Consider the following 72,089-nt stretch of genomic DNA (forward strand, 5'->3'; position numbering starts at 1 on the left):
TGCTTTCTGGGCTGAGATGGGGAACCGCTGAATTTTGGAGTCGGCCGGTGACAAAATGTTCCAAAGACACCCCATGCACAACTCCACCGGGGAAGGTGCCAGGCAGGAGTTCTCTTGGTAGTTTTTACACTACCTTGGTAGCCATTTGAAAGGCGCCACAAAAGTTGTTCTACCTGCTTTCTGGGCTGAGATGGGGAACAGCTGAATTTTGGACTCTGCTGGTGACAAAATGTTCCAAACACACCCCATGCACAACTCCACCGGGGAAGGTGCCAGACAGGAGTTCTCCTGGTAGTTTTTACATTGCTCCGGTAGGCATCTGAAAGACACCACAAAAGTTGTTCTACCTGCTTTCTGGGCTGAGATGGGGAACCGCTGAATTTTGGAGTCGGCCGGTGACAAAATGTTCCAAACACACCCCATGCACAACTCCACCGGGGAAGGTGCCAGACAGGAGTTCTCTTAATAGTTTTTACACTACCTTGGTAGGCAGCTGAAAGGCACCACAAAAGTTGTTCTACCTGCTTTCTGGGCTGAGATGGGGAACCGCTGAATTTTGGACTCGGCTGGTGACAAAATGTTCCAAACACACCCCCTGCACAACTCCACCGGGGAAGGTGCCAGACAGGAGTTCTCCTGGTAGTTTTTACATTGCTCCGGTAGGCATCTGAAAGACACCACAAAAGTTGTTCTACCTGCTTTCTGGGCTGAGATGGGGAACAGCTGAATTTTGGAGTCGGCCGGTGACAAAATGTTCCAAACACACCCCATGCACAACTCCACCGGGGAAGGTGCCAGACGGGAGTTCTCTTGAGAGTTTTTACACTACCTTGGTAGACATCTGAAATACACCACAAAAGTTGTTCTACCTGCTTTCTGGGCTGAGATGGGGAACCGCTGAATTTTGGAGTCGGCCGGTGACAAAATGTTCCAAAGACACCCCCTGCACAACTATACCGGGGAAGGTGCCAGACAGGAGTTCTCTTAATAGTTTTTACACTACCTTGGTAGGCAGCTGAAAGGCACCACAAAAGTTGTTCTACCTGCTTTCTGGGCTGAGATGGGGAACCGCTGAATTTTGGACTCGGCTGGTGACAAAATGTTCCAAACACACCCCATGCACAACTCCACCGGGGAAGGTGCCAGACAGGAGTTCTCCTGGTAGTTTTTACATTGCTCCGGTAGGCATCTGAAAGACACCACAAAAGTTGTTCTACCTGCTTTCTGGGCTGAGATGGGGAACAGCTGAATTTTGGAGTCGGCCGGTGACAAAATGTTCCAAACACACCCCATGCACAACTCCACCGGGGAAGGTGCCAGACAAGAGTTCTCTTGAGAGTTTTTACACTACCTTGGTAGACATCTGAAAGACACCACAAAAGTTGTTCTACCTGCTTTCTGGGCTGAGATGGGGAACCGCTGAATTTTGGAGTCGGCCGGTGACAAAATGTTCCAAACACACCCCATGCACAACTCCACCGGGGAAGGTGCCAGACAGGAGTTCTCTTAGTAGTTTTTACACTACCTTGGTAGGCATCTGAAAGACACCACAAAAGTTGTTCTACCTGCTTTCTGGGCTGAGATGGGGAAACGCTGAATTTTGGACTCGGCTGGTGACAAAATGTTCCAAACACACCCCCTGCACAACTCCACCGGGGAAGGTGCCAGACAGGAGTTCTCCTGGTAGTTTTTACATTGCTCCGGTAGGCATCTGAAAGACACCACAAAAGTTGTTCTATCTGCTTTCTGGGCTGAGATGGGGAATCGCTGAATTTTGGACTCGGCTGGTGACAAAATGTTCCAAACACACCCCATGCACAACTCCACCGGGGAAGGTGCCAGACAGGAGTTCTCCTGGTAGTTTTTACATTGCTCCGGTAGGCATCTGAAAGACACCACAAAAGTTGTTCTACCTGCTTTCTGGGCTGAGATGGGGAACAGCTGAATTTTGGAGTCGGCCGGTGACAAAATGTTCCAAACAGACCCCATGCACAACTCCACTAGGGAAGGTGCCAGAAAGGAGTTCTCCTGGTAGTTTTTACATTGCTCCGGTAGGCATTTGAAAGACACCACAAAAGTTGTTCTACCTGCTTTCTGGGCTGAGATGGGGAACCGCTGAATTTTGGAGTCGGCCGGTGACAAAATGTTCCAAAGACACCCCATGCACAACTCCAGCGGGGAAGGTGCCAGGCAGGAGTTCTCTTGGTAGTTTTTACACTACCTTGGTAGCCATTTGAAAGGCGCCACAAAAGTTGTTCTACCTGCTTTCTGGGCTGAGATGGGGAACAGCTGAATTTTGGACTCGGCTGGTGACAAAATGTTCCAAACACACCCCATGCACAACTCCACCGGGGAAGGTGCCAGACAGGAGTTCTCCTGGTAGTTTTTACATTGCTCCGGTAGGCATCTGAAAGACACCACAAAAGTTGTTCTACCTGCTTTCTGGGCTGAGATGGGGAACCGCTGAATTTTGGACTCGGCTGGTGACAAAATGTTCCAAACAGACCCCATGCACAACTCCACCGGGGAAGGTGCCAGACAGGAGTTCTCCTGGTAGTTTTTACATTGCTCCGGTAGGCATCTGAAAGACACCACAAAAGTTGTTCTACCTGCTTTCTGGGCTGAGATGGGAACAGCTGAATTTTGGACTCGGCCGGTGACAAAATGTTCCAAACACACCCCATGCACAACTCCACCGGGGAAGGTGCCAGACAAGAGTTCTCTTGAGAGTTTTTACACTACCTTGGTAGACATCTGAAAGACACCACAAAAGTTGTTCTACCTGCTTTCTGGGCTGAGATGGGGAACCGCTGAATTTTGGACTCGGCCGGTGACAAAATGTTCCAAACACACCCCATGCACAACTCCACCGGGGAAGGTGCCAGACAGGAGTTCTCTTAGTAGTTTTTACACTACCTTGGTAGGCATCTGAAAGACACCACAAAAGTTGTTCTACCTGCTTTCTGGGCTGAGATGGGGAAACGCTGAATTTTGGACTCGGCTGGTGACAAAATGTTCCAAACACACCCCCTGCACAACTCCACCGGGGAAGGTGCCAGACAGGAGTTTTCCTGGTAGTTTTTACATTGCTCCGGTAGGCATCTGAAAGACACCACAAAAGTTGTTCTATCTGCTTTCTGGGCTGAGATGGGGAATCGCTGAATTTTGGACTCGGCCGGTGACAAAATGTTCCAAACACACCCCATGCACAACTCCACCGGGGAAGGTGCCAGACAGGAGTTCTCTTAGTAGTTTTTACACTACCTTGGTAGGCATCTAAAAGACACCACAAAAGTTGTTCTACCTGCTTTCTGGGCTGAGATGGGGAACCGCTGAATTTTGGACTCGGCTGGTGACAAAATGTTCCAAACAGACCCCATGCACAACTCCACTAGGGAAGGTGCCAGGCAGGAGTTCTCCTGGTAGTTTTTACATTGCTCCGGTAGGCAGCTGAAAGACACCACAAAAGTTGTTCTACCTGCTTTCTGGGCTGAGATGGGGAACCGCTGAATTTTGGAGTCGGCCGGTGACAAAATGTTCCAAAGACACCCCATGCACAACTCCACCGGGGAAGGTGCCAGGCAGGAGTTCTCTTGGTAGTTTTTACACTACCTTGGTAGCCATTTGAAAGGCGCCACAAAAGTTGTTCTACCTGCTTTCTGGGCTGAGATGGGGAACAGCTGAATTTTGGACTCGGCTGGTGACAAAATGTTCCAAACACACCCCATGCACAACTCCACCGGGGAAGGTGCCAGACAGGAGTTCTCCTGGTAGTTTTTACATTGCTCCGGTAGGCATCTGAAAGACACCACAAAAGTTGTTCTACCTGCTTTCTGGGCTGAGATGGGGAACCGCTGAATTTTGGACTCGGCTGGTGACAAAATGTTCCAAACACACCCCATGCACAACTCCACCGGGGAAGGTGCCAGACAGGAGTTCTCCTGGTAGTTTTTACACTACCTTGGTAGGCAGCTGAAAGGCACCACAAAAGTTGTTCTACCTGCTTTCTGGGCTGAGATGGGGAACCGCTGAATTTTGGACTCGGCTGGTGACAAAATGTTCCAAACAGACCCCATGCACAACTCCACCGGGGAAGGTGCCAGACAGGAGTTCTCCTGGTAGTTTTTACATTGCTCCGGTAGGCATCTGAAAGACACCACAAAAGTTGTTCTACCTGCTTTCTGGGCTGAGATGGGGAACAGCTGAATTTTGGAGTCGGCCGGTGACAAAATGTTCCAAACAGACCCCATGCACAACTCCACCGGGGAAGGTGCCAGACAAGAGTTCTCTTGAGAGTTTTTACACTACCTTGGTAGACATCTGAAAGACACCACAAAAGTTGTTCTACCTGCTTTCTGGGCTGAGATGGGGAACCGCTGAATTTTGGAGTCGGCCGGTGACAAAATGTTCCAAACACACCCCATGCACAACTCCACCGGGGAAGGTGCCAGACAGGAGTTCTCCTGGTAGTTTTTACATTGCTCCGGTAGGCATCTGAAAGACACCACAAAAGTTGTTCTATCTGCTTTCTGGGCTGAGATGGGGAATCGCTGAATTTTGGACTCGGCCGGTGACAAAATGTTCCAAACACACCCCATGCACAACTCCACCGGGGAAGGTGCCAGACAGGAGTTCTCTTAGTAGTTTTTACACTACCTTGGTAGGCATCTAAAAGACACCACAAAAGTTGTTCTACCTGCTTTCTGGGCTGAGATGGGGAACCGCTGAATTTTGGACTCGGCTGGTGACAAAATGTTCCAAACAGACCCCATGCACAACTCCACTAGGGAAGGTGCCAGGCAGGAGTTCTCCTGGTAGTTTTTACATTGCTCTGGTAGGCAGCTGAAAGACACCACAAAAGTTGTTCTACCTGCTTTCTGGGCTGAGATGGGGAACCGCTGAATTTTGGAGTCGGCCGGTGACAAAATGTTCCAAAGACACCCCATGCACAACTCCACCGGGGAAGGTGCCAGGCAGGAGTTCTCTTGGTAGTTTTTACACTACCTTGGTAGCCATTTGAAAGGCGCCACAAAAGTTGTTCTACCTGCTTTCTGGGCTGAGATGGGGAACAGCTGAATTTTGGAGTCGGCTGGTGACAAAATGTTCCAAACACACCCCATGCACAACTCCACCGGGGAAGGTGCCAGACAGGAGTTCTCCTGGTAGTTTTTACATTGCTCCGGTAGGCATCTGAAAGACACCACAAAAGTTGTTCTACCTGCTTTCTGGGCTGAGATGGGGAACCGCTGAATTTTGGACTCGGCTGGTGACAAAATGTTCCAAACACACCCCATGCACAACTCCACCGGGGAAGGTGCCAGACAGGAGTTCTCCTGGTAGTTTTTACACTACCTTGGTAGCCATTTGAAAGGCACCACAAAAGTTGTTCTACCTGCTTTCTTGGCTGAGATGGGGAACCGCTGAATTTTTGGACTCGGCCGGTGACAAAATGTTCCAAACACACCCCCTGCACAACTCCACCGGGGAAGGTGCCAGACAGGAGTTCTCCTGGTAGTTTTTACATTGCTCCGGTAGGCATCTGAAAGACACCACAAAAGTTGTTCTACCTGCTTTCTGGGCTGAGATGGGGAACCGCTGAATTTTGGAGTCGGCCGGTGACAAAATGTTCCAAACACACCCCATGCACAACTCCACCGGGGAAGGTGCCAGACAGGAGTTCTCTTAATAGTTTTTACACTACCTTGGTAGGCAGCTGAAAGGCACCACAAAAGTTGTTCTACCTGCTTTCTGGGCTGAGATGGGGAACCGCTGAATTTTGGACTCGGCTGGTGACAAAATGTTCCAAACAGACCCCATGCACAACTCCACTAGGGAAGGTGCCAGGCAGGAGTTCTCCTGGTAGTTTTTACATTGCTCCGGTAGGCATCTGAAAGACACCACAAAAGTTGTTCTACCTGCTTTCTGGGCTGAGATGGGGAACCGCTGAATTTTGGAGTCGGCCGGTGACAAAATGTTCCAAAGACACCCCATGCACAACTCCACCGGGGAAGGTGCCAGGCAGGAGTTCTCTTGGTAGTTTTTACACTACCTTGGTAGCCATTTGAAAGGCGCCACAAAAGTTGTTCTACCTGCTTTCTGGGCTGAGATGGGGAACAGCTGAATTTTGGACTCGGCTGGTGACAAAATGTTCCAAACACACCCCCTGCACAACTCCACCGGGGAAGGTGCCAGACAGGAGTTCTCCTGGTAGTTTTTACATTGCTCCGGTAGGCATCTGAAAGACACCACAAAAGTTGTTCTACCTGCTTTCTGGGCTGAGATGGGGAACCGCTGAATTTTGGACTCGGCTGGTGACAAAATGTTCCAAACACACCCCATGCACAACTCCACCGGGGAAGGTGCCAGACAGGAGTTCTCCTGGTAGTTTTTACACTACCTTGGTAGGCATTTGAAAGGCACCACAAAAGTTGTTCTACCTGCTTTCTTGGCTGAGATGGGGAACCGCTGAATTTTTGGACTCGGCCGGTGACAAAATGTTCCAAACACACCCCCTGCACAACTCCACCGGGGAAGGTGCCAGACAGGAGTTCTCCTGGTAGTTTTTACATTGCTCCGGTAGGCATCTGAAAGACACCACAACAGTTGTTCTACCTGCTTTCTGGGCTGAGATGGGGAACCGCTGAATTTTGGAGTCGGCCGGTGACAAAATGTTCCAAACACACCCCATGCACAACTCCACCGGGGAAGGTGCCAGACAGGAGTTCTCTTAATAGTTTTTACACTACCTTGGTAGGCATCTGAAAGGCACCACAAAAGTTGTTCTACCTGCTTTCTGGGCTGAGATGGGGAACCGCTGAATTTTGGACTCGGCTGGTGACAAAATGTTCCAAACAGACCCCATGCACAACTCCACTAGGGAAGGTGCCAGACAGGAGTTCTCCTGGTAGTTTTTACATTGCTCCGGTAGGCATCTGAAAGACACCACAAAAGTTGTTCTACCTGCTTTCTGGGCTGAGATGGGGAACAGCTGAATTTTGGAGTCGGCCGGTGACAAAATGTTCCAAACACACCCCATGCACAACTCCACCGGGGAAGGTGCCAGACAAGAGTTCTCTTGAGAGTTTTTACACTACCTTGGTAGGCATCTGAAAGACACCACAAAAGTTGTTCTACCTGCTTTCTGGGCTGAGATGGGGAACCGCTGAATTTTGGAGTCGGCCGGTGACAAAATGTTCCAAACACACCCCATGCACAACTCCACCGGGGAAGGTGCCAGACAGGAGTTCTCTTAGTAGTTTTTACACTACCTTGGTAGGCATCTGAAAGACACCACAAAAGTTGTTCTACCTGCTTTCTGGGCTGAGATGGGGAAACGCTGAATTTTGGACTCGGCTGGTGACAAAATGTTCCAAACACACCCCCTGCACAACTCCACCGGGGAAGGTGCCAGACAGGAGTTCTCCTGGTAGTTTTTACATTGCTCCGGTAGGCATCTGAAAGACACCACAAAAGTTGTTCTATCTGCTTTCTGGGCTGAGATGGGGAATCGCTGAATTTTGGACTCGGCCGGTGACAAAATGTTCCAAACACACCCCATGCACAACTCCACCGGGGAAGGTGCCAGACAGGAGTTCTCTTAATAGTTTTTACACTACCTTGGTAGGCAGCTGAAAGGCACCACAAAAGTTGTTCTACCTGCTTTCTGGGCTGAGATGGGGAAACGCTGAATTTTGGACTCGGCTGGTGACAAAATGTTCCAAACACACCCCATGCACAACTCCACCGGGGAAGGTGCCAGACAGGAGTTCTCCTGGTAGTTTTTACATTGCTCCGGTAGGCATCTGAAAGAGACCACAAAAGTTGTTCTACCTGCTTTCTGGGCTGAGATGGGGAACCGCTGAATTTTGGAGTCGGCCGGTGACAAAATGTTCCAAACACACCCCCTGCACAACTCCACCGGGGAAGGTGCCAGGCAGGAGTTCTCTTGATAGTTTTTACACTACCTTGGTAGGCATCTAAAAGACACCACAAAAGTTGTTCTACCTGCTTTCTGGGCTGAGATGGGGAATCGCTGAATTTTGGACTCGGCCGGTGACAAAATGTTCCAAAGACACCCCATGCACAACTCCACCGGGGAAGGTGCCAGGCAGGAGTTCTCCTGGTAGTTTTTACATTGCTCCGGTAGGCATCTGAAAGACACCACAAAAGTTGTTCTATCTGCTTTCTGGGCTGAGATGGGGAACAGCTGAATTTTGGAGTCGGCCAGTGACAAAATGTTCCAAACAGACCCCATGCACAACTCCACCGGGGAAGGTGCCAGACAGGAGTTCTCTTAGTAGTTTTTACACTACCTTGGTAGGCATCTGAAAGACACCACAAAAGTTGTTCTACCTGCTTTCTGGGCTGAGATGGGGAAACGCTGAATTTTGGACTCGGCTGGTGACAAAATGTTCCAAACACACCCCATGCACAACTCCACCGGGGAAGGTGCCAGACAGGAGTTCTCCTGGTAGTTTTTACATTGCTCCGGTAGGCATCTAAAAGACACCACAAAAGATGTTCTACCTGCTTTCTGGGCTGAGATGGGGAACCGCTGAATTTTGGACTCGGCTGGTGACAAAATGTTCCAAACAGACCCCATGCACAACTCCACTAGGGAAGGTGCCAGACAGGAGTTCTCCTGTAGTTTTTACATTGCTCCAGTAGGCATCTGAAAGACACCACAAAAGTTGTTCTACCTGCTTTCTGGGCTGAGATGGGGAACAGCTGAATTTTGGAGTCGGCCGGTGACAAAATGTTCCAAACACACCCCATGCACAACTCCACCGGGGAAGGTGCCAGACAAGAGTTCTCTTGAGAGTTTTTACACTACCTTGGTAGGCATCTGAAAGACACCACAAAAGTTGTTCTACCTGCTTTCTGGGCTGAGATGGGGAACAGCTGAATTTTGGAGTCGGCCGGTGACAAAATGTTCCAAACACACCCCATGCACAACTCCACCGGGGAAGGTGCCAGACAGGAGTTCTCTTAGTAGTTTTTACACTACCTTGGTAGGCATCTGAAAGACACCACAAAAGTTGTTCTACCTGCTTTCTGGGCTGAGATGGGGAAACGCTGAATTTTGGACTCGGCTGGTGACAAAATGTTCCAAACACACCCCCTGCACAACTCCACCGGGGAAGGTGCCAGACAGGAGTTCTCCTGGTAGTTTTTACATTGCTCCGGTAGGCATCTGAAAGACACCACAAAAGTTGTTCTACCTGCTTTCTGGGCTGAGATGGGGAATCGCTGAATTTTGGACTCGGCCGGTGACAAAATGTTCCAAACACACCCCATGCACAACTCCACCGGGGAAGGTGCCAGACAGGAGTTCTCTTAGTAGTTTTTACACTACCTTGGTAGGCATCTAAAAGACACCACAAAAGTTGTTCTACCTGCTTTCTGGGCTGAGATGGGGAAACGCTGAATTTTGGACTCGGCTGGTGACAAAATGTTCCAAACACACCCCATGCACAACTCCACCGGGGAAGGTGCCAGACAGGAGTTCTCCTGGTAGTTTTTACATTGCTCCGGTAGGCATTTGAAAGGCACCACAAAAGTTGTTCTACCTGCTTTCTGGGCTGAGATGGGGAACCGCTGAATTTTGGACTCGGCTGGTGACAAAATGTTCCAAACACACCCCCTGCACAACTCCACCGGGGAAGGTGCCAGACAGGAGTTCTCCTGGTAGTTTTTACATTGCTCCGGTAGGCATCTGAAAGACACCACAAAAGTTGTTCTACCTGCTTTCTGGGCTGAGATGGGGAATCGCTGAATTTTGGACTCGGCCAGTGACAAAATGTTCCAAAGACACCCCCTGCACAACTCCACGTGGGAAGGTGCCAGACAAGCGTTCTCTTGATAGTTTTTACACTACCTTGGTAGGCATCTAAAAGATACCACAAAAGTTGTTCTACCTGCTTTCTGGGCTGAGATGGGGAACAGCTGAATTTTGGAGTCGGCTGGTGACAAAATGTTCCAAACACACCCCATGCACAACTCCACCGGGGAAGGTGCCAGACAGGAGTTCTCCTGGTAGTTTTTACATTGCTCCGGTAGGCATCTGAAAGACACCACAAAAGTTGTTCTACCTGCTTTCTGGGCTGAGATGGGGAACCGCTGAATTTTGGAGTCGCCCGGTGAAAAAATGTTCCAAACACACCCCATGCACAACTCCACCGGGGAAGGTGCCAGACAGGAGTTCTCCTGGTAGTTTTTACACTACCTTGGTAGCCATTTGAAAGGCACCACAAAAGTTGTTCTACCTGCTTTCTTGGCTGAGATGGGGAACCGCTGAATTTTTGGACTCGGCCGGTGACAAAATGTTCCAAACACACCCCCTGCACAACTCCACCGGGGAAGGTGCCAGACAGGAGTTCTCCTGGTAGTTTTTACATTGCTCCGGTAGGCATCTGAAAGACACCACAAAAGTTGTTCTACCTGCTTTCTGGGCTGAGATGGGGAACCGCTGAATTTTGGAGTCGGCCGGTGACAAAATGTTCCAAACACACCCCATGCACAACTCCACCGGGGAAGGTGCCAGACAGGAGTTCTCTTAATAGTTTTTACACTACCTTGGTAGGCAGCTGAAAGGCACCACAAAAGTTGTTCTACCTGCTTTCTGGGCTGAGATGGGGAACCGCTGAATTTTGGACTCGGCTGGTGACAAAATGTTCCAAACAGACCCCATGCACAACTCCACTAGGGAAGGTGCCAGGCAGGAGTTCTCCTGGTAGTTTTTACATTGCTCCGGTAGGCAGCTGAAAGACACCACAAAAGTTGTTCTACCTGCTTTCTGGGCTGAGATGGGGAACCGCTGAATTTTGGAGTCGGCCGGTGACAAAATGTTCCAAAGACACCCCATGCACAACTCCACCGGGGAAGGTGCCAGACGGGAGTTCTCCTGGTAGTTTTTACATTGCTCCGGTAGGCATCTGAAAGACACCACAAAAGTTGTTCTATCTGCTTTCTGGGCTGAAATGGGGAATCGCTGAATTTTGGACTCGGCCGGTGACAAAATGTTCCAAACACACCCCATGCACAACTCCACCGGGGAAGGTGCCAGACAGGAGTTCTCTTAGTAGTTTTTTACACTACCTTGGTAGGCATCTAAAAGACACCACAAAAGTTGTTCTACCTGCTTTCTGGGCTGAGATGGGGAAACGCTGAATTTTGGACTCGGCTGGTGACAAAATGTTCCAAACACACCCCCTGCACAACTCCACCGGGGAAGGTGCCAGACAGGAGTTCTCCTGGTAGTTTTTACATTGCTCCGGTAGGCATCTGAAAGACACCACAAAAGTTGTTCTACCTGCTTTCTGGGCTGAGATGGGGAACCGCTGAATTTTGGACTCGGCTGGTGACAAAATGTTCCAAACACACCCCCTGCACAACTCCACCGGGGAAGGTGCCAGGCAGGAGTTCTCTTGATAGTTTTTACACTACCTTGGTAGGCATCTAAAAGACACCACAAAAGTTGTTCTACCTGCTTTCTGGGCTGAGATGGGGAATCGCTGAATTTTGGACTCGGCCGGTGACAAAATGTTCCAAAGACACCCCATGCACAACTCCACCGGGGAAGGTGCCAGGCAGGAGTTCTCCTGGTAGTTTTTACATTGCTCCGGTAGGCATCTGAAAGACACCACAAAAGTTGTTCTACCTGCTTTCTGGGCTGAGATGGGGAACCGCTGAATTTTGGACTCGGCTGGTGACAAAATGTTCCAAACAGACCCCATGCACAACTCCACTAGGGAAGGTGCCAGACAGGAGTTCTCCTGTAGTTTTTACATTGCTCCGGTAGGCATCTGAAAGACACCACAAAAGTTGTTCTACCTGCTTTCTGGGCTGAGATGGGGAACAGCTGAATTTTGGAGTCGGCCGGTGACAAAATGTTCCAAACACACCCCATGCACAACTCCACCGGGGAAGGTGCCAGACAAGAGTTCTCTTGAGAGTTTTTACACTACCTTGGTAGGCATCTGAAAGACACCACAAAAGTTGTTCTACCTGCTTTCTGGGCTGAGATGGGGAACAGCTGAATTTTGGACTCGGCCGGTGACAAAATGTTCCAAACACACCCCATGCACAACTCCACCGGGGAAGGTGCCAGACAGGAGTTCTCTTAGTAGTTTTTACACTACCTTGGTAGGCATCTGAAAGACACCACAAAAGTTGTTCTACCTGCTTTCTGGGCTGAGATGGGGAAACGCTGAATTTTGGACTCGGCTGGTGACAAAATGTTCCAAACACACCCCCTGCACAACTCCACCGGGGAAGGTGCCAGACAGGAGTTCTCCTGGTAGTTTTTACATTGCTCCGGTAGGCATCTGAAAGACACCACAAAAGTTGTTCTACCTGCTTTCTGGGCTGAGATGGGGAACCGCTGAATTTTGGACTCGGCCGGTGACAAAATGTTCCAAACACACCCCCTGCACAACTCCACCGGGGAAGGTGCCAGACAGGAGTTCTCTTAGTAGTTTTTACACTACCTTGGTAGGCATCTAAAAGACACCACAAAAGTTGTTCTACCTGCTTTCTGGGCTGAGATGGGGAAACGCTGAATTTTGGACTCGGCTGGTGACAAAATGTTCCAAACACACCCCCTGCACAACTCCACCGGGGAAGGTGCCAGACAGGAGTTCTCCTGGTAGTTTTTACATTGCTCCGGTAGGCATCTAAAAGACACCACAAAAGATGTTCTACCTGCTTTCTGGGCTGAGATGGGGAACCGCTGAATTTTGGACTCGGCTGGTGACAAAATGTTCCAAACAGACCCCATGCACAACTCCACTAGGGAAGGTGCCAGACAGGAGTTCTCCTGTAGTTTTTACATTGCTCCGGTAGGCATCTGAAAGACACCACAAAAGTTGTTCTACCTGCTTTCTGGGCTGAGATGGGGAACAGCTGAATTTTGGAGTCGGCCGGTGACAAAATGTTCCAAACACACCCCATGCACAACTCCACCGGGGAAGGTGCCAGACAAGAGTTCTCTTGAGAGTTTTTACACTACCTTGGTAGGCATCTGAAAGACACCACAAAAGTTGTTCTACCTGCTTTCTGGGCTGAGATGGGGAACAGCTGAATTTTGGACTCGGCCGGTGACAAAATGTTCCAAACACACCCCATGCACAACTCCACCGGGGAAGGTGCCAGACAGGAGTTCTCTTAGTAGTTTTTACACTACCTTGGTAGGCATCTGAAAGACACCACAAAAGTTGTTCTACCTGCTTTCTGGGCTGAGATGGGGAAACGCTGAATTTTGGACTCGGCTGGTGACAAAATGTTCCAAACACACCCCCTGCACAACTCCACCGGGGAAGGTGCCAGACAGGAGTTCTCCTGGTAGTTTTTACATTGCTCCGGTAGGCATCTGAAAGACACCACAAAAGTTGTTCTATCTGCTTTCTGGGCTGAGATGGGGAATCGCTGAATTTTGGACTCGGCCGGTGACAAAATGTTCCAAACACACCCCATGCACAACTCCACCGGGGAAGGTGCCAGACAGGAGTTCTCTTAGTAGTTTTTACACTACCTTGGTAGGCATCTAAAAGACACCACAAAAGTTGTTCTACCTGCTTTCTGGGCTGAGATGGGGAAACGCTGAATTTTGGACTCGGCTGGTGACAAAATGTTCCAAACACACCCCATGCACAACTCCACCGGGGAAGGTGCCAGACAGGAGTTCTCCTGGTAGTTTTTACATTGCTCCGGTAGGCATCTGAAAGACACCACAAAAGTTGTTCTACCTGCTTTCTGGGCTGAGATGGGGAACCGCTGAATTTTGGACTCGGCTGGTGACAAAATGTTCCAAACACACCCCCTGCACAACTCCACCGGGGAAGGTGCCAGGCAGGAGTTCTCTTGATAGTTTTTACACTACCTTGGTAGGCATCTAAAAGACACCACAAAAGTTGTTCTACCTGCTTTCTGGGCTGAGATGGGGAATCGCTGAATTATGGACTCGGCCGGTGACAAAATGTTCCAAAGACACCCCATGCACAACTCCACCGGGGAAGGTGCCAGGCAGGAGTTCTCCTGGTAGTTTTTACATTGCTCCGGTAGGCATCTGAAAGACACCACAAAAGTTGTTCTACCTGCTTTCTGGGCTGAGATGGGGAACAGCTGAATTTTGGACTCGGCCGGTGACAAAATGTTCCAAACAGACCCCATGCACAACTCCACCGGGGAAGGTGCCAGACAGGAGTTCTCTTAGTAGTTTTTACACTACCTTGGTAGGCATCTGAAAGACACCACAAAAGTTGTTCTACCTGCTTTCTGGGCTGAGATGGGGAAACGCTGAATTTTGGACTCGGCTGGTGACAAAATGTTCCAAACACACCCCCTGCACAACTCCACCGGGGAAGGTGCCAGACAGGAGTTCTCCTGGTAGTTTTTACATTGCTCCGGTAGGCATCTAAAAGACACCACAAAAGATGTTCTACCTGCTTTCTGGGCTGAGATGGGGAACCGCTGAATTTTGGACTCGGCTGGTGACAAAATGTTCCAAACAGACCCCATGCACAACTCCACTAGGGAAGGTGCCAGACAGGAGTTCTCTTAGTAGTTTTTACACTACCTTGGTAGGCATCTAAAAGACACCACAAAAGTTGTTCTACCTGCTTTCTGGGCTGAGATGGGGAAACGCTGAATTTTGGACTCGGCTGGTGACAAAATGTTCCAAACACACCCCCTGCACAACTCCACCGGGGAAGGTGCCAGACAGGAGTTCTCCTGGTAGTTTTTACATTGCTCCGGTAGGCATCTGAAAGACACCACAAAAGTTGTTCTACCTGCTTTCTGGGCTGAGATGGGGAACCGCTGAATTTTGGACTCGGCTGGTGACAAAATGTTCCAAACACACCCCCTGCACAACTCCACCGGGGAAGGTGCCAGGCAGGAGTTCTCTTGATAGTTTTTACACTACCTTGGTAGGCATCTAAAAGACACCACAAAAGTTGTTCTACCTGCTTTCTGGGCTGAGATGGGGAATCGCTGAATTTTGGACTCGGCCGGTGACAAAATGTTCCAAAGACACCCCATGCACAACTCCACCGGGGAAGGTGCCAGGCAGGAGTTCTCCTGGTAGTTTTTACATTGCTCCGGTAGGCATCTGAAAGACACCACAAAAGTTGTTCTATCTGCTTTCTGGGCTGAGATGGGGAACAGCTGAATTTTGGACTCGGCCGGTGACAAAATGTTCCAAACAGACCCCATGCACAACTCCACCGGGGAAGGTGCCAGACAGGAGTTCTCTTAGTAGTTTTTACACTACCTTGGTAGGCATCTGAAAGACACCACAAAAGTTGTTCTACCTGCTTTCTGGGCTGAGATGGGGAAACGCTGAATTTTGGACTCGGCTGGTGACAAAATGTTCCAAACACACCCCCTGCACAACTCCACCGGGGAAGGTGCCAGACAGGAGTTCTCCTGGTAGTTTTTACATTGCTCCGGTAGGCATCTAAAAGACACCACAAAAGATGTTCTACCTGCTTTCTGGGCTGAGATGGGGAACCGCTGAATTTTGGACTCGGCTGGTGACAAAATGTTCCAAACAGACCCCATGCACAACTCCACTAGGGAAGGTGCCAGACAGGAGTTCTCCTGTAGTTTTTACATTGCTCCGGTAGGCATCTGAAAGACACCACAAAAGTTGTTCTACCTGCTTTCTGGGCTGAGATGGGGAACAGCTGAATTTTGGAGTCGGCCGGTGACAAAATGTTCCAAACACACCCCATGCACAACTCCACCGGGGAAGGTGCCAGACAAGAGTTCTCTTGAGAGTTTTTACACTACCTTGGTAGGCATCTGAAAGACACCACAAAAGTTGTTCTACCTGCTTTCTGGGCTGAGATGGGGAACAGCTGAATTTTGGACTCGGCCGGTGACAAAATGTTCCAAACAGACCCCATGCACAACTCCACCGGGGAAGGTGCCAGACAGGAGTTCTCTTAGTAGTTTTTACACTACCTTGGTAGGCATCTGAAAGACACCACAAAAGTTGTTCTACCTGCTTTCTGGGCTGAGATGGGGAAACGCTGAATTTTGGACTCGGCTGGTGACAAAATGTTCCAAACACACCCCCTGCACAACTCCACCGGGGAAGGTGCCAGACAGGAGTTCTCCTGGTAGTTTTTACATTGCTCCGGTAGGCATCTGAAAGACACCACAAAAGTTGTTCTACCTGCTTTCTGGGCTGAGATGGGGAACCGCTGAATTTTGGACTCGGCTGGTGACAAAATGTTCCAAACACACCCCCTGCACAACTCCACCGGGGAAGGTGCCAGGCAGGAGTTCTCTTGATAGTTTTTACACTACCTTGGTAGGCATCTAAAAGACACCACAAAAGTTGTTCTACCTGCTTTCTGGGCTGAGATGGGGAATCGCTGAATTTTGGACTCGGCCGGTGACAAAATGTTCCAAAGACACCCCATGCACAACTCCACCGGGGAAGGTGCCAGGCAGGAGTTCTCCTGGTAGTTTTTACATTGCTCCGGTAGGCATCTGAAAGACACCACAAAAGTTGTTCTATCTGCTTTCTGGGCTGAGATGGGGAACAGCTGAATTTTGGACTCGGCCGGTGACAAAATGTTCCAAACAGACCCCATGCACAACTCCACCGGGGAAGGTGCCAGACAGGAGTTCTCTTAGTAGTTTTTACACTACCTTGGTAGGCATCTGAAAGACACCACAAAAGTTGTTCTACCTGCTTTCTGGGCTGAGATGGGGAAACGCTGAATTTTGGACTCGGCTGGTGACAAAATGTTCCAAACACACCCCCTGCACAACTCCACCGGGGAAGGTGCCAGACAGGAGTTCTCCTGGTAGTTTTTACATTGCTCCGGTAGGCATCTAAAAGACACCACAAAAGATGTTCTACCTGCTTTCTGGGCTGAGATGGGGAACCGCTGAATTTTGGACTCGGCTGGTGACAAAATGTTCCAAACAGACCCCATGCACAACTCCACTAGGGAAGGTGCCAGACAGGAGTTCTCCTGTAGTTTTTACATTGCTCCGGTAGGCATCTGAAAGACACCACAAAAGTTGTTCTACCTGCTTTCTGGGCTGAGATGGGGAACAGCTGAATTTTGGAGTCGGCCGGTGACAAAATGTTCCAAACACACCCCATGCACAACTCCACCGGGGAAGGTGCCAGACAAGAGTTCTCTTGAGAGTTTTTACACTACCTTGGTAGGCATCTGAAAGACACCACAAAAGTTGTTCTACCTGCTTTCTGGGCTGAGATGGGGAACAGCTGAATTTTGGACTCGGCCGGTGACAAAATGTTCCAAACACACCCCATGCACAACTCCACCGGGGAAGGTGCCAGACAGGAGTTCTCTTAGTAGTTTTTACACTACCTTGGTAGGCATCTGAAAGACACCACAAAAGTTGTTCTACCTGCTTTCTGGGCTGAGATGGGGAAACGCTGAATTTTGGACTCGGCTGGTGACAAAATGTTCCAAACACACCCCCTGCACAACTCCACCGGGGAAGGTGCCAGACAGGAGTTCTCCTGGTAGTTTTTACATTGCTCCGGTAGGCATCTGAAAGACACCACAAAAGTTGTTCTATCTGCTTTCTGGGCTGAGATGGGGAATCGCTGAATTTTGGACTCGGCCGGTGACAAAATGTTCCAAACACACCCCATGCACAACTCCACCGGGGAAGGTGCCAGACAGGAGTTCTCTTAGTAGTTTTTACACTACCTTGGTAGGCATCTAAAAGACACCACAAAAGTTGTTCTACCTGCTTTCTGGGCTGAGATGGGGAAACGCTGAATTTTGGACTCGGCTGGTGACAAAATGTTCCAAACACACCCCATGCACAACTCCACCGGGGAAGGTGCCAGACAGGAGTTCTCCTGGTAGTTTTTACATTGCTCCGGTAGGCATCTGAAAGACACCACAAAAGTTGTTCTACCTGCTTTCTGGGCTGAGATGGGGAACCGCTGAATTTTGGACTCGGCTGGTGACAAAATGTTCCAAACACACCCCCTGCACAACTCCACCGGGGAAGGTGCCAGGCAGGAGTTCTCTTGATAGTTTTTACACTACCTTGGTAGGCATCTAAAAGACACCACAAAAGTTGTTCTACCTGCTTTCTGGGCTGAGATGGGGAATCGCTGAATTATGGACTCGGCCGGTGACAAAATGTTCCAAACACACCCCCTGCACAACTCCACCGGGGAAGGTGCCAGGCAGGAGTTCTCCTGGTAGTTTTTACATTGCTCCGGTAGGCATCTGAAAGACACCACAAAAGTTGTTCTATCTGCTTTCTGGGCTGAGATGGGGAACAGCTGAATTTTGGACTCGGCCGGTGACAAAATGTTCCAAACAGACCCCATGCACAACTCCACCGGGGAAGGTGCCAGACAGGAGTTCTCTTAGTAGTTTTTACACTACCTTGGTAGGCATCTGAAAGACACCACAAAAGTTGTTCTACCTGCTTTCTGGGCTGAGATGGGGAAACGCTGAATTTTGGACTCGGCTGGTGACAAAATGTTCCAAACACACCCCCTGCACAACTCCACCGGGGAAGGTGCCAGACAGGAGTTCTCCTGGTAGTTTTTACATTGCTCCGGTAGGCATCTGAAAGACACCACAAAAGATGTTCTATCTGCTTTCTGGGCTGAGATGGGGAATCGCTGAATTTTGGACTCGGCCGGTGACAAAATGTTCCAAACACACCCCATGCACAACTCCACCGGGGAAGGTGCCAGACAGGAGTTCTCTTAGTAGTTTTTACACTACCTTGGTAGGCATCTAAAAGACACCACAAAAGTTGTTCTACCTGCTTTCTGGGCTGAGATGGGGAAACGCTGAATTTTGGAGTCGGCTGGTGACAAAATGTTCCAAACACACCCCATGCACAACTCCACCGGGGAAGGTGCCAGACAGGAGTTCTCCTGGTAGTTTTTACATTGCTCCGGTAGGCATTTGAAAGGCACCACAAAAGTTGTTCTACCTGCTTTCTGGGCTGAGATGGGGAACCGCTGAATTTTGGACTCGGCTGGTGACAAAATGTTCCAAACACACCCCCTGCACAACTCCACCGGGGAAGGTGCCAGACGGGAGTTCTCCTGGTAGTTTTTACATTGCTCCGGTAGGCATCTGAAAGACACCACAAAAGTTGTTCTACCTGCTTTCTGGGCTGAGATGGGGAATCGCTGAATTTTGGACTCGGCCAGTGACAAAATGTTCCAAAGACACCCCCTGCACAACTCCACCGGGGAAGGTGCCAGACAAGCGTTCTCTTGATAGTTTTTACACTACCTTGGTAGGCATCTAAAAGATACCACAAAAGTTGTTCTACCTGCTTTCTTGGCTGAGATGGGGAACGGCTGAATTTTGGACTCGGCTGGTGACAAAATGTTCCGAACACACCCCATGCACAACTCCACCGGGGAAGGTGCCAGACAGGAGTTCTCCTGGTAGTTTTTACATTGCTCCGGTAGGCATCTGAAAGACACCACAAAAGTTGTTCTACCTGCTTTCTGGGCTGAGATGGGGAACCGCTGAATTTTGGAGTCGGCTGGTGACAAAATGTTCCAAACACACCCCATGCACAACTCCACCGGGGAAGGTGCCAGACGGGAGTTCTCCTGGTAGTTTTTACATTGCTCCGGTAGGCATCTGAAAGACATCACAAAAGTTGTTCTACCTGCTTTCTGGGCTGAGATGGGGAACCGCTGAATTTTGGACTCGGCTGGTGACAAAATGTTCCAAACACACCCCCTGCACAACTCCACCGGGGAAGGTGCCAGACAAGAGTTCTCCTGGTAGTTTTTACATTGCTCCGGTAGGCATCTGAAAGACACCACAAAAGTTGTTCTACCTGCTTTCTGGGCTGAGATGGGGAACCGCTGAATTTTGGACTCGGCCGGTGACAAAATGTTCCAAACACACCCCATGCACAACTCCACCGGGGAAGGTGCCAGGCAGGAGTTCTCCTGGTAGTTTTTAAACTACCTTGGTAGGCATTTGAAAGGCACCACAAAAGTTGTTCTACCTGCTTTCTTGGCTGAGATGGGGAACGGCTGAATTTTGGACTCGGCTGGTGACAAAATGTTCCGAACACACCCCCTGCACAACTCCACCGGGGAAGGTGCCAGACAGGAGTTCTCCTGGTAGTTTTTACATTGCTCCGGTAGGCATCTGAAAGACACCACAAAAGTTGTTCTACCTGCTTTCTGGGCTGAGATGGGGAACCCCTGAATTTTGGACTCGGCTGGTGACGAAATGTTCCAAAGACACCCCATGCACAACTCCACCGGGGAAGGTGCCAGGCAGGAGTTCTCTTAGTAGTTTTTACACTACCTTGGTAGGTAGCCATTTGTAAGGCACCACAAAAGTTGTTCTACCTGCTTTCTGGGCTGAGATGGGGAACCGCTGAATTTTGGAGTCGGCTGGTGACAAAATGTTCCAAACACACCCCATGCACAACTCCACCGGGGAAGGTGCCAGACAGGAGTTCTCCTGGTAGTTTTTACATTGCTCCGGTAGGCATCTGAAAGACACCACAAAAGTTGTTCTACCTGCTTTCTGGGCTGAGATGGGGAACCGCTGAATTTTGGACTCGGCCGGTGACAAAATGTTCCAAACACACCCCATGCACAACTCCACCGGGGAAGGTGCCAGGCAGGAGTTCTCTGAATAGTTTTTACACTACCTTGGTAGGCATTTGAAAGGCACCACAAAAGTTGTTCTACCTGCTTTCTGGGCTGAGATGGGGAACCGCTGAATTTTGGAGTCGGCCGGCGACAAAATGTTCCAAAGACACCCCATGCACAACTCCACCGGGGAAGGTGCCAGACAGGAGTTCTCCTGGTAGTTTTTACACTACCTTGGTAGGCACCTGAAAGGCACCACAAAAGTTGTTCTACCTGCTTTCTGGGCTGAGATGGGGAACAGCTGAATTTTGGACTCGGCTGGTGACAAAATGTTCCAAACACACCCCCTGCACAACTCCACCGGGGAAGGTGCCAGACAGGAGTTCTCCTGGTAGTTTTTACATTGCTCCGGTAGGCATCTGAAAGACACCACAAAAGTTGTTCTACCTGCTTTCTGGGCTGAGATGGTGAACCGCTGAATTTTGGACTCGGCCGGTGACAAAATGTTCCAAACACACCCCATGCACAACTCCACCGGGGAAGGTGCCAGACAGGAGTTCTCCTGGTAGTTTTTACACTACCTTGGTAGGCATTTGAAAGGCACCACAAAAGTTGTTCTACCTGCTTTCTTGGCTGAGATGGGGAACCGCTGAATTTTTGGACTCGGCCGGTGACAAAATGTTCCAAACACACCCCCTGCACAACTCCACCGGGGAAGGTGCCAGACAGGAGTTCTCCTGGTAGTTTTTACATTGCTCCGGTAGGCATCTGAAAGACACCACAAAAGTTGTTCTACCTGCTTTCTGGGCTGAGATGGGGAACCGCTGAATTTTGGAGTCGGCCGGTGACAAAATGTTCCAAAGACACCCCATGCACAACTCCACCGGGGAAGGTGCCAGACAGGAGTTCTCTTAATAGTTTTTACACTACCTTGGTAGGCACCTGAAAGGCACCACAAAAGTTGTTCTACCTGCTTTCTGGGCTGAGATGGGGAACCGCTGAATTTTGGACTCGGCTGGTGACAAAATGTTCCAAACAGACCCCATGCACAACTCCACTAGGGAAGGTGCCAGAAAGGAGTTCTCCTGGTAGTTTTTACATTGCTCCGGTAGGCATCTGAAAGACACCACAAAAGTTGTTCTACCTGCTTTCTGGGCTGAGATGGGGAACCGCTGAATTTTGGAGTCGGCCGGTGACAAAATGTTCCAAACACACCCCATGCACAACTCCACCGGGGAAGGTGCCAGACAAGAGTTCTCTTGAGAGTTTTTACACTACCTTGGTAGACATCTGAAAGACACCACAAAAGTTGTTCTACCTGCTTTCTGGGCTGAGATGGGGAACCGCTGAATTTTGGAGTCGGTCGGTGACAAAATGTTCCAAACACACCCCATGCACAACTCCACCGGGGAAGGTGCCAGACAGGAGTTCTCTTAGTAGTTTTTACACTACCTTGGTAGCCATTTGAAAGACACCACAAAAGTTGTTCTACCTGCTTTCTGGGCTGAGATGGGGAAACGCTGAATTTTGGACTCGGCTGGTGACAAAATGTTCCAAACACACCCCCTGCACAACTCCACCGGGGAAGGTGCCAGACAGGAGTTCTCCTGGTAGTTTTTACATTGCTCCGGTAGGCATCTGAAAGACACCACAAAAGTTGTTCTATCTGCTTTCTGGGCTGAGATGGGGAATCGCTGAATTTTGGACTCGGCCGGTGACAAAATGTTCCAAACACACCCCATGCACAACTCCACCGGGGAAGGTGCCAGACAGGAGTTCTCTTAGTAGTTTTTACACTACCTTGGTAGGCATCTAAAAGACACCACAAAAGTTGTTCTACCTGCTTTCTGGGCTGAGATGGGGAAACGCTGAATTTTGGACTCGGCTGGTGACAAAATGTTCCAAACAGACCCCATGCACAACTCCACTAGGGAAGGTGCCAGGCAGGAGTTCTCCTGGTAGTTTTTACATTGCTCCGGTAGGCAGCTGAAAGACACCACAAAAGTTGTTCTACCTGCTTTCTGGGCTGAGATGGGGAACCGCTGAATTTTGGAGTCGCCCGGTGACAAAATGTTCCAAAGACACCCCATGCACAACTCCACCGGGGAAGGTGCCAGGCAGGAGTTCTCTTGGTAGTTTTTACACTACCTTGGTAGCCATTTGAAAGGCGCCACAAAAGTTGTTCTACCTGCTTTCTGGGCTGAGATGGGGAACAGCTGAATTTTGGACTCGGCTGGTGACAAAATGTTCCAAACACACCCCATGCACAACTCCACCGGGGAAGGTGCCAGACAGGAGTTCTCCTGGTAGTTTTTACATTGCTCCGGTAGGCATCTGAAAGACACCACAAAAGTTGTTCTACCTGCTTTCTGGGCTGAGATGGGGAACCGCTGAATTTTGGACTCGGCTGGTGACAAAATGTTCCAAACACACCCCATGCACAACTCCACCGGGGAAGGTGCCAGACAGGAGTTCTCCTGGTAGTTTTTACACTACCTTGGTAGGCATTTGAAAGGCACCACAAAAGTTGTTCTACCTGCTTTCTGGGCTGAGATGGGGAAACGCTGAATTTTGGAGTCGGCCGGTGACAAAATGTTCCAAACACACCCCATGCACAACTCCACCGGGGAAGGTGCCAGACAAGAGTTCTCTTGAGAGTTTTTACACTACCTTGGTAGACATCTGAAAGACACCACAAAAGTTGTTCTACCTGCTTTCTGGGCTGAGATGGGGAACCGCTGAATTTTGGAGTCGGCTGGTGACAAAATGTTCCAAACACACCCCATGCACAACTCCACCGGGGAAGGTGCCAGACAGGAGTTCTCTTAGTAGTTTTTACACTACCTTGGTAGCCATTTGAAAGACACCACAAAAGTTGTTCTACCTGCTTTCTGGGCTGAGATGGGGAAACGCTGAATTTTGGACTCGGCTGGTGACAAAATGTTCCAAACACACCCCCTGCACAACTCCACCGGGGAAGGTGCCAGACAGGAGTTCTCCTGGTAGTTTTTACATTGCTCCGGTAGGCATCTGAAAGACACCACAAAAGTTGTTCTATCTGCTTTCTGGGCTGAGATGGGGAATCGCTGAATTTTGGACTCGGCCGGTGACAAAATGTTCCAAACACACCCCATGCACAACTCCACCGGGGAAGGTGCCAGACAGGAGTTCTCTTAGTAGTTTTTACACTACCTTGGTAGGCATCTAAAAGACACCACAAAAGTTGTTCTACCTGCTTTCTGGGCTGAGATGGGGAAACGCTGAATTTTGGACTCGGCTGGTGACAAAATGTTCCAAACAGACCCCATGCACAACTCCACTAGGGAAGGTGCCAGGCAGGAGTTCTCCTGGTAGTTTTTACATTGCTCCGGTAGGCAGCTGAAAGACACCACAAAAGTTGTTCTACCTGCTTTCTGGGCTGAGATGGGGAACAGCTGAATTTTGGAGTCGGCCGGTGACAAAATGTTCCAAAGACACCCCATGCACAACTCCACCGGGGAAGGTGCCAGGCAGGAGTTCTCTTGGTAGTTTTTACACTACCTTGGTAGCCATTTGAAAGGCGCCACAAAAGTTGTTCTACCTGCTTTCTGGGCTGAGATGGGGAACAGCTGAATTTTGGACTCGGCTGGTGACAAAATGTTCCAAACACACCCCATGCACAACTCCACCGGGGAAGGTGCCAGACAGGAGTTCTCCTGGTAGTTTTTACATTGCTCCGGTAGGCATCTGAAAGACACCACAAAAGTTGTTCTACCTGCTTTCTGGGCTGAGATGGGGAACCGCTGAATTTTGGACTCGGCTGGTGACAAAATGTTCCAAAGACACCCCATGCACAACTCCACCGGGGAAGGTGCCAGACAGGAGTTCTCCTGGTAGTTTTTACACTACCTTGGTAGGCATTTGAAAGGCACCACAAAAGTTGTTCTACCTGCTTTCTGGGCTGAGATGGGGAAACGCTGAATTTTTGGACTCGGCCGGTGACAAAATGTTCCAAACACACCCCCTGCACAACTCCACCGGGGAAGGTGCCAGACAGGAGTTCTCCTGGTAGTTTTTACATTGCTCCGGTAGGCATCTGAAAGACACCACAAAAGTTGTTCTATCTGCTTTCTGGGCTGAGATGGGGAACCGCTGAATTTTGGAGTCGGCCGGTGACAAAATGTTCCAAACACACCCCCTGCACAACTCCACCGGGGAAGGTGCCAGACAGGAGTTCTCTTAATAGTTTTTACACTACCTTGGTAGGCAGCTGAAAGGCACCACAAAAGTTGTTCTACCTGCTTTCTGGGCTGAGATGGGGAACCGCTGAATTTTGGACTCGGCTGGTGACAAAATGTTCCAAAGACACCCCATGCACAACTCCACTAGGGAAGGTGCCAGACAGGAGTTCTCCTGGTAGTTTTTACATTGCTCCGGTAGGCATCTGAAAGACACCACAAAAGTTGTTCTACCTGCTTTCTGGGCTGAGATGGGGAACAGCTGAATTTTGGAGTCGGCCGGTGACAAAATGTTCCAAAGACACCCCATGCACAACTCCACCGGGGAAGGTGCCAGACAAGAGTTCTCTTGAGAGTTTTTACACTACCTTGGTAGGCATCTGAAAGACACCACAAAAGTTGTTCTACCTGCTTTCTGGGCTGAGATGGGGAAACGCTGAATTTTGGAGTCGGCCGGTGACAAAATGTTCCAAACACACCCCATGCACAACTCCACCGGGGAAGGTGCCAGACAGGAGTTCTCTTAGTAGTTTTTACACTACCTTGGTAGGCATCTGAAAGACACCACAAAAGTTGTTCTACCTGCTTTCTGGGCTGAGATGGGGAACCGCTGAATTTTGGACTCGGCTGGTGACAAAATGTTCCAAACACACCCCCTGCACAACTCCACCGGGGAAGGTGCCAGACAGGAGTTCTCCTGGTAGTTTTTACATTGCTCCGGTAGGCATCTGAAAGACACCACAAAAGTTGTTCTACCTGCTTTCTGGGCTGAGATGGGGAACCGCTGAATTTTGGAGTCGGCCGGTGACAAAATGTTCCAAACACACCCCATGCACAACTCCACCGGGGAAGGTGCCAGACAGGAGTTCTCTTAGTAGTTTTTACACTACCTTGGTAGGCAGCTGAAAGACACCACAAAAGTTGTTCTACCTGCTTTCTGGGCTGAGATGGGGAACCGCTGAATTTTGGAGTCGGCCGGTGACAAAATGTTCCAAAGACACCCCATGCACAACTCCACCGGGGAAGGTGCCAGACAGGAGTTCTCCTGGTAGTTTTTACATTGCTCCGGTAGGCATCTGAAAGACACCACAAAAGTTGTTCTACCTGCTTTCTGGGCTGAGATGGGGAACCGCTGAATTTTGGACTCGGCTGGTGACAAAATGTTCCAAACACACCCCCTGCACAACTCCACCGGGGAAGGTGCCAGGCAGGAGTTCTCTTGATAGTTTTTACACTACCTTGGTAGGCATCTAAAAGACACCACAAAATTTGTTCTACCTGCTTTCTGGGCTGAGATGGGGAAACGCTGAATTTTGGACTCGGCTGGTGACAAAATGTTCCAAAGACACCCCATGCACAACTCCACTAGGGAAGGTGCCAGACAGGAGTTCTCCTGGTAGTTTTTACATTGCTCCGGTAGGCATCTGAAAGACACCACAAAAGTTGTTCTACCTGCTTTCTGGACTGAGATGGGGAACAGCTGAATTTTGGAGTCGGCCGGTGACAAAATGTTCCAAACACACCCCATGCACAACTCCACCGGGGAAGGTGCCAGACAAGAGTTCTCTTGGTAGTTTTTACACTACCTTGGTAGGCATCTGAAAGACACCACAAAAGTTGTTCTACCTGCTTCCTGGGCTGAGATGGGGAACCGCTGAATTTTGGAGTCGGCCGGTGACAAAATGTTCCAAACACACCCCATGCACAACTCGACCGGGGAAGGTGCCAGACAGGAGTTCTCTTAGTAGTTTTTACACTACCTTGGTAGGCATCTGAAAGACACCACAAAAGTTGTTCTACCTGCTTTCTGGGCTGAGATGGGGAAACGCTGAATTTTGGACTCGGCTGGTGACAAAATGTTCCAAACACACCCCCTGCACAACTCCACCGGGGAAGGTGCCAGACAGGAGTTCTCCTGGTAGTTTTTACATTGCTCCGGTAGGCATCTGAAAGACACCACAAAAGTTGTTCTATCTGCTTTCTGGGCTGAGATGGGGAATCGCTGAATTTTGGACTCGGCCGGTGACAAAATGTTCCAAACACACCCCATGCACAACTCCACCGGGGAAGGTGCCAGACAGGAGTTCTTAGTAGTTTTTACACTACCTTGGTAGGCATCTAAAAGACACCACAAAAGTTGTTCTACCTGCTTTCTGGGCTGAGATGGGGAAACGCTGAATTTTGGACTCGGCTGGTGACAAAATGTTCCAAACAGACCCCATGCACAACTCCACTAGGGAAGGTGCCAGGCAGGAGTTCTCCTGGTAGTTTTTACATTGCTCCGGTAGGCAGCTGAAAGACACCACAAAAGTTGTTCTACCTGCTTTCTGGGCTGAGATGGGGAACCGCTGAATTTTGGAGTCGCCCGGTGACAAAATGTTCCAAAGACACCCCATGCACAACTCCACCGGGGAAGGTGCCAGGCAGGAGTTCTCTTGGTAGTTTTTACACTACCTTGGTAGCCATTTGAAAGGCGCCACAAAAGTTGTTCTACCTGCTTTCTGGGCTGAGATGGGGAACAGCTGAATTTTGGACTCGGCTGGTGACAAAATGTTCCAAACACACCCCATGCACAACTCCACCGGGGAAGGTGCCAGACAGGAGTTCTCCTGGTAGTTTTTACATTGCTCCGGTAGGCATCTGAAAGACACCACAAAAGTTGTTCTACCTGCTTTCTGGGCTGAGATGGGGAACCGCTGAATTTTGGACTCGGCTGGTGACAAAATGTTCCAAACACACCCCATGCACAACTCCACCGGGGAAGGTGCCAGACAGGAGTTCTCCTGGTAGTTTTTACACTACCTTGGTAGGCATTTGAAAGGCACCACAAAAGTTGTTCTACCTGCTTTCTGGGCTGAGATGGGGAAACGCTGAATTTTGGAGTCGGCCGGTGACAAAATGTTCCAAACACACCCCATGCACAACTCCACCGGGGAAGGTGCCAGACAAGAGTTCTCTTGAGAGTTTTTACACTACCTTGGTAGACATCTGAAAGACACCACAAAAGTTGTTCTACCTGCTTTCTGGGCTGAGATGGGGAACCGCTGAATTTTGGAGTCGGCCGGTGACAAAATGTTCCAAACACACCCCATGCACAACTCCACCGGGGAAGGTGCCAGACAGGAGTTCTCTTAGTAGTTTTTACACTACCTTGGTAGCCATTTGAAAGACACCACAAAAGTTGTTCTACCTGCTTTCTGGGCTGAGATGGGGAAACGCTGAATTTTGGACTCGGCTGGTGACAAAATGTTCCAAACACACCCCCTGCACAACTCCACCGGGGAAGGTGCCAGACAGGAGTTCTCCTGGTAGTTTTTACATTGCTCCGGTAGGCATCTGAAAGACACCACAAAAGTTGTTCTATCTGCTTTCTGGGCTGAGATGGGGAATCGCTGAATTTTGGACTCGGCCGGTGACAAAATGTTCCAAACACACCCCATGCACAACTCCACCGGGGAAGGTGCCAGACAGGAGTTCTCTTAGTAGTTTTTACACTACCTTGGTAGGCATCTAAAAGACACCACAAAAGTTGTTCTACCTGCTTTCTGGGCTGAGATGGGGAAACGCTGAATTTTGGACTCGGCTGGTGACAAAATGTTCCAAACAGACCCCATGCACAACTCCACTAGGGAAGGTGCCAGGCAGGAGTTCTCCTGGTAGTTTTTACATTGCTCCGGTAGGCAGCTGAAAGACACCACAAAAGTTGTTCTACCTGCTTTCTGGGCTGAGATGGGGAACCGCTGAATTTTGGAGTCGGCCGGTGACAAAATGTTCCAAAGACACCCCATGCACAACTCCACCGGGGAAGGTGCCAGGCAGGAGTTCTCTTGGTAGTTTTTACACTACCTTGGTAGCCATTTGAAAGGCGCCACAAAAGTTGTTCTACCTGCTTTCTGGGCTGAGATGGGGAACAGCTGAATTTTGGACTCGGCTGGTGACAAAATGTTCCAAACACACCCCATGCACAACTCCACCGGGGAAGGTGCCAGACAGGAGTTCTCCTGGTAGTTTTTACATTGCTCCGGTAGGCATCTGAAAGACACCACAAAAGTTGTTCTACCTGCTTTCTGGGCTGAGATGGGGAACCGCTGAATTTTGGACTCGGCTGGTGACAAAATGTTCCAAAGACACCCCATGCACAACTCCACCGGGGAAGGTGCCAGACAGGAGTTCTCCTGGTAGTTTTTACACTACCTTGGTAGGCATTTGAAAGGCACCACAAAAGTTGTTCTACCTGCTTTCTGGGCTGAGATGGGGAAACGCTGAATTTTTGGACTCGGCCGGTGACAAAATGTTCCAAACACACCCCCTGCACAACTCCACCGGGGAAGGTGCCAGACAGGAGTTCTCCTGGTAGTTTTTACATTGCTCCGGTAGGCATCTGAAAGACACCACAAAAGTTGTTCTACCTGCTTTCTGGGCTGAGATGGGGAACAGCTGAATTTTGGAGTCGGCCGGTGACAAAATGTTCCAAACACACCCCATGCACAACTCCACCGGGGAAGGTGCCAGACAAGAGTTCTCTTGAGAGTTTTTACACTACCTTGGTAGGCATCTGAAAGACACCACAAAAGTTGTTCTACCTGCTTTCTGGGCTGAGATGGGGAAACGCTGAATTTTGGAGTCGGCCGGTGACAAAATGTTCCAAACACACCCCATGCACAACTCCACCGGGGAAGGTGCCAGACAGGAGTTCTCTTAGTAGTTTTTACACTACCTTGGTAGGCATCTGAAAGACACCACAAAAGTTGTTCTACCTGCTTTCTGGGCTGAGATGGGGAACCGCTGAATTTTGGACTCGGCTGGTGACAAAATGTTCCAAACACACCCCCTGCACAACTCCACCGGGGAAGGTGCCAGACAGGAGTTCTCCTGGTAGTTTTTACATTGCTCCGGTAGGCATCTGAAAGACACCACAAAAGTTGTTCTACCTGCTTTCTGGGCTGAGATGGGGAACCGCTGAATTTTGGAGTCGGCCGGTGACAAAATGTTCCAAACACACCCCATGCACAACTCCACCGGGGAAGGTGCCAGACAGGAGTTCTCTTAGTAGTTTTTACACTACCTTGGTAGGCAGCTGAAAGACACCACAAAAGTTGTTCTACCTGCTTTCTGGGCTGAGATGGGGAACCGCTGAATTTTGGAGTCGGCCGGTGACAAAATGTTCCAAAGACACCCCATGCACAACTCCACCGGGGAAGGTGCCAGACAGGAGTTCTCCTGGTAGTTTTTACATTGCTCCGGTAGGCATCTGAAAGACACCACAAAAGTTGTTCTACCTGCTTTCTGGGCTGAGATGGGGAACCGCTGAATTTTGGACTCGGCTGGTGACAAAATGTTCCAAACACACCCCCTGCACAACTCCACCGGGGAAGGTGCCAGGCAGGAGTTCTCTTGATAGTTTTTACACTACCTTGGTAGGCATCTAAAAGACACCACAAAATTTGTTCTACCTGCTTTCTGGGCTGAGATGGGGAAACGCTGAATTTTGGACTCGGCTGGTGACAAAATGTTCCAAAGACACCCCATGCACAACTCCACTAGGGAAGGTGCCAGACAGGAGTTCTCCTGGTAGTTTTTACATTGCTCCGGTAGGCATCTGAAAGACACCACAAAAGTTGTTCTACCTGCTTTCTGGACTGAGATGGGGAACAGCTGAATTTTGGAGTCGGCCGGTGACAAAATGTTCCAAACACACCCCATGCACAACTCCACCGGGGAAGGTGCCAGACAAGAGTTCTCTTGGTAGTTTTTACACTACCTTGGTAGGCATCTGAAAGACACCACAAAAGTTGTTCTACCTGCTTCCTGGGCTGAGATGGGGAACCGCTGAATTTTGGAGTCGGCCGGTGACAAAATGTTCCAAACACACCCCATGCACAACTCGACCGGGGAAGGTGCCAGACAGGAGTTCTCTTAGTAGTTTTTAAACTACCTTGGTAGGCATCTGAAAGACACCACAAAAGTTGTTCTACCTGCTTTCTGGGCTGAGATGGGGAAACGCTGAATTTTGGACTCGGCTGGTGACAAAATGTTCCAAACACACCCCCTGCACAACTCCACCGGGGAAGGTGCCAGACAGGAGTTCTCCTGGTAGTTTTTACATTGCTCCGGTAGGCATCTGAAAGACACCACAAAAGTTGTTCTATCTGCTTTCTGGGCTGAGATGGGGAATCGCTGAATTTTGGACTCGGCCGGTGACAAAATGTTCCAAACACACCCCATGCACAACTCCACCGGGGAAGGTGCCAGACAGGAGTTCTCTTAGTAGTTTTTACACTACCTTGGTAGGGAGCTGAAAGGCAGCACAAAAGTTGTTCTACCTGCTTTCTGGGCTGAGATGGGGAAACGCTGAATTTTGGACTCGGCTGGTGACAAAATGTTCCAAACACACCCCCTGCACAACTCCACCGGGGAAGGTGCCAGACAGGAGTTCTCCTGGTAGTTTTTACATTGCTCCGGTAGGCATCTGAAAGACACCACAAAAGTTGTTCTACCTGCTTTCTGGGCTGAGATGGGGAACCGCTGAATTTTGGACTCGGCTGGTGACAAAATGTTCCAAACACACCCCCTGCACAACTCCACCGGGGAAGGTGCCAGGCAGGAGTTCTCTTGATAGTTTTTACACTACCTTGGTAGGCATCTAAAAGACACCACAAAAGTTGTTCTACCTGCTTTCTGGGCTGAGATGGGGAATCGCTGAATTTTGGACTCGGCCGGTGACAAAATGTTCCAAAGACACCCCCTGCACAACTCCACCGGGGAAGGTGCCAGGCAGGAGTTCTCCTGGTAGTTTTTACATTGCTCCGGTAGGCATCTGAAAGACACCACAAAAGTTGTTCTATCTGCTTTCTGGGCTGAGATGGGGAACAGCTGAATTTTGGACTCGGCCGGTGACAAAATGTTCCAAACAGACCCCATGCACAACTCCACCGGGGAAGGTGCCAGACAGGAGTTCTCTTAGTAGTTTTTACACTACCTTGGTAGGCATCTAAAAGACACCACAAAAGTTGTTCTACCTGCTTTCTGGGCTGAGATGGGGAAACGCTGAATTTTGGACTCGGCTGGTGACAAAATGTTCCAAACACACCCCCTGCACAACTCCACCGGGGAAGGTGCCAGACAGGAGTTCTCCTGGTAGTTTTTACATTGCTCCGGTAGGCATTTGAAAGGCACCACAGAAGTTGTTCTACCTGCTTTCTGGGCTGAGATGGGGAACAGCTGAATTTTGGACTCGGCTGGTGACAAAATGTTCCAAACACACCCCCTGCACAACTCCACCGGGGAAGGTGCCAGACAGGAGTTCTCCTGGTAGTTTTTACATTGCTCCGGTAGGCATCTGAAAGACACCACAAAAGTTGTTCTACCTGCTTTCTGGGCTGAGATGGGGAATCGCTGAATTTTGGACTCGGCCAGTGACAAAATGTTCCAAAGACACCCCCTGCACAACTCCACCGGGGAAGGTGCCAGACAAGCGTTCTCTTGATAGTTTTTACACTACCTTGGTAGGCATCTAAAAGACACCACAAAAGTAGTTCTACCTGCTTTCTTGGCTGAGATGGGGAACAGCTGAATTTTGGACTCGGCTGGTGACAAAATGTTCCAAACACACCCCCTGCACAGCTATACCGGGGAAGGTGCCAGACAGGAGTTCTCCTGGTAGTTTTTACATTGCTCCGGTAGGCATCTAAAAGACACCACAAAAGATGTTCTACCTGCTTTCTGGGCTGAGATGGGGAACAGCTGAATTTTGGAGTCGGCTGGTGACAAAATGTTCCAAACACACCCCATGCACAACTCCACCGGGGAAGGTGCCAGACAGGAGTTCTCTTAGTAGTTTTTAAACTACCTTGGTAGGCATCTGAAAGACACCACAAAAGTTGTTCTACCTGCTTTCTGGGCTGAGATGGGGAACCGCTGAATTTTGGACTCGGCCGGTGACAAAATGTTCCAAAGACACCCCAGTCACAACTCCACCGGGGAAGGTGCCAGACAGGAGTTCTCTTAGTAGTTTTTACACTACCTTGGTAGGCACCTGAAAGGCACCACAAAAGTTGTTCTACCTGCTTTCTGGGCTGAGATGGGGAACCGCTGAATTTTGGACTCGGCCGGTGACAAAATGTTCCAAACACACCCCATGCACAACTCCACCGGGGAAGGTGCCAGGCAGGAGTTCTCTTGGTAGTTTTTACACTACCTTGGTAGGCAGCTGAAAGGCACCACAAAAGTTGTTCTACCTGCTTTCTGGGCTGAGATGGGGAAACGCTGAATTTTGGACTCGGCTGGTGACAAAATGTTCCAAACACACCCCATGCACAACTCCACCGGGGAAGGTGCCAGACAAGAGTTCTCTTGAGAGTTTTTACACTACCTTGGTAGGCATCTGAAAGACACCACAAAAGTTGTTCTACCTGCTTTCTGGGCTGAGATGGGGAACCGCTGAATTTTGGAGTCGGGCGGTGACAAAATGTTCCAAAGACACCCCCTGCACAACTCCACCGGGGAAGGTGCCAGACAGGAGTTCTCTTAGTAGTTTTTACACTACCTTGGTAGGCATCTGAAAGACACCACAAAAGTTGTTCTACCTGCTTTCTGGGCTGAGATGGGGAACAGCTGAATTTTGGAGTCGGCCGGTGACAAAATGTTCCAAAGACACCCCATGCACAACTCCACCGGGGAAGGTGCCAGACAAGAGTTCTCTTGAGAGTTTTTACACTACCTTGGTAGACATCTGAAAGACACCACAAAAGTTGTTCTACCTGCTTTCTGGGCTGAGATGGGGAACAGCTGAATTTTGGAGTCGGCCGGTGACAAAATGTTCCAAAGACACCCCATGCACAACTCCACCGGGGAAGGTGCCAGACAGGAGTTCTCTTAGAAGTTTTTACACTACCTTGGTAGGCATCTGAAAGGCAGCACAAAAGTTGTTCTACCTGCTTTCTGGGCTGAGATGGGGAATCGCTGAATTTTGGACTCGGCTGGTGACAAAATGTTCCAAACACACCCCCTGCACAACTCCACCGGGGAAGGTGCCAGACAGGAGTTCTCCTGGTAGTTTTTACATTGCTCCGGTAGGCATCTGAAAGACACCACAAAAGTTGTTCTACCTGCTTTCTGGGCTGAGATGGGGAATCGCTGAATTTTGGACTCGGCTGGTGACAAAATGTTCCAAACACACCCCCTGCACAACTCCACCGGGGAAGGTGCCAGACAGGAGTTCTCCTGGTAGTTTTTACACTACCTGGTAGTTTTTACACTACCTTGGTAGGCACCTGAAAGGCACCACAAAAGTTGTTCTACCTGCTTTCTGGGCTGAGATGGGGAAACGCTGAATTTTGGAGTCGGCCGGTGACAAAATGTTCCAAACACACCCCATGCACAACTCCACCGGGGAAGGTGCCAGACAAGAGTTCTCTTGAGAGTTTTTACACTACCTTGGTAGACATCTGAAAGACACCACAAAAGTTGTTCTACCTGCTTTCTGGGCTGAGATGGGGAACAGCTGAATTTTGGACTCGGCCGGTGACAAAATGTTCCAAAGACACCCCATGCACAACTCCACCGGGGAAGGTGCCAGACAGGAGTTCTCTTAGAAGTTTTTACACTACCTTGGTAGGCATCTGAAAGGCAGCACAAAAGTTGTTCTACCTGCTTTCTGGGCTGAGATGGGGAATCGCTGAATTTTGGACTCGGCTGGTGACAAAATGTTCCAAACACACCCCCTGCACAACTCCACCGGGGAAGGTGCCAGACAGGAGTTCTCCTGGTAGTTTTTACATTGCTCCGGTAGGCATCTGAAAGACACCACAAAAGTTGTTCTACCTGCTTTCTGGGCTGAGATGGGGAACCGCTGAATTTTGGAGTCGGCCGGTGACAAAATGTTCCAAACACACCCCCTGCACAACTCCACCGGGGAAGGTGCCAGACAGGAGTTCTCCTGGTAGTTTTTACACTACCTTGGTAGGCACCTGAAAGGCACCACAAAAGTTGTTCTACCTGCTTTCTGGGCTGAGATGGGGAATCGCTGAATTTTGGACTCGGCCGGTGACAAAATGTTCCAAACACACCCCCTGCACAACTCCACCGGGGAAGGTGCCAGACAAGCGTTCTCTTGATAGTTTTTACACTACCTTGGTAGACATCTGAAAGACACCACAAAAGTTGTTCTACCTGCTTTCTGGGCTGAGATGGGGAACAGCTGAATTTTGGAGTCGGCCGGTGACAAAATGTTCCAAACACACCCCATGCACAACTCCACCGGGGAAGGTGCCAGACGGGAGTTCTCCTGGTAGTTTTTACATTGCTCCGGTAGGCATCTAAAAGACACCACAAAAGATGTTCTACCTGCTTTCTGGGCTGAGATGGGGAACCGCTGAATTTTGGAGTCGGCCGGTGACAAAATGTTCCAAACACACCCCCTGCACAACTCCACCGGGGAAGGTGCCAGGCAGGAGTTCTCTTGGTAGATTTTACACTACCTTGGTAGGGAGCTGAAAGGCAGCACAAAAGTTGTTCTACCTGCTTTCTGGGCTGAGATGGGGAATCGCTGAATTTTGGACTCGGCCGGTGACAAAATGTTCCAAAGACACCCCATGCACAACTCCACCGGGGAAGGTGCCAGGCAGGAGTTCTCCTGGTAGTTTTTACACTACCTTGGTAGGCATTTGAAAGGCACCACAAAAGTTGTTCTACCTGCTTTCTGGGCTGAGATGGGGAAACGCTGAATTTTGGAGTCGGCTGGTGACAAAATGTTCCAAACACACCCCATGCACAACTCCACCGGGGAAGGTGCCAGACAGGAGTTCTCCTGGTAGTTTTTACATTGCTCCGGTAGGCATCTGAAAGACACCACAAAAGTTGTTCTACCTGCTTTCTGGGCTGAGATGGGGAACCGCTGAATTTTGGAGTCGGCCGGTGACAAAATGTTCCAAACACACCCCCTGCACAACTCCACCGGGGAAGGTGCCAGGCAGGAGTTCTCTTGGTAGATTTTACACTACCTTGGTAGGGAGCTGAAAGGCAGCACAAAAGTTGTTCTACCTGCTTTCTGGGCTGAGATGGGGAATCGCTGAATTTTGGACTCGGCCGGTGACAAAATGTTCCAAAGACACCCCATGCACAACTCCACCGGGGAAGGTGCCAGACAGGAGTTCTCTTAGTAGTTTTTACATTGCTCCGGTAGGCATCTGAAAGACACCACAAAAGTTGTTCTACCTGCTTTCTGGGCTGAGATGGGGAACCGCTGAATTTTGGACTCGGCTGGTGACAAAATGTTCCAAACACACCCCCTGCACAACTCCACCGGGGAAGGTGCCAGACAGGAGTTCTCTTGGTAGTTTTTACACTACCTTGGTAGGCATCTGAAAGACACCACAAAAGTTGTTCTACCTGCTTTCTGGGCTGAGATGGGGAACCGCTGAATTTTGGAGTCGGCTGGTGACAATATGTTCCAAACACACCCCCTGCACAACTGCACCGGGGAAGGTGCCAGACGGGAGTTCTCCTGGTAGTTTTTACATTGCTCCGGTAGGCATCTGAAAGACACCACAAAAGTTGTTCTATCTGCTTTCTGGGCTGAGATGGGGAATCGCTGAATTTTGGACTCGGCCGGTGACAAAATGTTCCAAACACACCCCCTGCACAACTCCACCAGGGAAGGTGCCAGACAGGAGTTTTCCTGGTAGTTTTTACACTACCTTGGTAGGCACCTGAAAGGCACCACAAAAGTTGTTCTACCTGCTTTCTGGGCTGAGATGGGGAACCGCTGAATTTTGGAGTCGGGCGGTGACAAAATGTTCCAAACACACCCCCTGCACAACTCCACCGGGGAAGGTGCCAGACAGGAGTTCTCCTGGTAGTTTTTACATTGCTCCGGTAGGCATCTGAAAGACACCACAAAAGTTGTTCTACCTGCTTTCTGGGCTGAGATGGGGAACCGCTGAATTTTGGAGTCGGCCGGTGACAAAATGTTCCAAACACACCCCCTGCACAACTCCACTAGCGAAGGTGCCAGACAGGAGTTCTCCTGGTAGTTTTTACACTACCTTGGTAGGCAGCTGAAAGGCACCACAAAAGTTGTTCTACCTGCTTTCTGGGCTGAGATGGGGAACCGCTGAATTTTGGACTCGGCCGGTGACAAAATGTTCCAAACACACCCCCTGCAAAACTCCACCGGGGAAGGTGCCAGACAAGCGTTCTCTTGATAGTTTTTACACTACCTTGGTAGGCATCTAAAAGACACCACAAAAGTTGTTCTACCTGCTTTCTGGGCTGTGATGGGGAACAGCTGAATTTTGGACTCGGCTGGTGACAAAATGTTCCAAAGACACCCCATGCACAACTATACCGGGGAAGGTGCCAGACAGGAGTTCTCCTGGTAGTTTTTACATTGCTCCGGTAGGCATCTAAAAGACACCACAAAAGATGTTCTACCTGCTTTCTGGGCTGAGATGGGGAACCGCTGAATTTTGGACTCGGCCGGTGACAAAATGTTCCAAAGACACCCCATGCACAACTCCACCGGGGAAGGTGCCAGGCAGGAGTTCTCCTGGTAGTTTTTACACTACCTTGGTAGGCATTTGAAAGGCACCACAAAAGTTGTTCTACCTGCTTTCTGGGCTGAGATGGGGAACCGCTGAATTTTGGAGTCGGCTGGTGACAAAATGTTCCAAACACACCCCATGCACAACTCCACCGGGGAAGGTGCCAGACAGGAGTTCTCCTGGTAGTTTTTACATTGCTCCGGTAGGCATCTGAAAGACACCACAAAAGTTGTTCTACCTGCTTTCTGGGCTGAGATGGGGAACCGCTGAATTTTGGACTCGGCTGGTGACAAAATGTTCCAAACACACCCCATGCACAACTCCACCGGGGAAGGTGCCAGACAGGAGTTCTCCTGGTAAATTTTACACTACCTTGGTAGGGAGCTGAAAGGCAGCACAAAAGTTGTTCTACCTGCTTTCTGAGCTGAGATGGGGAACCGCTGAATTTTGGAGTCGGCCGGTGACAAAATGTTCCAAACACACCCCATGCACAACTCCCCGGGGAAGGTGCCAGGCAGGAGTTCTCTTGGTAGTTTTTACACTACCTTGGTAGGCATTTGAAAGGCACCACAAAAGTTGTTCTACCTGCTTTCTGGGCTGAGATGGGGAACCGCTGAATTTTTGGACTCGGCTGGTGACAAAATATTCCGAACACACCCCATGCACAACTCCACCGGGGAAGGTGCCAGACAGGAGTTCAATAATAGTTTTTACACTACCTTGGTAGGCAGCTGAAAGGCACCACAAAAGTTGTTCTACCTGCTTTCTGGGCTGAGATGGGGAACAGCTGAATTTTGGAGTCGGCCGGTGACAAAATGTTCCAAACACACCCCATGCACAACTCCACTAGCGAAGGTGCCAGGGACGAGCTCTTTTGGTAGTTTTTACATTGCTCCGGTAGGCATCAAAAGGACACCACAAAAGTTGTTCTACCTGCTTTCTGGGCTGAGATGGGGAATCGCTGAATTTTGGAGTCGGCCGGTGACAAAATGTTCCAAACACACCCCCTGCACAACTCCACCGGGGAAGGTGCCAGACAGGAGTTCTCCTGGTAGTTTTTACACTACCTTGGTAGGCATTTGAAAGGCACCACAAAAGTTGTTCTACCTGCTTTCTGGGCTGAGATGGGGAACCGCTGAATTTTGGACTCGGCTGGTGACAAAATGTTCCAAACACACCCCATGCACAACTCCACCGGGGAAGGTGCCAGACAGGAGTTCTCCTGGTAGTTTTTACATTGCTCCGGTAGGCATCTGAAAGACACCACAAAAGTTGTTCTACCTGCTTTCTGGGCTGAGATGGGGAACCGCTGAATTTTGGACTCGGCCGGTGACAAAATGTTCCAAACACACCCCCTGCACAACTCCACCGGCGAAGGTGCCAGACAGGAGTTCCCTTAGTAGTTTTTACACTACCTTGGTAGGCAGCTGAAAGGCACCACAAAAGTTGTTCTACCTGCTTTCTGGGCTGAGATGGGGAACCGCTGAATTTTGGAGTCGGCCGGAGACAAAATGTTCCAAACACACCCCATGCACAACTCCACCGGGGAAGGTGCCAGACAGGAGTTCTCCTGGTAGTTTTTACATTGCTCCGGTAGGCATCTGAAAGACACCACAAAAGTTGTTCTACCTGCTTTCTGGGCTGAGATGGGGAACCGCTGAATTTTGGACTCGGCTGGTGACAAAATGTTCCAAACACACCCCCTGCACAACTCCACCGGGGAAGGTGCCAGACAGGAGTTCTCTTGATAGTTTTTACACTACCTTGGTAGGCATCTGAAAGACACCACAAAAGTTGTTCTACCTGCTTTCTGGGCTGAGATGGGGAACCGCTGAATTTTGGACTCGGCTGGTGACAAAATGTTCCAAACACACCCCATGCACAACTCCACCGGGGAAGGTGCCAGACAGGAGTTCTCCTGGTAGTTTTTACATTGCTCCGGTAGGCATCTGAAAGACACCACAAAAGTTGTTCTACCTGCTTTCTGGGCTGAGATGGGGAACCGCTGAATTTTGGACTCGGCCGGTGACAAAATGTTCCAAACACACCCCCTGCACAACTCCACCGGGGAAGGTGCCAGGCAGGAGTTCTCTTGATAGTTTTTACACTACCTTGGTAGGCATTTGAAAGGCAGCACAAAAGTTGTTCTACCTGCTTTCTGAGCTGAGATGGGGAACCGCTGAATTTTGGAGTCGGCCGGTGACAAAATGTTCCAAACACACCCCATGCACAACTCCCCGGGGAAGGTGCCAGGCAGGAGTTCTCTTGGTAGTTTTTACACTACCTTGGTAGGCATTTGAAAGGCACCACAAAAGTTGTTCTACCTGCTTTCTGGGCTGAGATGGGGAACCGCTGAATTTTTGGACTCGGCCGGTGACAAAATATTCCGAACACACCCCATGCACAACTCCACCGGGGAAGGTGCCAGACAGGAGTTCAATAATAGTTTTTACACTACCTTGGTAGGCAGCTGAAAGGCACCACAAAAGTTGTTCTACCTGCTTTCTGGGCTGAGATGGGGAACAGCTGAATTTTGGAGTCGGCCGGTGACAAAATGTTCCAAACACACCCCATGCACAACTCCACTAGCGAAGGTGCCAGGGACGAGCTCTTTTGGTAGTTTTTACATTGCTCCGGTAGGCATCAAAAGGACACCACAAAAGTTGTTCTACCTGCTTTCTGGGCTGAGATGGGGAATCGCTGAATTTTGGAGTCGGCCGGTGACAAAATGTTCCAAACACACCCCCTGCACAACTCCACCGGGGAAGGTGCCAGACAGGAGTTCTCCTGGTAGTTTTTACACTACCTTGGTAGGCATTTGAAAGGCACCACAAAAGTTGTTCTACCTGCTTTCTGGGCTGAGATGGGGAACCGCTGAATTTTGGACTCGGCTGGTGACAAAATGTTCCAAACACACCCCATGCACAACTCCACCGGGGAAGGTGCCAGACAGGAGTTCTCCTGGTAGTTTTTACATTGCTCCGGTAGGCATCTGAAAGACACCACAAAAGTTGTTCTACCTGCTTTCTGGGCTGAGATGGGGAACCGCTGAATTTTGGACTCGGCCGGTGACAAAATGTTCCAAACACACCCCCTGCACAACTCCACCGGCGAAGGTGCCAGACAGGAGTTCCCTTAGTAGTTTTTACACTACCTTGGTAGGCAGCTGAAAGGCACCACAAAAGTTGTTCTACCTGCTTTCTGGGCTGAGATGGGGAAACGCTGAATTTTGGAGTCGGCCGGAGACAAAATGTTCCAAACACACCCCATGCACAACTCCACCGGGGAAGGTGCCAGACAGGAGTTCTCCTGGTAGTTTTTACATTGCTCCGGTAGGCATCTGAAAGACACCACAAAAGTTGTTCTACCTGCTTTCTGGGCTGAGATGGGGAACCGCTGAATTTTGGACTCGGCTGGTGACAAAATGTTCCAAACACACCCCCTGCACAACTCCACCGGGGAAGGTGCCAGACAGGAGTTCTCTTGATAGTTTTTACACTACCTTGGTAGGCATCTGAAAGACACCACAAAAGTTGTTCTACCTGCTTTCTGGGCTGAGATGGGGAAACGCTGAATTTTGGAGTCGGCTGGTGACAATATGTTCCAAACACACCCCCTGCACAACTCCACCGGGGAAGGTGCCAGACGGGAGTTCTCCTGGTAGTTTTTACATTGCTCCGGTAGGCATCTGAAAGACACCACAAAAGTTGTTCTATCTGCTTTCTGGGCTGAGATGGGGAATCGCTGAATTTTGGACTCGGCCGGTGACAAAATGTTCCAAAGACACCCCATGCACAACTCCACCGGGGAAGGTGCCAGACAGGAGTTCTCCTGGTAGTTTTTACACTACCTTGGTAGGCAGCTGAAAGGCACCACAAAAGTTGTTCTACCTGCTTTCTGGGCTGAGATGGGGAACCGCTGAATTTTGGACTCGGCCGGTGACAAAATGTTCCAAACACACCCCCTGCAAAACTCCACCGGGGAAGGTGCCAGACAAGCGTTCTCTTGATAGTTTTTACACTACCTTGGTAGGCATCTAAGAGACACCACAAAAGTTGTTCTACCTGCTTTCTGGGCTGTGATGGGGAACAGCTGAATTTTGGACTCGGCTGGTGACAAAATGTTCCAAAGACACCCCATGCACAACTATACCGGGGAAGGTGCCAGACAGGAGTTCTCCTGGTAGTTTTTACATTGCTCCGGTAGGCATCTAAAAGACACCACAAAAGATGTTCTACCTGCTTTCTGGGCTGAGATGGGGAACCGCTGAATTTTGGACTCGGCCGGTGACAAAATGTTCCAAAGACACCCCATGCACAACTCCACCGGGGAAGGTGCCAGGCAGGAGTTCTCCTGGTAGTTTTTACACTACCTTGGTAGGCATTTGAAAGGCACCACAAAAGTTGTTCTACCTGCTTTCTGGGCTGAGATGGGGAAACGCTGAATTTTGGAGTCGGCTGGTGACAAAATGTTCCAAACACACCCCATGCACAACTCCACCGGGGAAGGTGCCAGACAGGAGTTCTCCTGGTAGTTTTTACATTGCTCCGGTAGGCATCTGAAAGACACCACAAAAGTTGTTCTACCTGCTTTCTGGGCTGAGATGGGGAACCGCTGAATTTTGGACTCGGCTGGTGACAAAATGTTCCAAACACACCCCCTGCACAACTCCACCGGGGAAGGTGCCAGACAGGAGTTCTCCTGGTAAATTTTACACTACCTTGGTAGGGAGCTGAAAGGCAGCACAAAAGTTGTTCTACCTGCTTTCTGAGCTGAGATGGGGAACCGCTGAATTTTGGAGTCGGCCGGTGACAAAATGTTCCAAAGACACCCCATGCACAACTCCACCGGGGAAGGTGCCAGACAGGAGTTCTCCTGGTAGTTTTTACATTGCTCCGGTAGGCATCTGAAAGACACCACAAAAGTTGTTCTACCTGCTTTCTGGGCTGAGATGGGGAACCGCTGAATTTTGGACTCGGCTGGTGACAAAATGTTCCAAACACACCCCATGCACAACTCCACCGGGGAAGGTGCCAGACAGGAGTTCTCCTGGTAAATTTTACACTACCTTGGTAGGGAGCTGAAAGGCAGCACAAAAGTTGTTCTACCTGCTTTCTGAGCTGAGATGGGGAACCGCTGAATTTTGGAGTCGGCCGGTGACAAAATGTTCCAAACACACCCCATGCACAACTCCCCGGGGAAGGTGCCAGGCAGGAGTTCTCTTGGTAGTTTTTACACTACCTTGGTAGGCATTTGAAAGGCACCACAAAAGTTGTTCTACCTGCTTTCTGGGCTGAGATGGGGAACCGCTGAATTTTTGGACTCGGCTGGTGACAAAATATTCCGAACACACCCCATGCACAACTCCACCGGGGAAGGTGCCAGACAGGAGTTCAATAATAGTTTTTACACTACCTTGGTAGGCAGCTGAAAGGCACCACAAAAGTTGTTCTACCTGCTTTCTGGGCTGAGATGGGGAACAGCTGAATTTTGGAGTCGGCCGGTGACAAAATGTTCCAAACACACCCCATGCACAACTCCACTAGCGAAGGTGCCAGGGACGAGCTCTTTTGGTAGTTTTTACATTGCTCCGGTAGGCATCAAAAGGACACCACAAAAGTTGTTCTACCTGCTTTCTGGGCTGAGATGGGGAATCGCTGAATTTTGGAGTCGGCCGGTGACAAAATGTTCCAAACACACCCCCTGCACAACTCCACCGGGGAAGGTGCCAGACAGGAGTTCTCCTGGTAGTTTTTACACTACCTTGGTAGGCATTTGAAAGGCACCACAAAAGTTGTTCTACCTGCTTTCTGGGCTGAGATGGGGAACCGCTGAATTTTGGACTCGGCTGGTGACAAAATGTTCCAAACACACCCCATGCACAACTCCACCGGGGAAGGTGCCAGACAGGAGTTCTCCTGGTAGTTTTTACATTGCTCCGGTAGGCATCTGAAAGACACCACAAAAGTTGTTCTACCTGCTTTCTGGGCTGAGATGGGGAACCGCTGAATTTTGGACTCGGCCGGTGACAAAATGTTCCAAACACACCCCCTGCACAACTCCACCGGCGAAGGTGCCAGACAGGAGTTCCCTTAGTAGTTTTTACACTACCTTGGTAGGCAGCTGAAAGGCACCACAAAAGTTGTTCTACCTGCTTTCTGGGCTGAGATGGGGAACCGCTGAATTTTGGAGTCGGCCGGAGACAAAATGTTCCAAACACACCCCATGCACAACTCCACCGGGGAAGGTGCCAGACAGGAGTTCTCCTGGTAGTTTTTACATTGCTCCGGTAGGCATCTGAAAGACACCACAAAAGTTGTTCTACCTGCTTTCTGGGCTGAGATGGGGAACCGCTGAATTTTGGACTCGGCTGGTGACAAAATGTTCCAAACACACCCCCTGCACAACTCCACCGGGGAAGGTGCCAGACAGGAGTTCTCTTGATAGTTTTTACACTACCTTGGTAGGCATCTGAAAGACACCACAAAAGTTGTTCTACCTGCTTTCTGGGCTGAGATGGGGAAACGCTGAATTTTGGAGTCGGCTGGTGACAATATGTTCCAAACACACCCCCTGCACAACTCCACCGGGGAAGGTGCCAGACGGGAGTTCTCCTGGTAGTTTTTACATTGCTCCGGTAGGCATCTGAAAGACACCACAAAAGTTGTTCTATCTGCTTTCTGGGCTGAGATGGGGAATCGCTGAATTTTGGACTCGGCCGGTGACAAAATGTTCCAAACACACCCCATGCACAACTCCACCGGGGAAGGTGCCAGACAGGAGTTCTCTTAGAAGTTTTTACACTACCTTGGTAGGCATCTGAAAGACACCACAAAAGTTGTTCTACCTGCTTTCTGGGCTGAGATGGGGAAACGCTGAATTTTGGACTCGGCTGGTGACAAAATGTTCCAAACACACCCCCTGCACAACTCCACCGGGGAAGGTGCCAGGCAGGAGTTCTCCTGGTAGATTTTACACTACCTTGGTAGGCATCTAAAAGACACCACAAAAGTTGTTCTACCTGCTTTCTGGGCTGAGATGGGGAACAGCTGAATTTTGGACTCGGCTGGTGACAAAATGTTCCAAACACACCCCCTGCACAACTCCACCGGGGAAGGTGCCAGACAGGAGTTCTCCTGGTAGTTTTTACATTGCTCCGGTAGGCATCTGAAAGACACCACAAAAGTTGTTCTACCTGCTTTCTGGGCTGAGATGGGGAACCGCTGAATTTTGGAGTCGGCCGGTGACAAAATGTTCCAAACACACCCCCTGCACAACTCCACTAGCGAAGGTGCCAGACAGGAGTTCTCCTGGTAGTTTTTACACTACCTTGGTAGGCAGCTGAAAGGCACCACAAAAGTTGTTCTACCTGCTTTCTGGGCTGAGATGGGGAACCGCTGAATTTTGGACTCGGCCGGTGACAAAATGTTCCAAACACACCCCCTGCAAAACTCCACCGGGGAAGGTGCCAGACAAGCGTTCTCTTGATAGTTTTTACACTACCTTGGTAGGCATCTAAAAGACACCACAAAAGTTGTTCTACCTGCTTTCTGGGCTGTGATGGGGAACAGCTGAATTTTGGACTCGGCTGGTGACAAAATGTTCCAAAGACACCCCATGCACAACTATACCGGGGAAGGTGCCAGGCAGGAGTTCTCCTGGTAGTTTTTACACTACCTTGGTAGGCATTTGAAAGGCACCACAAAAGTTGTTCTACCTGCTTTCTGGGCTGAGATGGGGAAACGCTGAATTTTGGAGTCGGCTGGTGACAAAATGTTCCAAACACACCCCATGCACAACTCCACCGGGGAAGGTGCCAGACAGGAGTTCTCCTGGTAGTTTTTACATTGCTCCGGTAGGCATCTGAAAGACACCACAAAAGTTGTTCTACCTGCTTTCTGGGCTGAGATGGGGAACCGCTGAATTTTGGACTCGGCTGGTGACAAAATGTTCCAAACACACCCCATGCACAACTCCACCGGGGAAGGTGCCAGACAGGAGTTCTCCTGGTAAATTTTACACTACCTTGGTAGGGAGCTGAAAGGCAGCACAAAAGTTGTTCTACCTGCTTTCTGAGCTGAGATGGGGAACCGCTGAATTTTGGAGTCGGCCGGTGACAAAATGTTCCAAACACACCCCATGCACAACTCCCCGGGGAAGGTGCCAGGCAGGAGTTCTCTTGGTAGTTTTTACACTACCTTGGTAGGCATTTGAAAGGCACCACAAAAGTTGTTCTACCTGCTTTCTGGGCTGAGATGGGGAACCGCTGAATTTTTGGACTCGGCTGGTGACAAAATATTCCGAACACACCCCATGCACAACTCCACCGGGGAAGGTGCCAGGCAGGAGTTCTCTTGGTAGTTTTTACACTACCTTGGTAGGCAGCTGAAAGGCACCACAAAAGTTGTTCTACCTGCTTTCTGGGCTGAGATGGGGAACAGCTGAATTTTGGAGTCGGCCGGTGACAAAATGTTCCAAACACACCCCCTGCACAACTCCACCGGGGAAGGTGCCAGACAGGAGTTCTCCTGGTAGTTTTTACACTACCTTGGTAGGCATTTGAAAGGCACCACAAAAGTTGTTCTACCTGCTTTCTGGGCTGAGATGGGGAACCGCTGAATTTTGGACTCGGCTGGTGACAAAATGTTCCAAACACACCCCATGCACAACTCCACCGGGGAAGGTGCCAGACAGGAGTTCTCCTGGTAGTTTTTACATTGCTCCGGTAGGCATCTGAAAGACACCACAAAAGTTGTTCTACCTGCTTTCTGGGCTGAGATGGGGAACCGCTGAATTTTGGACTCGGCCGGTGACAAAATGTTCCAAACACACCCCCTGCACAACTCCACCGGCGAAGGTGCCAGACAGGAGTTCCCTTAGTAGTTTTTACACTACCTTGGTAGGCAGCTGAAAGGCACCACAAAAGTTGTTCTACCTGCTTTCTGGGCTGAGATGGGGAACCGCTGAATTTTGGAGTCGGCCGGAGACAAAATGTTCCAAACACACCCCATGCACAACTCCACCGGGGAAGGTGCCAGACAGGAGTTCTCCTGGTAGTTTTTACATTGCTCCGGTAGGCATCTGAAAGACACCACAAAAGTTGTTCTACCTGCTTTCTGGGCTGAGATGGGGAACCGCTGAATTTTGGACTCGGCTGGTGACAAAATGTTCCAAACACACCCCCTGCACAACTCCACCGGGGAAGGTGCCAGACAGGAGTTCTCTTGATAGTTTTTACACTACCTTGGTAGGCATCTGAAAGACACCACAAAAGTTGTTCTACCTGCTTTCTGGGCTGAGATGGGGAAACGCTGAATTTTGGAGTCGGCTGGTGACAATATGTTCCAAACACACCCCCTGCACAACTCCACCGGGGAAGGTGCCAGACGGGAGTTCTCCTGGTAGTTTTTACATTGCTCCGGTAGGCATCTGAAAGACACCACAAAAGTTGTTCTATCTGCTTTCTGGGCTGAGATGGGGAATCGCTGAATTTTGGACTCGGCCGGTGACAAAATGTTCCAAACACACCCCATGCACAACTCCACCGGGGAAGGTGCCAGACAGGAGTTCTCTTAGAAGTTTTTACACTACCTTGGTAGGCATCTGAAAGACACCACAAAAGTTGTTCTACCTGCTTTCTGGGCTGAGATGGGGAAACGCTGAATTTTGGACTCGGCTGGTGACAAAATGTTCCAAACACACCCCCTGCACAACTCCACCGGGGAAGGTGCCAGGCAGGAGTTCTCCTGGTAGATTTTACACTACCTTGGTAGGCATCTAAAAGACACCACAAAAGTTGTTCTACCTGCTTTCTGGGCTGAGATGGGGAACAGCTGAATTTTGGACTCGGCTGGTGACAAAATGTTCCAAACACACCCCCTGCACAACTCCATCGGGGAAGGTGCCAGACGGGAGTTCTCCTGGTAGTTTTTACATTGCTCCGGTAGGCATCTAAAAGACACCACAAAAGATGTTCTACCTGCTTTCTGGGCTGAGATGGGGAACCGCTGAATTTTGGAGTCGGCCGGTGACAAAATGTTCCAAACACACCCCCTGCACAACTCCACCGGGGAAGGTGCCAGGCAGGAGTTCTCTTGGTAGATTTTACACTAACTTGGTAGGGAGCTGAAAGGCAGCACAAAAGTTGTTCTACCTGCTTTCTGGGCTGAGATGGGGAATCGCTGAATTTTGGACTCGGCCGGTGACAAAATGTTCCAAACACACCCCATGCACAACTCCACCGGGGAAGGTGCCAGACAGGAGTTTTCCTGGTAGTTTTTACACTACCTTGGTAGGCAGCTGAAAGGCACCACAAAAGTTGTTCTACCTGCTTTCTGGGCTGAGATGGGGAACCGCTGAATTTTGGAGTCGGGCGGTGACAAAATGTTCCAAACACACCCCCTGCACAACTCCACCGGGGAAGGTGCCAGACAGGAGTTCTCCTGGTAGTTTTTACACTACCTTGGTAGGCAGCTGAAAGGCACCACAAAAGTTGTTCTACCTGCTTTCTGGGCTGAGATGGGGAACCGCTGAATTTTGGACTCGGCCGGTGACAAAATGTTCCAAACACACCCCCTGCAAAACTCCACCGGGGAAGGTGCCAGACAAGCGTTCTCTTGATAGTTTTTACACTACCTTGGTAGGCATCTAAAAGACACCACAAAAGTTGTTCTACCTGCTTTCTGGGCTGTGATGGGGAACAGCTGAATTTTGGACTCGGCTGGTGACAAAATGTTCCAAACACACCCCATGCACAACTCCACCGGGGAAGGTGCCAGACAGGAGTTCTCCTGGTAGTTTTTACATTGCTCCGGTAGGCATCTAAAAGACACCACAAAAGATGTTCTACCTGCTTTCTGGGCTGAGATGGGGAACCGCTGAATTTTGGAGTCGGCCGGTGACAAAATGTTCCAAACACACCCCCTGCACAACTCCACCGGGGAAGGTGCCAGACAGGAGTTCTCTTGGTAGATTTTACACTACCTTGGTAGGGAGCTGAAAGGCAGCACAAAAGTTGTTCTACCTGCTTTCTGGGCTGAGATGGGGAATCGCTGAATTTTGGACTCGGCCGGTGACAAAATGTTCCAAAGACACCCCATGCACAACTCCACCGGGGAAGGTGCCAGACAGGAGTTCTCCTGGTAGTTTTTACACTACCTTGGTAGGCATTTGAAAGGCACCACAAAAGTTGTTCTACCTGCTTTCTGGGCTGAGATGGGGAAACGCTGAATTTTGGAGTCGGCTGGTGACAAAATGTTCCAAACACACCCCATGCACAACTCCACCGGGGAAGGTGCCAGACAGGAGTTCTCCTGGTAGTTTTTACATTGCTCCGGTAGGCATCTGAAAGACACCACAAAAGTTGTTCTACCTGCTTTCTGGGCTGAGATGGGGAACCGCTGAATTTTGGAGTCGGCTGGTGACAAAATGTTCCAAACACACCCCCTGCACAACTCCACCGGGGAAGGTGCCAGGCAGGAGTTCTCTTGGTAGATTTTACACTACCTTGGTAGGGAGCTGAAAGGCAGCACAAAAGTTGTTCTACCTGCTTTCTGGGCTGAGATGGGGAATCGCTGAATTTTGGACTCGGCCGGTGACAAAATGTTCCAAACACACCCCATGCACAACTCCACCGGGGAAGGTGCCAGACAGGAGTTCTCTTAGTAGTTTTTACATTGCTCCGGTAGGCATCTGAAAGACACCACAAAAGTTGTTCTACCTGCTTTCTGGGCTGAGATGGGGAACCGCTGAATTTTGGACTCGGCTGGTGACAAAATGTTCCAAACACACCCCCTGCACAACTCCACCGGGGAAGGTGCCAGACAGGAGTTCTCTTGATAGTTTTTACACTACCTTGGTAGGCATCTGAAAGACACCACAAAAGTTGTTCTACCTGCTTTCTGGGCTGAGATGGGGAACCGCTGAATTTTGGAGTCGGCTGGTGACAATATGTTCCAAACACACCCCATGCACAACTCCACCGGGGAAGGTGCCAGACGGGAGTTCTCCTGGTAGTTTTTACATTGCACCGGTAGGCATCTGAAAGACACCACAAAAGTTGTTCTATCTGCTTTCTGGGCTGAGATGGGGAACCGCTGAATTTTGGAGTCGCCCGGTGACAAAATGTTCCAAACACACCCCCTGCACAACTCCACCGGGGAAGGTGCCAGACAGGAGTTTTCCTGGTAGTTTTTACACTACCTTGGTAGGCACCTGAAAGGCACCACAAAAGTTGTTCTACCTGCTTTCTGGGCTGAGATGGGGAACCGCTGAATTTTGGAGTCGGGCGGTGACAAAATGTTCCAAACACACCCCCTGCACAACTCCACCGGGGAAGGTGCCAGACAGGAGTTCTCCTGGTAGTTTTTACATTGCTCCGGTAGGCATCTGAAAGACACCACAAAAGTTGTTCTACCTGCTTTCTGGGCTGAGATGGGGAACCGCTGAATTTTGGAGTCGGCCGGTGACAAAATGTTCCAAACACACCCCCTGCACAACTCCACTAGCGAAGGTGCCAGACAGGAGTTCTCCTGGTAGTTTTTACACTACCTTGGTAGGCAGCTGAAAGGCACCACAAAAGTTGTTCTACCTGCTTTCTGGGCTGAGATGGGGAACCGCTGAATTTTGGACTCGGCCGGTGACAAAATGTTCCAAACACACCCCCTGCAAAACTCCACCGGGGAAGGTGCCAGACAAGCGTTCTCTTGATAGTTTTTACACTACCTTGGTAGGCATCTAAAAGACACCACAAAAGTTGTTCTACCTGCTTTCTGGGCTGTGATGGGGAACAGCTGAATTTTGGACTCGGCTGGTGACAAAATGTTCCAAAGACACCCCATGCACAACTATACCGGGGAAGGTGCCAGGCAGGAGTTCTCCTGGTAGTTTTTACATTGCTCCGGTAGGCATCTAAAAGACACCACAAAAGATGTTCTACCTGCTTTCTGGGCTGAGATGGGGAACCGCTGAATTTTGGACTCGGCCGGTGACAAAATGTTCCAAAGACACCCCCTGCACAACTCCACCGGGGAAGGTGCCAGGCAGGAGTTCTCCTGGTAGTTTTTACACTACCTTGGTAGGCATTTGAAAGGCACCACAAAAGTTGTTCTACCTGCTTTCTGGGCTGAGATGGGGAAACGCTGAATTTTGGAGTCGGCTGGTGACAAAATGTTCCAAACACACCCCATGCACAACTCCACCGGGGAAGGTGCCAGACAAGCGTTCTCTTGATAGTTTTTACACTACCTTGGTAGGCATCTGAAAGACACCACAAAAGTTGTTCTACCTGCTTTCTGGGCTGAGATGGGGAACCGCTGAATTTTGGAGTCGGCTGGTGACAATATGTTCCAAACACACCCCCTGCACAACTCCACCGGGGAAGGTGCCAGACGGGAGTTCTCCTGGTAGTTTTTACATTGCTCCGGTAGGCATCTGAAAGACACCACAAAAGTTGTTCTATCTGCTTTCTGGGCTGAGATGGGGAATCGCTGAATTTTGGACTCGGCCGGTGACAAAATGTTCCAAACACACCCCCTGCACAACTCCACCGGGGAAGGTGCCAGACAGGAGTTTTCCTGGTAGTTTTTACACTACCTTGGTAGGCACCTGAAAGGCACCACAAAAGTTGTTCTACCTGCTTTCTGGGCTGAGATGGGGAACCGCTGAATTTTGGAGTCGGGCGGTGACAAAATGTTCCAAAGACACCCCCTGCACAACTCCACCGGGGAAGGTGCCAGACGGGAGTTCTCCTGGTAGTTTTTACATTGCTCCGGTAGGCATCTGAAAGACACCACAAAAGTTGTTCTACCTGCTTTCTGGGCTGAGATGGGGAACCGCTGAATTTTGGAGTCGGCCGGTGACAAAATGTTCCAAACACACCCCCTGCACAACTCCACTAGCGAAGGTGCCAGACAGGAGTTCTCCTGGTAGTTTTTACACTACCTTGGTAGGCAGCTGAAAGGCACCACAAAAGTTGTTCTACCTGCTTTCTGGGCTGAGATGGGGAACCGCTGAATTTTGGACTCGGCCGGTGACAAAATGTTCCAAACACACCCCCTGCACAACTCCACCGGGGAAGGTGCCAGACAAGCGTTCTCTTGAGAGTTTTTACACTACCTTGGTAGGCATCTAAAAGACACCACAAAAGTTGTTCTACCTGCTTTCTGGGCTGTGATGGGGAACAGCTGAATTTTGGACTCGGCTGGTGACAAAATGTTCCAAAGACACCCCCTGCACAACTATACCGGGGAAGGTGCCAGACAGGAGTTCTCCTGGTAGTTTTTACATTGCTCCGGTAGGCATCTAAAAGACACCACAAAAGATGTTCTACCTGCTTTCTGGGCTGAGATGGGGAACCGCTGAATTTTGGACTCGGCCGGTGACAAAATGTTCCAAAGACACCCCCTGCACAACTCCACCGGGGAAGGTGCCAGGCAGGAGTTCTCCTGGTAGTTTTTACACTACCTTGGTAGGCATTTGAAAGGCACCACAAAAGTTGTTCTACCTGCTTTCTGGGCTGAGATGGGGAAACGCTGAATTTTGGAGTCGGCTGGTGACAAAATGTTCCAAACACACCCCATGCACAACTCCACCGGGGAAGGTGCCAGACAGGAGTTCTCCTGGTAGTTTTTACATTGCTCCGGTAGGCATCTGAAAGACACCACAAAAGTTGTTCTACCTGCTTTCTGGGCTGAGATGGGGAACCGCTGAATTTTGGACTCGGCTGGTGACAAAATGTTCCAAAGACACCCCATGCACAACTCCACCGGGGAAGGTGCCAGACAGGAGTTCTCCTGGTAGATTTTACACTACCTTGGTAGGGAGCTGAAAGGCAGCACAAAAGTTGTTCTACCTGCTTTCTGGGCTGAGATGGGGAACCGCTGAATTTTGGAGTCGGCCGGTGACAAAATGTTCCAAACACACCCCATGCACAACTCCCCGGGGAAGGTGCCAGGCAGGAGTTCTCTTGGTAGTTTTTACACTACCTTGGTAGGCATTTGAAAGGCACCACAAAAGTTGTTCTACCTGCTTTCTGGGCTGAGATGGGGAACCGCTGAATTTTTGGACTCGGCTGGTGACAAAATATTCCGAACACACCCCATGCACAACTCCACCGGGGAAGGTGCCAGACAGGAGTTCAATAATAGTTTTTACACTACCTTGGTAGGCATCTGAAAGGCACCACAAAAGTTGTTCTACCTGCTTTCTGGGCTGAGATGGGGAACAGCTGAATTTTGGAGTCGGCCGGTGACAAAATGTTCCAAACACACCCCATGCACAACTCCACTAGCGAAGGTGCCAGGGACGAGCTCTTTTGGTAGTTTTTACATTGCTCCGGTAGGCATCTGAAAGACACCACAAAAGTTGTTCTACCTGCTTTCTGGGCTGAGATGGGGAATCGCTGAATTTTGGAGTCGGCCGGTGACAAAATGTTCCAAACACACCCCCTGCACAACTCCACCGGGGAAGGTGCCAGACAGGAGTTCTCCTGGTAGTTTTTACACTACCTTGGTAGGCATTTGAAAGGCACCACAAAAGTTGTTCTACCTGCTTTCTGGGCTGAGATGGGGAACCGCTGAATTTTGGACTCGGCTGGTGACAAAATGTTCCAAACACACCCCATGCACAACTCCACCGGGGAAGGTGCCAGACAGGAGTTCTCCTGGTAGTTTTTACATTGCTCCGGTAGGCATCTGAAAGACACCACAAAAGTTGTTCTACCTGCTTTCTGGGCTGAGATGGGGAACCGCTGAATTTTGGACTCGGCCGGTGACAAAATGTTCCAAACACACCCCCTGCACAACTCCACCGGGGAAGGTGCCAGACAGGAGTTCTCTTGATAGTTTTTACACTACCTTGGTAGGCATTTGAAAGGCACCACAAAAGTTGTTCTACCTGCTTTCTGGGCTGAGATGGGGAACCGCTGAATTTTGGAGTCGGCCGGTGACAAAATGTTCCAAACACACCCCATGCACAACTCCACCGGGGAAGGTGCCAGACAGGAGTTCTCCTGGTAGTTTTTACACTACCTTGGTAGGCAGCTGAAAGGCACCACAAAAGTTGTTCTACCTGCTTTCTGGGCTGAGATGGGGAACCGCTGAATTTTGGAGTCGGCCGGTGACAAAATGTTCCAAACACACCCTAATGCACAACTCAACTAGAGAAGGTGCCAGAATGGAGTTCTTTTGGTAGTTTTTACACTACCTTGGTAGGCAGCTGAAAGGCACCATAAAAGTTGTTCTACCTGCTTTCTGGGCTAGACATGGGGAGCTGTTGAATTTTGGACCCGGCATGTGACAAAAATTTCCAAATACACCCCATGCACCACTCCTCCGGGGAAAGTGCCAGAAACGAGTTCTTTTGGTAATTTTTACATTGATCCGGTACGCAGCTGAAAGGCACCACAAAGGCTTTTCTACCTGCTTTCTGGGCTGTGATGGAGAACCGCTGACTTTTGGACTCGGCATGTGACAAAAAGTTCCAATCACAGCCCATGCACAACTCCACCGGGGAAGGTGCCAGACAGGAGTTCTCTTGGTAGTTTTTACATTGCTCAGATAGGCAGCTGAAAGGCACGACAAAAGTTGTTCTACCTGCTTTCTGGGCTGAGATGGGGAGCCGCTGAATTTTGGAGTCGGCTGGAGAAAAAATGTTCCAAAGACAGACCCCATGCACAACTCCACCGGGGAAGGTGCCATAAAGGAGTTCTTTTGGTAATTTGTACATTGATCCGGTACGCAGCTGAAAGACACCACAAAGGCTTTTCTACCTGCTTTCTGGGCTGTGATGGAGAACCGCTGACTTTTGGACTCGGCATGTGACAAAAAGTACCAATCACAGCCCATGCACAACTCCACCGGGGAAGGTGCCAGACAGGACTTGTCTTGGTAGTTTTTACATTGCTCAGGTAGGCAGCTGAAAAGCACGACAAAAGTTGTTTTACCTGCTTTCTGGGCTGAGGTGGGGAACCGCTGAATTTTGCACTCGGGTGGTGACAAAAAGTTCGAAACACACCCCATGCGCAACTCCACCGGGGAAAGTGCCAGAAACGAGTTCTTTTGGTAATTTTCACATTGATCCGTTACGTAGCTGAAAGGCACAACAAAAGTTGTTCTACCTGCTTTCTGGGCTGAGATGGGGAACCGCTGAATTTTGGACCCGGCATGTGACAAAAAGTTCCAAACACACCCCATGCACAACTCCACCGGGGAAGGTGCCAGACAGGAGTTCTCCTGGTAGTTTTTACATTGCTCCGGTAGGCATCTGAAAGACACCACAAAAGTTGTTCTACCTGCTTTCTGGGCTGAGATGGGGAACCGCTGAATTTTGGACTCGGCCGGTGACAAAATGTTCCAAACACACCCCCTGCACAACTCCACCGGGGAAGGTGCCAGACAGGAGTTCTCTTGATAGTTTTTACACTACCTTGGTAGGCATTTGAAAGGCACCACAAAAGTTGTTCTACCTGCTTTCTGGGCTGAGATGGGGAACCGCTGAATTTTGGAGTCGGCCGGTGACAAAATGTTCCAAACACACCCCATGCACAACTCCACCGGGGAAGGTGCCAGACAGGAGTTCTCCTGGTAGTTTTTACACTACCTTGGTAGGCAGCTGAAAGGCACCACAAAAGTTGTTCTACCTGCTTTCTGGGCTGAGATGGGGAACCGCTGAATTTTGGAGTCGGCCGGTGACAAAATGTTCCAAACACACCCTAATGCACAACTCAACTAGAGAAGGTGCCAGAATGGAGTTCTTTTGGTAGTTTTTACACTACCTTGGTAGGCAGCTGAAAGGCACCATAAAAGTTGTTCTACCTGCTTTCTGGGCTAGACATGGGGAGCTGTTGAATTTTGGACCCGGCATGTGACAAAAATTTCCAAATACACCCCATGCACCACTCCTCCGGGGAAAGTGCCAGAAACGAGTTCTTTTGGTAATTTTTACATTGATCCGGTACGCAGCTGAAAGGCACCACAAAGGCTTTTCTACCTGCTTTCTGGGCTGTGATGGAGAACCGCTGACTTTTGGACTCGGCATGTGACAAAAAGTTCCAATCACAGCCCATGCACAACTCCACCGGGGAAGGTGCCAGACAGGAGTTCTCTTGGTAGTTTTTACATTGCTCAGATAGGCAGCTGAAAGGCACGACAAAAGTTGTTCTACCTGCTTTCTGGGCTGAGATGGGGAGCCGCTGAATTTTGGAGTCGGCTGGAGAAAAAATGTTCCAAAGACAGACCCCATGCACAACTCCACCGGGGAAGGTGCCATAAAGGAGTTCTTTTGGTAATTTGTACATTGATCCGGTACGCAGCTGAAAGACACCACAAAGGCTTTTCTACCTGCTTTCTGGGCTGTGATGGAGAACCGCTGACTTTTGGACTCGGCATGTGACAAAAAGTACCAATCACAGCCCATGCACAACTCCACCGGGGAAGGTGCCAGACAGGACTTGTCTTGGTAGTTTTTACATTGCTCAGGTAGGCAGCTGAAAAGCACGACAAAAGTTGTTTTACCTGCTTTCTGGGCTGAGGTGGGGAACCGCTGAATTTTGCACTCGGGTGGTGACAAAAAGTTCGAAACACACCCCATGCGCAACTCCACTAGCGAAGGTGCCAGAAACGAGTTCTTTTGGTAATTTTCACATTGATCCGTTACGTAGCTGAAAGGCACAACAAAAGTTGTTCTACCTGCTTTCTGGGCTGAGGTGGGGAACGGCTGAATTTTGGACCCGGCATGTGACAAAAAGTTCCAAACACACCCCATGCACAACTCCACCGGGGAAGGTGCCAGACAGGAGTTCTCTTAGTAGTTTTTACATTGCTCCGGTAGGCATCTGAAAGACACCACAAAAGTTGTTCTACCTGCTTTCTGGGCTGAGATGGGGAACCGCTGAATTTTGGACTCGGCTGGTGACAAAATGTTCCAAACACACCCCCTGCACAACTCCACCGGGGAAGGTGCCAGACAGGAGTTCTCCTGGTAGATTTTACACTACCTTGGTAGGGAGCTGAAAGGCAGCACAAAAGTTGTTCTACCTGCTTTCTGGGCTGAGATGGGGAACCGCTGAATTTTGGAGTCGCCCGGTGACAAAATGTTCCAAACACACCCCATGCACAACTCCCCGGGGAAGGTGCCAGGCAGGAGTTCTCTTGGTAGTTTTTACACTACCTTGGTAGGCATTTGAAAGGCACCACAAAAGTTGTTCTACCTGCTTTCTGGGCTGAGATGGGGAACCGCTGAATTTTTGGACTCGGCTGGTGACAAAATATTCCGAACACACCCCATGCACAACTCCACCGGGGAAGGTGCCAGACAGGAGTTCAATAATAGTTTTTACACTACCTTGGTAGGCAGCTGAAAGGCACCACAAAAGTTGTTCTACCTGCTTTCTGGGCTGAGATGGGGAACAGCTGAATTTTGGAGTCGGCCGGTGACAAAATGTTCCAAACAAACCCCATGCACAACTCCACTAGCGAAGGTGCCAGGGACGAGCTCTTTTGGTAGTTTTTACATTGCTCCGGTAGGCATCAAAAGGACACCACAAAAGTTGTTCTACCTGCTTTCTGGGCTGAGATGGGGAATCGCTGAATTTTGGAGTCGGCCGGTGACAAAATGTTCCAAACACACCCCCTGCACAACTCCACCGGGGAAGGTGCCAGACAGGAGTTCTCCTGGTAGTTTTTACACTACCTTGGTAGGCATTTGAAAGGCACCACAAAAGTTGTTCTACCTGCTTTCTGGGCTGAGATGGGGAACCGCTGAATTTTGGACTCGGCTGGTGACAAAATGTTCCAAACACACCCCATGCACAACTCCACCGGGGAAGGTGCCAGACAGGAGTTCTCCTGGTAGTTTTTACATTGCTCCGGTAGGCATCTGAAAGACACCACAAAAGTTGTTCTACCTGCTTTCTGGGCTGAGATGGGGAACCGCTGAATTTTGGACTCGGCCGGTGACAAAATGTTCCAAACACACCCCCTGCACAACTCCACCGGCGAAGGTGCCAGACAGGAGTTCTCTTAGTAGTTTTTACACTACCTTGGTAGGCAGCTGAAAGGCACCACAAAAGTTGTTCTACCTGCTTTCTGGGCTGAGATGGGGAACCGCTGAATTTTGGAGTCGGGCGGTGACAAAATGTTCCAAACACACCCCCTGCACAACTCCACCGGGGAAGGTGCCAGACAGGAGTTCTCTTAGTAGTTTTTACACTACCTTGGTAGGCAGCTGAAAGGCACCACAAAAGTTGTTCTACCTGCTTTCTGGGCTGAGATGGGGAACCGCTGAATTTTGGAGTCGGCCGGTGACAAAATGTTCCAAACACACCCCATGCACAACTCCACTAGCGAAGGTGCCAGACAGGAGTTCTCCTGGTAGTTTTTACACTACCTTGGTAGGCACCTGAAAGGCACCACAAAAGTTGTTCTACCTGCTTTCTGGGCTGAGATGGGGAACCGCTGAATTTTGGAGTCGCCCGGTGACAAAATGTTCCAAACACACCCCATGCACAACTCCACCGAGGAAGGTGCCAGGCAGGAGTTCTCTTGGTAGTTTTTACACTACCTTGGTAGGCATTTGAAAGGCACCACAAAAGTTGTTCTACCTGCTTTCTGGGCTGAGATGGGGAAACGCTGAATTTTTGGACTCGGCTGGTGACAAAATATTCCGAACACAGCCCATGCACAACTCCACCGGGGAAGGTGCCAGACAGGAGTTCTCCTGTAGTTTTTACATTGCTCCAGTAGGCAGCTGAAAGACACCACAAAAGTTGTTCTACCTGCTTTCTGGGCTGAGATGGGGAACCGCTGAATTTTGGACTCGGCCGGTGACAAAATGTTCCAAACACACCCCATGCACAACTCCACCGGGGAAGGTGCCAGACAGGAGTTCTCTTAATAGTTTTTACACTACCTTGGTAGGCAGCTAAAAGGCACCACAAAAGTTGTTCTACCTGCTTTCTGGGCTGAGATGGGGAACCGCTGAATTTTGGAGTCGGCCGGTGACAAAATGTTCCAAACACACCCCATGCACAACTCCACTAGCGAAGGTGCCAGGGACGAGCTCTGTTGGTAGTTTTTACATTGCTCCGGTAGGCATCAAAAGGACACCACAAAAGTTGTTCTAACTGCTTTCTGGGCTGAGATGGGGAATCGCTGAATTTTGGACTCGGCCGGTGACAAAATGTTCCAAACACACCCCATGCACAACTCCACCGGGGAAGGTGCCAGGCAGGAATTCTCTTGGTAGTTTTTACACTACCTTGGTAGGCATTTGAAAGGCACCACAAAAGTTGTTCTACCTGCTTTCTGGGCTGAGATGGGGAACCGCTGAATTTTGGACTCGGCTGGTGACAAAATGTTCCAAACACACCCCATGCACAACTCCACCGGGGAAGGTGCCAGACAGGAGTTCTCCTGGTAGTTTTTACATTGCTCCGGTAGGCATCTGAAAGACACCACAAAAGTTGTTCTACCTGCTTTCTGGGCTGAGATGGGGAACCGCTGAATTTTGGACTCGGCCAGTGACAAAATGTTCCAAAGACACCCCATGCACAACTCCACCGGGGAAGGTGCCAGACAGGAGTTCTCTTAGTAGTTTTTACACTACCTTGGTAGGCACCTGAAAGGCACCACAAAAGTTGTTCTATCTGCTTTCTGGGCTGAGATGGGGAACCGCTGAATTTTGGACTCGGCTGGTGACAAAATGTTCCAAACACACCCCCTGCACAACTCCACCGGGGAAGGTGCCAGGCAGGAGTTCTCTTGGTAGTTTTTACACTACCTTGGTAGGCACCTGAAAGGCACCACAAAAGTTGTTCTACCTGCTTTCTGGGCTGAGATGGGGAACCGCTGAATTTTGGAGTCGGGCGGTGACAAAATGTTCCAAACACACCCCCTGCACAACTCCACCGGGGAAGGTGCCAAACGGGAGTTCTCCTGGTAGTTTTTACATTGCTCCGGTAGGCATCTGAAAGACACCACAAAAGTTGTTCTATCTGCTTTCTGGGCTGAGATGGGGAATCGCTGAATTTTGGACTCGGCCGGTGACAAAATGTTCCAAAGACACCCCATGCACAACTCCACCGGGGAAGGTGCCAGACAGGAGTTCTCTTAGTAGTTTTTACACTACCTTGGTAGGCAGCTGAAAGGCACCACAAAAGTTGTTCTACCTGCTTTCTGGGCTGAGATGGGGAACCGCTGAATTTTGGAGTCGCCCGGTGACAAAATGTTCCAAACACACCCCATGCACAACTCCACTAGCGAAGGTGCCAGACAGGAGTTCTCCTGGTAGTTTTTACACTACCTTGGTAGGCACCTGAAAGGCACCACAAAAGTTGTTCTACCTGCTTTCTGGGCTGAGATGGGGAACCGCTGAATTTTGGAGTCGGCCGGTGACAAAATGTTCCAAAGACACCCCATGCACAACTCCACCGGGGAAGGTGCCAGGCAGGAGTTCTCTTGGTAGTTTTTACACTACCTTGGTAGGCATTTGAAAGGCACCACAAAAGTTGTTCTACCTGCTTTCTGGGCTGAGATGGGGAACCGCTGAATTTTTGGACTCGGCTGGTGACAAAATATTCCGAACACAGCCCATGCACAACTCCACCGGGGAAGGTGCCAGACAGGAGTTCTCCTGTAGTTTTTACATTGCTCCGGTAGGCAGCTGAAAGACACCACAAAAGTTGTTCTACCTGCTTTCTGGGCTGAGATGGGGAACCGCTGAATTTTGGACTCGGCCGGTGACAAAATGTTCCAAACACACCCCATGCACAACTCCACCGGGGAAGGTGCCAGACAGGAGTTCTCTTAATAGTTTTTACACTACCTTGGTAGGCAGCTGAAAGGCACCACAAAAGTTGTTCTACCTGCTTTCTGGGCTGAGATGGGGAACCGCTGAATTTTGGAGTCGGCCGGTGACAAAATGTTCCAAACACACCCCATGCACAACTCCACTAGCGAAGGTGCCAGGGACGAGCTCTGTTGGTAGTTTTTACATTGCTCCGGTAGGCATCAAAAGGACACCACAAAAGTTGTTCTACCTGCTTTCTGGGCTGAGATGGGGAATCGCTGAATTTTGGACTCGGCCGGTGACAAAATGTTCCAAAGACACCCCATGCACAACTCCACCGGGGAAGGTGCCAGGCAGGAGTTCTCTTGGTAGTTTTTACACTACCTTGGTAGGCATTTGAAAGGCACCACAAAAGTTGTTCTACCTGCTTTCTGGGCTGAGATGGGGAACCGCTGAATTTTGGAGTCGGCTGGTGACAAAATGTTCCAAACACACCCCCTGCACAACTCCACCGGGGAAGGTGCCAGACAGGAGTTCTCCTGGTAGTTTTTACATTGCTCCGGTAGGCATCTGAAAGACACCACAAAAGTTGTTCTACCTGCTTTCTGGGCTGAGATGGGGAACCGCTGAATTTTGGACTCGGCCAGTGACAAAATGTTCCAAAGACACCCCATGCACAACTCCACCGGGGAAGGTGCCAGGCAGGAGTTCTCTTAGTAGTTTTTACACTACCTTGGTAGGCACCTGAAAGGCACCACAAAAGTTGTTCTACCTGCTTTCTGGGCTGAGATGGGGAACCGCTGAATTTTGGAGTCGCCCGGTGAAAAAATGTTCCAAAGACACCCCATGCACAACTCCACCGGGGAAGGTGCCAGGCAGGAGTTCTCTTGGTAGTTTTTACACTACCTTGGTAGGCAGCTGAAAGGCACCACAAAAGTTGTTCTACCTGCTTTCTGGGCTGAGATGGGGAACCGCTGAATTTTTGGACTCGGCTGGTGACAAAATGTTCCGAACACACCCCATGCACAACTCCACCGGGGAAGGTGCCAGGCAGGAGTTCTCCTGGTAGTTTTTACATTGCTCCGGTAGGCAGCTGAAAGACACCACAAAAGTTGTTCTACCTGCTTTCTGGGCTGAGATGGGGAACCGCTGAATTTTGGAGTCGGCCGGTGACAAAATGTTCCAAACACACCCCCTGCACAACTCCACCGGGGAAGGTGCCAGACAGGAGTTCTCTTGGTAGTTTTTACACTACCTTGGTAGGCATCTGAAAGACACCACAAAAGTTGTTCTACCTGCTTTCTGGGCTGAGATGGGGAAACGCTGAATTTTGGACTCGGCTGGTGACAAAATGTTCCAAAGACACCCCCTGCACAACTCCACCGGGGAAGGTGCCAGGCAGGAGTTCTCCTGGTAGTTTTTACATTGCTCTGGTAGGCATCTGAAAGACACCACAAAAGTTGTTCTACCTGCTTTCTGGGCTGAGATGGGGAACCGCTGAATTTTGGACTCGGCCGGTGACAAAATGTTCCAAACACACCCCATGCACAACTCCACCGGGGAAGGTGCCAGACAGGAGTTCTCCTGGTAGTTTTTACATTGCTCCGGTAGGCATCTGAAAGACACCACAAAAGTTGTTCTACCTGCTTTCTGGGCTGAGATGGGGAACCGCTGAATTTTGGACTCGGCCGGTGACAAAATGTTCCAAACACACCCCCTGCACAACTCCACCGGGGAAGGTGCCAGGCAGGAGTTCTCCTGGTAGTTTTTACAGTACCTTGGTAGGCATCTGAAAGACACCACAAAAGTTGTTCTACCTGCTTTCTGGGCTGAGATGGGGAAACGCTGAATTTTGGACTCGGCTGGTGACAAAATGTTCCAAACACACCCCCTGCACAACTCCACCGGGGAAGGTGCCAGACGGGAGTTCTCCTGGTAGTTTTTACATTGCTCCGGTAGGCATCTGAAAGACACCACAAAAGTTGTTCTATCTGCTTTCTGGGCTGAGATGGGGAACCGCTGAATTTTGGACTCGGCCAGTGACAAAATGTTCCAAACACACCCCATGCACAACTCCACCGGGGAAGGTGCCAGACAGGAGTTCTCTTAGTAGTTTTTACACTACCTTGGTAGGCACCTGAAAGGCACCACAAAAGTTGTTCTATCTGCTTTCTGGGCTGAGATGGGGAACCGCTGAATTTTGGAGTCGCCCGGTGACAAAATGTTCCAAAGACACCCCATGCACAACTCCACCGGGGAAGGTGCCAGGCAGGAGTTCTCTTGGTAGTTTTTACACTACCTTGGTAGGCAGCTGAAAGGCACCACAAAAGTTGTTCTACCTGCTTTCTGGGCTGAGATGGGGAACCGCTGAATTTTTGGACTCGGCTGGTGACAAAATGTTCCGAACACACCCCATGCACAACTCCACCGGGGAAGGTGCCAGGCAGGAGTTCTCCTGGTAGTTTTTACATTGCTCCGGTAGGCAGCTGAAAGACACCACAAAAGTTGTTCTACCTGCTTTCTGGGCTGAGATGGGGAACCGCTGAATTTTGGAGTCGGCCGGTGACAAAATGTTCCAAACACACCCCATGCACAACTCCACCGGGGAAGGTGCCAGGCAGGAGTTCTCTTGGTAGTTTTTACACTACCTTGGTAGGCATCTGAAAGACACCACAAAAGTTGTTCTACCTGCTTTCTGGGCTGAGATGGGGAACCGCTGAATTTTGGAGTCGGCTGGTGACAAAATGTTCCAAAGACACCCCATGCACAACTCCACCGGGGAAGGTGCCAGACAAGAGTTCTCTTGAGAGTTTTTACACTACCTTGGTAGGCATCTGAAAGGCAGCACAAAAGTTGTTCTACCTGCTTTCTGGGCTGAGATGGGGAACCGCTGAATTTTGGACTCGGCTGGTGACAAAATGTTCCAAACACACCCCCTGCACAACTCCACCGGGGAAGGTGCCAGACAGGAGTTCTCTTGGTAGTTTTTAAAATGCTCCGGTAGGCAGCTGAAAGACACCACAAAAGTTGTTCTACCTGCTTTCTGGGCTGAGATGGGGAACCGCTGAATTTTGGACTCGGCCGGTGACAAAATGTTCCAAACACACCCCCTGCACAACTCCACCTGGGAAGGTGCCAGACAGGAGTTCTCCTGGTAGTTTTTACATTGCTCCGGTAGGCATCTGAAAGACACCACAAAAGTTGTTCTACCTGCTTTCTGGGCTGAGATGGGGAACCGCTGAATTTTGGACTCGGCCGGTGACAAAATGTTCCAAACACACCCCATGCACAACTCCACCGGGGAAGGTGCCAGACAGGAGTTCTCTTAGTAGTTTTTACACTACCTTGGTAGGCACCTGAAAGGCACCACAAAAGTTGTTCTACCTGCTTTCTGGGCTGAGATGGGGAACCGCTGAATTTTGGAGTCGCCCGGTGAAAAAATGTTCCAAAGACACCCCATGCACAACTCCACCGGGGAAGGTGCCAGGCAGGAGTTCTCTTGGTAGTTTTTACACTACCTTGGTAGGCAGCTGAAAGGCACCACAAAAGTTGTTCTACCTGCTTTCTGGGCTGAGATGGGGAACCGCTGAATTTTTGGACTCGGCTGGTGACAAAATGTTCCGAACACACCCCATGCACAACTCCACCGGGGAAGGTGCCAGACAGGAGTTCTCCTGGTAGTTTTTACATTGCTCCGGTAGGCAGCTGAAAGACACCACAAAAGTTGTTCTACCTGCTTTCTGGGCTGAGATGGGGAACCGCTGAATTTTGGACTCGGCCGGTGACAAAATGTTCCAAACACACCCCCTGCACAACTCCACCGGGGAAGGTGCCAGGCAGGAGTTCTCTTGGTAGTTTTTACACTACCTTGGTAGGCATCTAAAAGACACCACAAAAGTTGTTCTACCTGCTTTCTGGGCTGAGATGGGGAATCGCTGAATTTTGGACTCGGCTGGTGACAAAATGTTCCAAACACACCCCCTGCACAACTCCACCGGGGAAGGTGCCAGACAGGAGTTCTCCTGGTAGTTTTTACATTGCTCCGGTAGGCATCTGAAAGACACCACAAAAGTTGTTCTACCTGCTTTCTGGGCTGAGATGGGGAACAGCGGAATTTTGGAGTCGGCTGGTGACAAAATGTTCCAAAGACACCCCCTGCACAACTCCACCGGGGAAGGTGCCAGACGGGAGTTCTCCTGGTAGTTTTTACATTGCTCCGGTAGGCATCTGAAAGACACCACAAAAGTTGTTCTATCTGCTTTCTGGGCTGAGATGGGGAACCGCTGAATTTTGGTGTCGGCTGGTGACAAAATGTTCCAAAGACACCCCATGCACAACTCCACCGGGGAAGGTGCCAGACAGGAGTTCTCCTGGTAGTTTTTACACTACCTTGGTAGGCAGCTGAAAGGCACCACAAAAGTTGTTCTACCTGCTTTCTGGGCTGAGAAGGGGAACCGCTGAATTTTGGACTCGGCCGGTGACAAAATGTTCCAAACACACCCCATGCACAACTCCACCGGGGAAGGTGCCAGACAGGAGTTCTCTTAGTAGTTTTTACAGTACCTTGGTAGGCATCTGAAAGACACCACAAAAGTTGTTCTACCTGCTTTCTGGGCTGAGATGGGGAAACGCTGAATTTTGGACTCGGCTGGTGACAAAATGTTCCAAACACACCCCCTGCACAACTCCACCGGGGAAGGTGCCAGACGGGAGTTCTCCTGGTAGTTTTTACATTGCTCCGGTAGGCATCTGAAAGACACCACAAAAGTTGTTCTATCTGCTTTCTGGGCTGAGATGGGGAATCGCTGAATTTTGGACTCGGCCGGTGACAAAATGTTCCAAAGACACCCCATGCACAACTCCACCGGGGAAGGTGCCAGACAGGAGTTCTCTTAGTAATTTTTACACTACCTTGGTAGGCACCTGAAAGGCACCACAAAAGTTGTTCTACCTGCTTTCTGGGCTGAGATGGGGAACCGCTGAATTTTGGAGTCGCCCGGTGACAAAATGTTCCAAACACACCCCATGCACAACTCCACCGGGGAAGGCGCCAGGCAGGAGTTCTCTTGGTAGTTTTTACACTACCTTGGTAGGCAGCTGAAAGACACCACAAAAGTTGTTCTACCTGCTTTCTGGGCTGAGATGGGGAACCGCTGAATTTTTGGACTCGGCTGGTGACAAAATGTTCCGAACACACCCCATGCACAACTCCACCGGGGAAGGTGCCAGACAGGAGTTCTCTTGGTAGTTTTTAAAATGCTCCGGTAGGCAGCTGAAAGACACCACAAAAGTTGTTCTACCTGCTTTCTGGGCTGAGATGGGGAACCGCTGAATTTTGGACTCGGCCGGTGACAAAATGTTCCAAACACACCCCCTGCACAACTCCACCGGGGAAGGTGCCAGACAGGAGTTCTCTTAATAGTTTTTACACTACCTTGGTAGGCAGCTGAAAGGCACCACAAAAGTTGTTCTACCTGCTTTCTGGGCTGAGATGGGGAAACGCTGAATTTTGGACTCGGCTGGTGACAAAATGTTTCAAACACACCCCATGCACAACTCCACCGGCGAAGGTGCCAGACGGGAGTTCTCCTGGTAGTTTTTACATTGCTCCGGTAGGCATCTGAAAGACACCACAAAAGTTGTTCTATCTGCTTTCTGGGCTGAGATGGGGAATCGCTGAATTTTGGACTCGGCCGGTGACAAAATGTTCCAAAGACACCCCATGCACAACTCCACCGGGGAAGGTGCCAGACAGGAGTTCTCTTAGTAGTTTTTACACTACCTTGGTAGGCACCTGAAAGGCACCACAAAAGTTGTTCTACCTGCTTTCTGGGCTGAGATGGGGAACCGCTGAATTTTGGAGTCGCCCGGTGAAAAAATGTTCCAAACACACCCCATGCACAACTCCACCGGGGAAGGTGCCAGGCAGGAGTTCTCTTGGTAGTTTTTACACTACCTTGGTAGGCAGCTGAAAGACACCACAAAAGTTGTTCTACCTGCTTTCTGGGCTGAGATGGGGAACCGCTGAATTTTTGGACTCGGCTGGTGACAAAATGTTCCGAACACACCCCATGCACAACTCCACCGGGGAAGGTGCCAGACAGGAGTTCTCTTGGTAGTTTTTAAAATGCTCCGGTAGGCAGCTGAAAGACACCACAAAAGTTGTTCTACCTGCTTTCTGGGCTGAGATGGGGAACCGCTGAATTTTGGACTCGGCCGGTGACAAAATGTTCCAAACACACCCCCTGCACAACTCCACCGGGGAAGGTGCCAGACAGGAGTTCTCTTAATAGTTTTTACACTACCTTGGTAGGCATTTGAAAGGCACCACAAAAGTTGTTCTACCTGCCTTTCTGGGCTGAGATGGGGAATCGCTGAATTTTGGAGTCGGCTGGTGACAAAATGTTTCAAACACACCCCCTGCACAACTCCACCGGGGAAGGTGCCAGACAGGAGTTCTCTGGTAGTTTTTACATTGCTCCGGTAGGCATCTGAAAGACACCACAAAAGTTGTTCTATCTGCTTTCTGGGCTGAGATGGGGAATCGCTGAATTTTGGACTCGGCCGGGTGACAAAATGTTCCAAAGACACCCCATGCACAACTCCACGGGGAAGGTGCCAGACAAGCGTTCTCTTGATAGTTTTTACACTACCTTGGTAGGCAGCTGAAAGACACCACAAAAGTTGTTCTACCTGCTTTCTGGGCTGAGATGGGGAACGCTGAATTTTGGACCTCGGCCGGTGACAAAATGTTCCAAACACACCCCCTGCACAACTCCACCGGGGAAGGTGCCAGACAGGAGTTCTCCTGGTAGTTTTTACATTGCTCCGGTAGGCATCTGAAAGACACTACAAAAGTTGTTCTACCTGCTTTCTGGGCTGAGATGGGGAACCGCTGAATTTTGGAGTCGCCCGGTGACAAAATGTTCCAAACACACCCCATGCACAACTCCACCGGGGAAGGTGCCAGGCAGGAGTTCTCTTGGTAGTTTTTACACTACCTTGGTAGGCAGCTGAAAGACACCACAAAAGTTGTTCTACCTGCTTTCTGGGCTGAGATGGGGAACCGCTGAATTTTTGGACTCGGCTGGTGACAAAATGTTCCGAACACACCCCATGCACAACTCCACCGGGGAAGGTGCCAGACAGGAGTTCTCTTGGTAGTTTTTAAAATGCTCCGGTAGGCAGCTGAAAGACACCACAAAAGTTGTTCTACCTGCTTTCTGGGCTGAGATGGGGAACCGCTGAATTTTGGACTCGGCCGGTGACAAAATGTTCCAAACACACCCCCTGCACAACTCCACCGGGGAAGGTGCCAGACAGGAGTTCTCTTAATAGTTTTTACACTACCTTGGTAGGCAGCTGAAAGGCACCACAAAAGTTGTTCTACCTGCTTTCTGGGCTGAGATGGGGAAACGCTGAATTTTGGACTCGGCTGGTGACAAAATGTTTCAAACACACCCCCTGCACAACTCCACCGGGGAAGGTGCCAGACGGGAGTTCTCCTGGTAGTTTTTACATTGCTCCGGTAGGCATCTGAAAGACACCACAAAAGTTGTTCTATCTGCTTTCTGGGCTGAGATGGGGAATCGCTGAATTTTGGACTCGGCGGGTGACAAAATGTTCCAAAGACACCCCCTGCACAACTCCACCGGGGAAGGTGCCAGACAGGAGTTTTCTTAGTAGTTTTTACACTACCTTGGTAGGCACCTGAAAGGCACCACAAAAGTTGTTCTACCTGCTTTCTGGGCTGAGATGGGGAACCGCTGAATTTTGGAGTCGCCCGGTGACAAAATGTTCCAAAGACACCCCATGCACAACTCCACCGGGGAAGGTGCCAGGCAGGAGTTCTCTTGGTAGTTTTTACACTACCTTGGTAGGCAGCTGAAAGACACCACAAAAGTTGTTCTACCTGCTTTCTGGGCTGAGATGGGGAACCGCTGAATTTTTGGACTCGGCTGGTGACAAAATGTTCCGAACACACCCCATGCACAACTCCACCGGGGAAGGTGCCAGACAGGAGTTCTCTTGGTAGTTTTTAAAATGCTCCGGTAGGCAGCTGAAAGACACCACAAAAGTTGTTCTACCTGCTTTCTGGGCTGAGATGGGGAACCGCTGAATTTTGGACTCGGCCGGTGACAAAATGTTCCAAACACACCCCCTGCACAACTCCACCGGGGAAGGTGCCAGACAGGAGTTCTCTTAATAGTTTTTACACTACCTTGGTAGGCAGCTGAAAGGCACCACAAAAGTTGTTCTACCTGCTTTCTGGGCTGAGATGGGGAATCGCTGAATTTTGGAGTCGGCTGGTGACAAAATGTTTCAAACACACCCCCTGCACAACTCCACCGGGGAAGGTGCCAGACAGGAGTTCTCCTGGTAGTTTTTACATTGCTCCGGTAGGCATCTGAAAGACACCACAAAAGTTGTTCTATCTGCTTTCTGGGCTGAGATGGGGAACCGCTGAATTTTGGAGTCGGCCGGTGACAAAATGTTCCAAACACACCCCCGGCACAACTCCACCGGGGAAGGTGCCAGGGACGAGCTCTGTTGGTAGTTTTTACATTGCTCCGGTAGGCATCTGAAAGACACCACAAAAGTTGTTCTACCTGCTTTCTGGGCTGAGATGGGGAACCGCTGAATTTTGGAGTCGGCTGGTGACAAAATGTTCCAAAGACACCCCATGCACAACTCCACCGGGGAAGGTGCCAGACAGGAGTTCTCCTGGTAGTTTTTACATTGCTCCGGTAGGCATCTGAAAGACACCACAAAAGTTGTTCTATCTGCTTTCTGGGCTGAGATGGGGAACCGCTGAATTTTGGACTCGGCCGGTGACAAAATGTTCCAAACACACCCCATGCACAACTCCACCGGGGAAGGTGCCAGGCAGGAGTTCTCTTGGTAGTTTTTACACTACCTTGGTAGGCAGCTGAAAGACACCACAAAAGTTGTTCTACCTGCTTTCTGGGCTGAGATGGGGAACCGCTGAATTTTTGGACTCGGCTGGTGACAAAATGTTCCGAACACACCCCATGCACAACTCCACCGGGGAAGGTGCCAGACAGGAGTTCTCTTGGTAGTTTTTAAAATGCTCCGGTAGGCAGCTGAAAGACACCACAAAAGTTGTTCTACCTGCTTTCTGGGCTGAGATGGGGAACCGCTGAATTTTGGACTCGGCCGGTGACAAAATGTTCCAAACACACCCCCTGCACAACTCCACCGGGGAAGGTGCCAGACAGGAGTTCTCTTAATAGTTTTTACACTACCTTGGTAGGCAGCTGAAAGGCACCACAAAAGTTGTTCTACCTGCTTTCTGGGCTGAGATGGGGAAACGCTGAATTTTGGACTCGGCTGGTGACAAAATGTTTCAAACACACCCCCTGCACAACTCCACCGGGGAAGGTGCCAGACGGGAGTTCTCCTGGTAGTTTTTACATTGCTCCGGTAGGCATCTGAAAGACACCACAAAAGTTGTTCTATCTGCTTTCTGGGCTGAGATGGGGAATCGCTGAATTTTGGACTCGGCCGGTGACAAAATGTTCCAAAGACACCCCCTGCACAACTCCACCGGGGAAGGTGCCAGACAGGAGTTCTCTTAGTAGTTTTTACACTACCTTGGTAGGCACCTGAAAGGCACCACAAAAGTTGTTCTACCTGCTTTCTGGGCTGAGATGGGGAACCGCTGAATTTTGGAGTCGCCCGGTGACAAAATGTTCCAAAGACACCCCATGCACAACTCCACCGGGGAAGGTGCCAGGCAGGAGTTCTCTTGGTAGTTTTTACACTACCTTGGTAGGCAGCTGAAAGACACCACAAAAGTTGTTCTACCTGCTTTCTGGGCTGAGATGGGGAACCGCTGAATTTTTGGACTCGGCTGGTGACAAAATGTTCCGAACACACCCCATGCACAACTCCACCGGGGAAGGTGCCAGACAGGAGTTCTCTTGGTAGTTTTTAAAATGCTCCGGTAGGCAGCTGAAAGACACCACAAAAGTTGTTCTACCTGCTTTCTGGGCTGAGATGGGGAACCGCTGAATTTTGGACTCGGCCGGTGACAAAATGTTCCAAACACACCCCCTGCACAACTCCACCGGGGAAGGTGCCAGACAGGAGTTCTCTTAATAGTTTTTACACTACCTTGGTAGGCAGCTGAAAGGCACCACAAAAGTTGTTCTACCTGCTTTCTGGGCTGAGATGGGGAATCGCTGAATTTTGGAGTCGGCTGGTGACAAAATGTTTCAAACACACCCCCTGCACAACTCCACCGGGGAAGGTGCCAGACAGGAGTTCTCCTGGTAGTTTTTACATTGCTCCGGTAGGCATCTGAAAGACACCACAAAAGTTGTTCTATCTGCTTTCTGGGCTGAGATGGGGAACCGCTGAATTTTGGAGTCGGCCGGTGACAAAATGTTCCAAACACACCCCCGGCACAACTCCACCGGGGAAGGTGCCAGGGACGAGCTCTGTTGGTAGTTTTTACATTGCTCCGGTAGGCATCTGAAAGACACCACAAAAGTTGTTCTACCTGCTTTCTGGGCTGAGATGGGGAACCCCTGAATTTTGGAGTCGGCTGGTGACAAAATGTTCCAAAGACACCCCATGCACAACTCCACCGGGGAAGGTGCCAGACAGGAGTTCTCCTGGTAGTTTTTACATTGCTCCGGTAGGCATCTGAAAGACACCACAAAAGTTGTTCTATCTGCTTTCTGGGCTGAGATGGGGAACCGCTGAATTTTGGACTCGGCCGGTGACAAAATGTTCCAAACACACCCCATGCACAACTCCACCGGGGAAGGTGCCAGACAGGAGTTCTCTTAGTAGTTTTTACAGTACCTTGGTAGGCATCTGAAAGACACCACAAAAGTTGTTCTACCTGCTTTCTGGGCTGAGATGGGGAAACGCTGAATTTTGGACTCGGCTGGTGACAAAATGTTCCAAACACACCCCCTGCACAACTCCACCGGGGAAGGTGCCAGACGGGAGTTCTCCTGGTAGTTTTTACATTGCTCCGGTAGGCATCTGAAAGACACCACAAAAGTTGTTCTATCTGCTTTCTGGGCTGAGATGGGGAACCGCTGAATTTTGGAGTCGCCCGGTGACAAAATGTTCCAAACACACCCCATGCACAACTCCACCGGGGAAGGTGCCAGGCAGGAGTTCTCTTGGTAGTTTTTACACTACCTTGGTAGGCATTTGAAAGGCACCACAAAAGTTGTTCTACCTGCTTTCTGGGCTGAGATGGGGAACCGCTGAATTTTGGACTCGGCTGGTGACAAAATGTTCCAAACACACCCCATGCACAACTCCACCGGGGAAGGTGCCAGACAGGAGTTCTCCTGGTAGTTTTTACACTACCTTGGTAGGCATCTGAAAGACACCACAAAAGTTGTTCTACCTGCTTTCTGGGCTGAGATGGGGAACCGCTGAATTTTGGAGTCGGCTGGTGGCAAAATGTTCCAAACACACCCCCTGCACAACTCCACCGGGGAAGGTGCCAGACAGGAGTTCTCCTGGTAGTTTTTACATTGCTCCGGTAGGCATCTGAAAGACACCACAAAAGTTGTTCTACCTGCTTTGTGGGCTGAGATGGGGAACCGCTGAATTTTGGAGTCGCCCGGTGACAAAATGTTCCAAACACACCCCATGCACAACTCCACCGGGGAAGGTGCCAGGCAGGAGTTCTCTTGGTAGTTTTTACACTACCTTGGTAGGCAGCTGAAAGACACCACAAAAGTTGTTCTACCTGCTTTCTGGGCTGAGATGGGGAACCGCTGAATTTTTGGACTCGGCTGGTGACAAAATGTTCCGAACACACCCCATGCACAACTCCACCGGGGAAGGTGCCAGACAGGAGTTCTCTTGGTAGTTTTTACATTGCTCCGGTAGGCATCTGAAAGACACCACAAAAGTTGTTCTACCTGCTTTCTGGGCTGAGAT

The sequence above is a fragment of the Falco cherrug genome, chromosome 13, assembly GCF_023634085.1.
Source record: "Falco cherrug isolate bFalChe1 chromosome 13, bFalChe1.pri, whole genome shotgun sequence".
In the NCBI taxonomy this organism is placed as follows: domain Eukaryota; kingdom Metazoa; phylum Chordata; class Aves; order Falconiformes; family Falconidae; genus Falco; species Falco cherrug.